The sequence below is a fragment of the Vigna umbellata genome, chromosome 8 (assembly GCF_029865625.1).
Source record: "Vigna umbellata cultivar VRB3 chromosome 8, Vumbellata_1.0, whole genome shotgun sequence".
NCBI classification, from domain to species: Eukaryota; Viridiplantae; Streptophyta; class Magnoliopsida; order Fabales; family Fabaceae; genus Vigna; species Vigna umbellata.
The window spans coordinates 15531625-15603713 of NC_142172.1; the positions used below are offsets into that span (position 1 = coordinate 15531625).

Consider the following 72089-nt stretch of genomic DNA (forward strand, 5'->3'; position numbering starts at 1 on the left):
ATCTTAAACTATACAAGCTAAATAAGAACATCTTTAAATAAAGATTTTAACTAAAGTATCATTAACTATATACACTAGTACAAAAACAGCTTATAACATCACACGTTTAACGTCCAACCACTGAATTACCAACCTTAAAAATGAGCGGTGACATTTTTGTAAATAAATGCAATTATTAAACGTCGTTTAAAATTGTAATTCGACGTAAAAGGATATAAAACGTCGAATGACTTTTAAATTCGACGTCAAAATGTTAGTGAATTCAATAAAAAATTGAGTGGGAGATTGAAAATTCATTTACTTTATCTTAGCGCGCGATACCCTCTTCTTTTCTCAAACTTTTCTCGAACGAAATTTGACGAGCATCACATGTAATCTTTCTTTCATTTGATACAAATGCATGTTAATTAATTACTTTATGTATGATTTTTGTTTGTTTGAACCGATTATTTTCATGCTCTTGTTCTTCATAGGTGCATTCTGTTTTCTCTCTCACTGTGACGAAACTTTATTCCGACAAACCCACTTTTAAAGGTTTTGTTTTTGTTTTATTTTTGAAGAACTTGCACTACAAAAAAAAGCATTACCGAAGGCCAAAAGCCCTCGGGAACAGCCCAAAACCGTCGATAAAAGGTAATTACCGAAGGCTTATCGACGACCAAAAAGCCATCGGTAAATCCCTCGGGAATAGCCAAAAAGCCTTCGGTAATTATTCCTATTTTATTACTAAAACTAATGCTAAACAGTTATTTACATAAGAACAAGTATTTTTAAATTTATACCTTCCCACCCCCACACTTAAGAGGCACATTGTCCTCAATGTGTGAGTGAGTAAGGCTTCCTAATAACAACACAGACAAACCAAAGATATATACAGATCAAACATGCAGAATTAGAATTTAACAAGAAATATGTACAACAGAATCAAGAAAACTGAACACATGTACAAGAATAAAGCTGGAAAAAGAAAACTAAAACTACAAGCTACACTAAGAAGAAAATTTGTTCAAGTAGGCCACTCTTTTCTTATAAACTAAAACTAAAACTACAAACTACAAACTAAAACTACAAGCCACTCTTTTCAGCAGTGTCTCCATGGCTTCCTTGCCTTCCTCCTTCCCAGCTCTATGCTGCAGCAACATCTCTCCTTCCACTGGCAGCGGTTGTGTGTGTGGCAGTAGGCTGGAGATCTTTCCAAGCCTTTCTGCACTTTCCTCCTCCCAAATAACTGCCTTAGTGTTTTTAGCATTCTTTGCTTCCTTTAATTCTGCACAACAATCAAGTTCAAAGTTAGGTGCATCTATTAGGACTCTTAGTTCTGGCTGTGTAACAGAACTTATCTCAGTGCAAATGGAGCAAGAACCAGATTGACAATCACATTTGAAATTTAAATGCATAAAAAGCTCAGGCAAAGCAATTGGAATTTCAAAGTTAGAATAAAATATATAAATAAAATAACTATGACATAACAATACAATAAAAATTACAACTGTCAAAGAACAGCAAACATAGCATGATAAATAATTGATTTTGAATGTAATTATATATGGATTTGAGTTAAATATTTGAAGAACAGCAAACATAGCATGATAAATATTTGAGTTAAATAATTGAATCCCCAACACTATGTTAATTTGAACGTAAACATAAGTAACCTTAATTAACTTATTTTTCTTCCTTTTGCTATTATAATTTATATAGAAAATTATCATAAGAGTGGAGGCACACTAACCATAGCTGGAAGCAACTTCTTCCATATGGAAATAATCGTTCTAAATACAGTCCAATTTAGATTACAGAAATTGATGAAAGAGACCTCATATAAAAAATAATCCATTATTCTCTCCAATTCTTTTGAACAAAAGACAATGGAAAATGCTTATTATGGTATGAATCAGGTTCCAGACTAAGGTAAAGCAAGAAAGCTTCAATGATATTCAGAATAGGTCTATCTTGATTGAGAGAAGGATTGAACTTTAAGAAAAAGAGTTTGATGAATTCCAAAGGGCACTAGAGACCAAGCATTGAAGTATATTAGCCAAGCTTGATTTTAGATTATATCGAATCAAACCAAACGTAAAAAAAAGTAATTTACAATAAGTATTACAAAGTAAAAGTGCAAATTAAAATACAAGCAGTTAAAACCTTTAATAATTTAATTGATGAAAGTACTTAATGATTAGTGTTATAAAAATATATTCTGGTTTAAGTTCTTTATATTTTCCCTTATGCATGGGATTGCAAGCATTCAGTTTCCCCAGCTTGGTAATAATTTCACTAAAATTCATCTTTTCACTAAACTTGTTCAAGCATGCAATTTGAAGATGTTCATGAACAACACATTTAAGAACCAAAGCTTGATTTGTGAAAATAGTTCCAAAACAGAAGCAGTAAACTAACCAAATATTACCAGTGCATGTACAAGTAAAAGCATGGTCTTTAATCTATATAGTGTATAACTATATCATGATTTTATATATAAATTAGGTATGTCTTATGATATGGATTATGAATATATATATATATATATATATATATATATATATATATATATATATATATATATATATATATTTCTCTTTTTGAATGAAAAAAAATTGTGATTAAATCGTAATGGTTTTCTAGTACTTACTTGCTTACACTAGTGCAGAAACGGCTTTTCACGTCACCCAATAGACGTCCGTCCCACGAATCCCCAACGTATATATGTGACCGGTGGCATAATAGTAAATAAGTGGACCTCTAGACGTCCGTCCGTGGTCGAGACGGACGTTTTAAACATTATAGACGTCCGTCACACGCGGACGGACGTTTTAAAGGCTGCCGTTGTCAATCCTTGAACGTCCGTCCTGGGTCGAGCTGGACGTTTATAGTATTATAGACGTCCGTCACATGCGGACGGACGTTTTATAGGCGTACGTTTTCAATCTCTGAACGTCCGTCCTGAGGTGAGCGGACGTCCGTGCGCGTGGCGAGCATGTTCATTAACAAAGAACGTCCGTCCAGTGAGTGCGCGAACGTCCGTCCTCAGAACGGACGTTCAGACGACTGACAGAGTCAATCTCTGAACGTCCGTCCTGGGTGAGCGGACGTCCGTGCGCTTGGCGAGTATGTTCATTAACAAAGAACGTCCGTCCTGTGAGTGCGCGAACGTCCGTCCTCAGAACGGACGTTCAGAGGACTGACAGACATGCTTTTTGAACGTCCGTCCCTGGCCGAGACGGACGTTTATAGTGTTATGAACGTCCGTCCTAGGTGACGGACGTTTAAAAGCTCAACAGTGAAAATCATGTGCACTTGTGAACGTCCGTTCCTGGCCGAGACGGACGTCTGTGTGTAGCTTTTTTAACGTCCGTCCCAGGTTGCGACGGACGTTTATAATGATATGAATTTAATATGCTGACAACTGAACGTTTATAAGCTGAACGTTTCAAATACCATGGCAGCCATTATAGACGTCCGTCCCCGCATCACGGACGTTTAAAGTACTGACAGGTTGTTGGGTATTTAATTGTCTTCAGTCCTTACACGTCCAGTCTGGAGGGCACAGACGTCTATAATATTATAGACGTCCGTGCCCTCCCAGGACGGACGTTTATGTACTGACAGGGGTGGTTGGGTATTTAATTCTCTGCAGGTTTAGGTTTAGGGTTTACACGTCCAGTCTGGGGGCACGGACGTCTATAATATTATAGACGTCCGTGCCCTCGTAGGACGGACGTTTATGGGCTGCAATTGGGAGTTGAAACGTTCAGTTGTTCAGTACAATAGACGTCCGTGACCCAGGACAGACGTTTAAAGCACCCGCGAATATGATTTTTAAATCGTCAAAGACGTCATATTAGTGACGAAACGGACGTCTATAATATTATAGACGTCCGTGCCCTCCCAGGACGGACGTTTATGTACTGACAGGGGTGGTTGGGTATTTAATTCTCTGCAGGTTTAGGTTTAGGGTTTACACGTCCAGTCTGGGGGCACGGACGTCTATAATATTATAGACGTCCGTGCCCTCGTAGGACGGACGTTTATGGGCTGCAATTGGGAGTTGAAACGTTCAGTTGTTCAGTACAATAGACGTCCGTGACCCAGGACAGACGTTTAAAGCACCCGCGAATATGATTTTTAAATCGTCAAAGACGTCATATTAGTGACGAAACGGACGTCTATACTATTATAAACGTCCGTCCCCCAGAGTGTCGGACGTCTAAGATTATAAAACCTTTGCTCCCGCGAAACGTGACCAGTTACCTTGCTCCGCAAACGCGCAACCACTGTTCATCGTCTTCCTCCGCAGAACGCTGCTGCGCCATTGATTTGCAGGTGCGTTTTCTCACTTTTGGACCGTTTAAAATTACATTTAATCGGATTACATTGGTATGTGATGAAATGTCTTTGATTTGAACCGATTAAAAATTGTTTTGGGTCCGTTGTTTTGCAGACTCTTGCGTGTTCTTGGACGACTTCCTTGACCTCTTTTTGGACTGCGAGTTAGGCCGTTTAGTCCTCCACTTCCCTCCTTCTCATTTGGAATCAACTTTTCAGGTTAGCTTGTTGGTTGAAAATTTTGTGTATGCATGTATGTGGATTTTGTGTATGGACGTTTTTGACTTATGTTATTGTGTTAAACGATTAATGCGAAATGTGTATTAGTGTATAGACGTTTTTGACTGTTAAATTTTGTGTATGCATGTATGTGTTATTGTGTAAAATGTGTATTAGTTATTGCCATACATTGAGTGACACTTAGTTCCCGTTTGAAATTTAAGACAAACGATTAATCTTTTAATCGTTTGTGTTAAATTTTGAATTGTCCGATTGGACAGTTTGAAAAAATTAATTTTCATAATTTGCAATACCATGTCAATTGGAGTTTAAGGATAAGATTGATGAAATTTCGGTTCAGTACTTGTGTTGTTCTCCGGATGCATATTTGATTGTGGTCATCGTTGACTACTCTCATTTCGTGTATTTTGGAGACCAATGCGAAATGCTGCCGAAATTGTATCAATTTTATGACGTACACTTCAATGCATGTGGCTGAGCAAATTATGAAAATTAATTTTTTTGAATGGGTAGGGCCTAACCTTGTGAGAGTTAAAACACTTGAACTAATGATTTTACGAACATAGTATGGATCGAAGATGGATGAACGAACGTCGCATGAGTGAAGAATATGACAAGGGTGTTTCGCAGTTCTTGCAATACGTTCAACAAAATGCTAAGTCTGTCAACGGGACATATTTTTGTCCTTGTGTGCGTTGTCTTAATCAAATACGCCAAGACTTAGGCAATGTGCGTGACCATCTATTCATGTACGGCATAATGAGGACTTATACCGTTTGGACTTGGCATGGAGAAGTACTTGAGCAGCCTACCACGTCACGAGGAACAAATTATGTGGAAGAATGGATGAGTGACCATTTAGAGGACATGATACGTGATGTCGGTGAAGATAATTTTGGAAGGGCTAATTTGTATGATACTCTTATTAATGATTCAGAGCAACCGTTGTTCCCAGGATGCTCAAACTTTACACGCTTGTCTTCAACTTTAAAGTTGTTTAGTTTAAAAGCAAGGAATGGATGGACCGATAAAAGTTTCACCGAGTTGTTGGAGTTGTTGAAGGAGATGCTTCCAGAAAATAATACTCTACCTATTCGTAATTACGAGGCCAAAAAAATTTTATGTCCAATGGGTCTTGAATATCAAAAGATACATGCTTGTCCTAATGATTGTGTTTTGTACACAAAGGAGTTTGCTTCGTTAAACTATTGTCCAACATGTGGTTTATCCCGTTTTAAAAAGAAATCTGACAGAGTCACTGGTAATGAAGGTAATGATGGTGCACCTGCTAAGGTGATGTGGTATTTGCCTATAATACCTAGGTTCAAACGTATGTTCTCTGTTAAAGAAGATGCAAAGAACCTTAAATGGCACTCTGACGAAAGAAAGTGCGATAATCTTCTTCGACACCCTGCTGATTCTCCACAATGGAAAAATATTGATGACAAATTCCCTGAATTTGGTGCAGATCCAAGAAACTTAAGGCTTGCACTTGCAACTGATGGTATGAATCCTTATGGAAACTTAAGTAGCAAACACAGTTCGTGGCCAGTTATGTTGATGATTTACAATCTTTCTCCTTCGTTGTGCATGAAGAGAAAATATGTGATGTTGACCATGATGATATCGGGTCCTAGACAACCTGGAAATGACATTGATGTTTACTTAGCACCTTTAATTGATGATTTGAAACTGTTGTGGGAAGAAGGCATCGACGTGTTTGATTCACATGTTCAGGAACATTTCCGTTTGCGTGCAATGTTGTTTTGCACTATAAATGATTTCCCAGCATATGGAAACTTGAGCGGTTATAGTGTTAAAGGTCATTTTGCATGTCCCATATGTGAAGAAAACACTAGTTACCTTCAGTTGAAGCATGGTCAGAAGACAGTATATACAAGACATCGAAAATTTCTTCCTCGTAATCATCCTTATCGTAGATTGAAAAAAGCATTTAATGGAAGTGCTGAGGATGAGGTTGTGTGCAGACCCCGGAATGGTCAAGAGGTGTACAACGAAGTCAAAAACATTGACATTGTGTTTGGAAAACATCATAAAAGTACCTCTGCAAAGAACATTTGGAAGAAACGATCGATATTTTTTAAGCTTCCATATTGGTGTGAACTTGATGTTAGACATTGTATTGATGTGATGCACGTTGAAAAAAATGTTTGTGACAGTGTCATCGGAACTTTATTAAACGTCAAAGGGAAGAGCAAAGACGGAATAAAGGCAAGACAAGATTTGGCTGACATGGGAATCCGATCTGAGTTACATCCACAGATAATAGGAAGACGCACCTATCTGCCCCCAGCCTGTCACACACTTTCCAAAAAAGAAAAACAAAGTTTTTGTAACTGTTTAAGAAGTGTGAAGGTTCCGCAAGGTTATTCTTCAAATATTAGTAACCTTGTGTCTATGCAAGACTTAAAGCTAGTTGGTTTAAAGTCTCACGATTGTCATGTATTGATGCAACAATTGTTACCGGTTCTTATTCGAGGCATATTACCTCCTTCTGTTAGGGGTATTCTGACACGTCTGAGTTTTTTCTTTAATGCCATTTGCAAGAAAGTTGTTGACCCTCGAGGTTTAGATGAATTGGAAAATGAGGGAATAAGACTACTATGTCAATTGGAGATGTATTTTCCACCTTCCTTTTTTGACATCATGGTACATTTGATTGTTCATCTAGTCAGAGAAATTCGAATATGTGGGCCGGTCTTCTTAAGGTGGATGTACCCAGTTGAAAGATACATGAAGATCTTAAAGGGATATGTCAAGAATCAGTATAGACCAGAAGCTTCAATCATAGAGCGATACGTTGCAGAAGAAGCCATTGAATTTTGTTCAAGTTATATGCCATCTTGTGAACCCGTCGGTCTTCCCAAGAGCAAAAACGAAGGAAAATGTGAAGGTAAGGGTGTTCGAGGTGTGACAATTCAAAGTGTTAGCAGAAAAGAAATTGACCAAGCTCATTTGTACGTCTTAAACAACACTGTTGATGTGATTCCTTACATTTCTGACCACGTTAATGAAATAAAGGCAGCAAACCCAAAAATGAGTGAAAAATGGCATCTTAATGAACATGTGAAAACCTTCTTGGGATGGTTTAAGAAAAAGGTGTATGCGACTCCACATGTTTCTGAAACTTTATTGAGGTTATCTCGTGGACCGAACACAGAGGTCATTACATATGGTGGGTACTATATAAACAATATTTCTTTTCAGACAAAGGTAGAAGATGACAAAAGCAGAGTTCAAAATAGTGGCGTCACACTACAAGCTGAGTCTGTGCACTTTGCTAGTTCTAAAGACAAAAATCCAATCACAGCTCCATCAGTTATTTTGGAATAATACAAGAAATATGGGAAGTTGATTACGTTACTTTTAGAGTACCAGTTTTCAAGTGTAAATGGGTTGATATAAATTCTGGTGTCGTGATGGATGACCTTGGTTTCACATTGGTAGACTTGAACAAGATGAATTACACTGATGAACCATTTATCATGGCTAGTCAAGCAAGACAAATATTCTACGTAAGTGATCCATCGAATAACAAATGGTCAGTGGTTTTAGAAGGTAGAAACATGCATGGACATGATGATGACGATTCTCTTGATATACTTGAGACAACATCTGTTGCATGTAGACCCACTGAAGACCCAGTTGATGACGTTGCCGATGTAATGCAAGCAATTCGTAGTGATCACAACGAAGGCATTTGGGAAAAAACAATTAATTAATAGGTTAATATTTTCACTTTTATTGACTTTATATGTATGTTCATCATAATTGAATTATTACTAACGTTGTCTAATTTTTCAGGTATGTCGGCCTCAGACTCAGGATCGGGAAAGAGCAGACGTGGACGAGGCGTCACCCGAGTGGCAGATGTGACATCCGGACGCGTGGATGGTCAGAGGAGGCATGTTGACATTGACCCCAGATCAGGTCATCCATCAGGGCCAAATGCTGATAGGTTTAGGAGTTATCTGGGCAAGTTAGCAAAAAGTCATGTCTCTATCCTTCATGCATGTTGGGATGACGTCCCAGAGGTCGACAAGAACCTCTTATGGCAAGATGTTCAGGTATGTTTAGACTTCATGCAATTTGTGATATACTTATCTGTTAACTTTTCTCTTGGTAACAAGTTTTTTGTTTTAAACAGCAACATTTTGATATTCCAAACACATTGCAAATCAGAAGGAAAGTGTTATCGCATATAGCGATAAGATTTAGGGATTTCAAGACAAGGCTGACACGACTATATGTCTTTGGAGATAGACAACATGAAAATCCATCTCAGCATTATACCTTCACAGAGGAGGATTGGATGCAGTTTCGTGCATCTAGAGAGTCTGAAGAATGGAAGGTATGTTTCTTAAGATCATCTTTCATTGAGTTTTTATGATTTTAGACTTACTTATATACATGGTTTCACAGGATAAAAGGTTAGCCGCCCAAGAAAGACAAAGGCTAAACGACACACCCCACTTGTTATCACGAGGTGGATATGCAAAACTGGAGAAGAAACTGAGAAAGTCTAGAGCCGATGCCTTGGGACTTGAGTCGCCTGACCTAGCACCTGCACCTGCTAGGTACGAGCTGTGGAAGGCTGCTCGGACTAAATCTGATGGGAACATGACATCTTCCTCAGCTGCCTTGATCTCACAGAGAATTGTAAGTTCAAATTATAAGCAGTTATTTGATTGTGTATCTATCACAGCATGTCTTCTAAGTAACTTGGTTTTTTTATGTGCAGGATGAGTTGGTTGAGCAGCAGACTCAGGGCACATTTGCTGGCCAAGGTAGGGACGACATTCTGACAACGGCCATTGGAAGGCCCGAGCACCCAGGACGTGTACGTGGAGTTCCAGGGGCGATTGGTCTTCGTGACTATTTTGGCCCTACACAAAAACCCCCCAATCAATGAGTCAGGAGACACTGAGGCAGATGGATCTTCAATGGGAGGAAAGACTCAACCAAAGCATGAGATCAATGGAGCAACGATTCATGGAGCAGCTACAAGAACAAAAAATACAAAGAGCGCTTGAAGAAAAGCTGCATTCCATGACGGAAGGCCACATGGGGGCCGATGAAACCCCACAGCACCTCGTGTCAGCACTAGAGGATCATGCTCTGCTGTCGAACCCAATGAGTATAACGGTCAATATGACCTGTTGGTTGATGGGGATCCCCCACGCATTGTGGCTGTCGGACGAGTGCTTGAGGGAGGGGAGACCATTCATGGTGTTGCCATATTACCCGAGCACGTGCGTGTGACCATTGACGAGGTTCGGGATCCCCAGGCTCAGGTGCCTGTACCCACTCCAGAAATTAACTTTGTGGGGGAGGCCATAGGAACATTTATTGCCTGGCCTAGAGCATTGATCATGTCCCACATCGCGACTCCACAGGTATAATGTCTTTTTCCTTAGTATTTCTATGTTAATTATCTTCATATTATAAAGCTTTGTCGTAAATTCTTATCTTCAGTTCACACGTGCTCAGAAGCAGCCAATTCATGATACAGTCATACATGAAGATGATGACATGGCTGAAGCAGAGGATGATCCTATATCAAAGTTAGTGACAAAATTACCCAGATTGAAGAAAGCATCATTAGAACTATACTGGGATTTGAGGGTATTTGGTCTTCCCCCACAGGTGCCAGTTTATATCACATTTTCTGATGCATTGGAGGTGATTGAGGGAGACAGGATGTTGAATATTTCCATCATTCAGCTGTGGTGCATGTAAGTTAGTCAATTTGGTCTTTGATATTACTTTTATTTACATTCTTATATAGTTTCTAACGACTTAACTTTGTTGTTTTAGGTACATGGACACAATCGTTGTAGACCAAGGTCGGTCTTCCATGTACGGATTTGTTGAACCTCAGACCATTCAACCGTCTGGTAACACACTTCAAAACAGACAACATTATTTGCAAACATGGATGGATGAGTCCAAAAGAGACGTATACCTTGTGCCATACATTGACGGGTACGTGTTTTTATATGTGGTCAGTTTATTATTATAGTTTCCTTAATTAGTTGAATAACTATTTGTCCTTCGTGATAGGTCTCACTGGCAGCTGATGGTCATCATTCCCAAAACCTGTAAAATTATATGGTTTTGTTCGTTGCACAGGAGGATGAAAACTGAGTTGAGAACCATGCTTCAAGGGTAAGTGTTTCTCCAAAAAATGACTTCAATTTGATGTTAACCTTCAACTTTTATGATAAAATAGTCATATTAATTATACTTTGTGTTTTCAATCTGTACAGAGTTATTGGTAAATCTCGTGGTCAATTGGTTCAAATTTTGTATCCAAAGGTTGTAAGTCATTTATAGTTTCTAATTCATTTATGTTATTGAATGATCTAAATTTTTAACTATTTAGTTTGTTATTTTAGTGTAACCAGCAAGTAGATTCATGGGAATGTGGCTTCTATGTGATGTGTTGGATTAAGACCATCATTCGAGCTGTCATTACAGATGACTGGAATGAGGTAATGATGTATACCTTCAATACATTACAAATCAAAATCATCTTCAACTATATATGAAACAATAATGAATCTTTCTTGAATTTTGCAGCACTTCAAGACTACATCGCCTATTACAGAGGACACAATTAACCAGATAAGGCAGGAGTGGACCGCTTATCTTCTACAAAGATGGAGTTAGGAATAGTTATATTTCTTCTTGATTGAACATTGTTTGGTTTTAGTTTTATTTTTATGTTAATAGTTTGGTAGTGGATTGAACATTAAGTAGAAATTTGTTTATATAAAACGCATATTTATGTTATTGGAGAATTGTTCTGGGACATTTTTCTGTTTTTCAGGTGTGGTTCTATTGAAAAAACAAACAAATTTTTAAAAAAAAAACGCCCACTAGACGTCCGTTAGTGTACAGTCGGACGTCTATAGACGTCCGTCTGTGCACATACGGACGTCCCACCCCAGCCCTACACCAAAAGAACTCAGCAAGGTAGACGTCCGTCCTCAGACAGCAGCGGACGTTTATATGGACGTCCGTCCTCAGACAGCGGACGTTTATTATAAACGTCCGTGGTTAGGCAGCGGACGTTTATTATAAACGTCCGTCCTGAGGCAGCGGACGTTTATAATAAACGTCCGTCCTCAGGAACGGACGTTCATATAAACGTCCGTCCTGATGCAGCAGACGTTTATATAAACGTCCGTCCTCAGGCAGAGCGGACGTTCATATAGACGTCCGTCCTCAGGCAGCGGACGTTCATATAGACGTCCGTCCTGGCACGACGGACGTCTGAGGGACGTCTACCGCATAGACGTCCGGCGTACGCCGGACGTCAAAAGGCCAAAATATCGGACGTAAAAAGCCGTTTCTGCACTAGTGTTAATGATTACCATAATAATTTGGGAAGCAAAGAAGAACATGGTAGGGGAAAATTAATATAAATTTAACATATAAAATGAGGATAAGAATTTTAGAACAAGTTTAATGTTAAACCCTCATTTCCTAAAGTGATGTTTGATAGAATCAATTGATTAATTATTTAAAAATTAAAACTAATTTTACAAAAGTTACACAAATAAACAAATGTCTGCTTATCAATATTTACATGTTGGTAATATAAAAATTCTGCACTCTTAATCAACCACAAATTAATTGTCACTGATAACGACTTCACAAAATTTGAGATTAGAAAACTATATAAACAAATTAATTTTCTTAATTTCTTCAATCAAACCTACCTGTACTTAGATAGCTATAGATTTTTCCTACTTTTATTTGGAAACTTTGCCTTATAAATTATAATCTTCATCAGAAGGTTGAATCTGGTTTTTTGAATTTTTGTGAAAGGTACAACATGCATATATATTTATATATTCTGGGTGATTGATTGGTGTAGCATCCAATACAAAAGCTACATTAAATTTGCAAGAAAGAGACAGGTTAATTAAGGAACATATATATATGTAGAGAATTTCATGCATATATATATATATATATATATATATATATATATATCATATTTATATATGTTTTTGTTGATTTCTTTTTGTTTCATACTTTTGTACAAAAAAAAAGGACATCTTAATCTCTGAGTACTGAGAATATGTGAATAATATAGAACTCAGTTTGAAAGAAGACTTTGCCACAAAAAGTTAATGAAAAAAGTTCAAAAAATGGTAAAGGTGGGGCCAAATTCGTTGTCATGAACTAGTAATCTACAAACATTAACAGTAAAACAGACCCAAAGTAATAATGAATGATCAAACTATATATGACTATGACAAGGCCTTTCCACTCAGAATAGACCCTGCCATCCACCCAAAATGCTCTTCATTTCTTTTAGCCTATGTTTGGTACATTCTAGTTTTAAATTAAAATACTTTTAAAAACTTGTAAAGGGCATTAGGAAAATGATTATTTGTTTATTAATTGCAAACATAAACAAAAACTTCAAATAAAAGAGAATATTTTGACAGCTTTTAAAAAAATCTTACACATTAATCATTGTCATTAGGATGCTTGCAATTATGTTATTAAAATATACAAAACATAAATTCACCTTGTATACAGCACCAAAGCCTCCTCCAAGTTTATTTTCAGCACTGAAATTTTTAGTTGCAGCTTTCAAATCATTATATTTGTAGTTAACTGGTCCTCTTAACTCAGTTGCTCCCAGTATGTCACCTGCAACGGAACACAAGTTTAGATTTTGAAATAAATGATATAGATACGACTTTTCACAATAAAATAATTGATAATAACAAATAAAAGGGTTGTGTTGTGGAGTATACTACATCAAATGCAAAAAAATTGTCGAAGATTAAATTGCTTCGAACAAAACGCAATCTGATATTGCTTTTGGTAGCTTGTCATTATTTCTATTTGAAAAAACATTAAGCAGGAACTAATTTATACCAAGCGTTGCATGCAAGTGAAAACTTTCCACATTTACATACCTCTGTGAACCTTGTCAGATTTTGAGAATTTCAAACAGCAAAATCAAAGTGAATTTAAATATATTTGAATGAATAGACAGATAGATACCTGAGGAAGCAATCGTTGTAGATAACTCTGGCGCCATTGGCTTTGGAGCAGTTGCGGATTTGGGTGGAGGCAGTGTCGAAGCAAGAAAGACAATCATTTTTGGAGAGATAGTTTCTGCATTGAAACATTGTATATGTGAGGGTCCCTCCCCTTGATTTCTGTGATGTGCCAAAGAGTTTGAGGGTACACGGGATTTGTCCTCATGTCGCCATCTCGTGTTGTTATTATCCGCGCCAACTCTCCCCTTAGCTGGCTATCCTCTGTCTCCACCAACCTTACCACTCGATTAATGCAAACCTACAAATCAATCCCCTTCAATTTCACTACCAAATCGCAAACGCATTATCACCTCATTCACTCCACTCACACCATCTCCCTCATTTTATTTCACCCCTCCCACTATATATATCCGCCAACACTTTCCTCTTTCACAGCAATTCACCAACAACATTTCACTTTTTTCTTAGACAACATAAACAAATGGTCTCTCTTACATCCTTAAGCGTTCTCCTATGTTTATTTCTGGTTGTTTTAATTCTTCCTTTCAGTTCAGCCAGCAAACTCACTAAGTCAGAGCCCCAACTGAAGTTCCAATTCCACAGAGCACCTCTTCTCACAGGTAAAATCTCCATCAACATCATTTGTTATGGCAAGTTCAAACCTTCCTAGAAATCCATACTCACTAACTTCATCATCTCCCTTTCATCTCCCAAACCCGTCAACATCATCCCCCTTTCATCATCCCAATTGCTTCCTAGGATTTTTTATATTTGAACAATTAAAGTTTGTTATATTTTTGTTCGTGAATATATATGTAAGGATTTTTATTTTGTATTCAAATAGACAGGGAAGATGATGTATCATATTTGTCATGCAGGAATTCTCAAATAGTAAATTGAGCGTATTTTTCCCAAACTTCTTTCCACACAGAAAAAGAATAACAGAAAAAGAATAACAATGCTACTGGATATTTCATACAAAAAACAAAACACAACAACTGATATTTGGCCACCATGAAGGAAGGAAATAAAGGCAATGTTTATGAAAAATAAAATCATTAGAGAGAAGTAATGCTTACAGATCGAGGCGGATCGACGAGGAACCATGGAAACTGGCACAGATCGAGCTAATCGAAGAAGAAGAACAGCGGATGACGGAAAACGGAGGCAAACCCTAGATTGAATGGTTTGATCGGTGTACATTCTAGGGTTAGGGATTTGGGATGTTTTGATCGGTGGAGAGAAAGGATTCAACGATTGAATCGATGGAATGGAATGAACAGCGGATTTAATCGGGCAAAAGATAGAACAATCAGTGAAAAATGGATTCTTTGATGGATTAGGCCAAGGTAAGGGATAAATGTACAGGAGAATGAAGATCTAGAGACTAACCATGGCTGGGCGGATTAAGATCTGAGGCGGAGGAACTTGAAATATGGATCGAAGACGAGGGAAGCTTTGAGAGAAAAAGAAATGTGTGCGAGTGGATCTCTCCAGAGAATGGCTAAATGAAGATGTGGTTCGAATATCAAGCAGACATTACCGAAGGGCAAACGGCCCTCGGTAAGCAGACATTACCGAAGGGCAAATGGCCCTCGGTAATAAACCTTCGGTAATATGCGATTTTATTGTAGTGTTGTTTGTTGTTTTTTTTTTTTGAACTTGTTTGTTGTTGTTGTTGTTTAGTTGAACTTATTTGTTGTTTTTGTTTGATTGAACTTGTTTGTTGTTGGATTGAACTTGTTTGTTGTTGGTTATTATTGTTTGTTGTTGATACTACACGTTCATAGTTCATGCTTTATAAAATACCAAAGACTGAAATTTGTTGTTTTTATGCTTTTCAGGTCTCGTAGAGTTGTAAAAAAAGATCACAATTAATTAAAAAAAACAAAAAAATTATTAACGTCGAATATTGATAAAATTCGACGTTAAGTTTAACGTCAAATATTGACAAAATTAGACGTAAATTTAACGTCTACTTATATGACGTCATTCGCGATTTTTGCCGTTAAAAACCTAAAATATTCGACGTTGTACGCGATTTTTTTACTTTGTGTATGTGCATGTGCTTAGTTTAGTATTATGTACATCTCATTATTATCATATTATATTATGTAGTAGAGGATGTAATAGAAAATCATGAACATCTGAAAAACTTTTAACACACAATAATCCTGAATTAATTAGAAAAAAGAAGTTCCATAATGGATGTTAGTGGACAACAGTCTTCTATTGTAATAAATTAGGAATAACAATGGACAAAGATGTAAACATATTGGAGACAAAGACAAGAAAAAAAATAGACAAAAGCAACACAAAAAGATAATGAAGATAATAACATAACATTAAATAAGACACACAACAATAATTTAAAAATAATCACAATAATTATATTTAGAAATATTATCATTATTTTTTAATTATTTTTTGTTTTATGAAAAATGTCTTTAAAAAGTTATATTTATCAATTACAAAATCCCAATTTTTTTCAATGATAGTCCCTCTTGAATAATCATCAACGAAAAACATTGAAAACTATATATTTTATATTCGTGTTTATTCTATATTCTCCCAAGTGAATTTGCTCTAGTTTTTTTTTTCATCTTTCTCATTATTTTACCTGACAATGTTTGTATTAACTTTAGTGAATGGACATTTTTTAGAAATAATATATATTAATTGACTCATGTTTTTATAGAAATTTAGAATAACTAGTTAAATTCCTTACTTATGGAAAACATAATGATATACAGGAATTACATGTTGAAATTAAGAAAATAAATTATTTGATCACATGCTCTAAATTAGGTCTTTAATAGGGTGCATCTAGAGAGAACATAATATCTTAACAACAAAAAAATATGGAATTATACTACGTATTAACCATAAAATCTAACTTATTATCATACATAAAATTGAATACAAAATCTATAAGATGATTAACTATTATGTCAATTGATCTCATTCTCCCTCATATGTCGTAGTGAAGGGTGGTTTTCAGCTATGGTATCTCTTTTTTTCCTTCCACCTCACATGTGCATCCACAATGAAAGTATATATACATAGAAGGTGCACACAGTGTTTTACTGAAAAGTGTAAGTACTTACATATTTAGTTTTTTCTTCTTTTTTTTTACTTGTTAATTGATACATACCTCTCAAACTTTCTGACCAGAAATGGAAATGTTAATAAAAGTAGCATTAATCATTGGATTATTATTACTAGATAGTTTAGCTTTTGCAGATATATATATATATATATATATATATATATATATATATATATATATATATATATATATATCTACGGCAATCAACCATATCCATGCAACCTTCAACCAATTTGGTTTTAGTTTAAAATGATAATATGTGCTTTCCAGACCTTGTTAAGATAAATGGGATAAATTACATAACCATAAGGAAAAAAAGAAGACTGAAAGTAGTGCATACGATATAATGTGACAGAACATGTCTGAAACAACATACAAAAGGGTTTCAATCATCAGTAGTTTCGTGATCAACCATGTCAGAGTAATCGAGATTCAGATATTGGGTTATATCCCAATCGTTGTCAGGAAGCACATTCTCATTCTGGTTGCTTGTGGCAAATCCATATTGGAGAGGCTCATACCTATGAACAGATGCAGCATGAGGGTTTTGTTCATCAAATTGCAGAATATTAGGCTCCATTGACCCAGATGAAGCAACACTTCCATTTCCTGCTCCTACTGTTGAGGACTCCCAATTTAGGGCATTATCGCTTAAAGCATCTGCATGGTCCTGAACTTGTGCACTGTCAAAATCATATGACCAAAGAGACGAACTTAGGTCAAAATCTAACCATGCAAACTGATCAGCATACAGAAGTTTGTTCTCTGCAACATTCTCATGTTGGTCTTGTGAAGTTGTTGCTGCTTGAGATTGTTGACCAATCTCATCAAACACTGATTGCATTGTGGTGGATTCAGGGTTTGACAATGCATCACCATCTACATTGTTTTCCTGCACTTCAGCTGAAGCTCCATCTACACCACTGAAATGTATATATATACATGCATGCAACATTAATACTACAAAAACTTAAGTCAGCAAATTATGTTCATAAAAAAAATTAAATGCTAATGAAATTACAAAGAAAACATGTGACAAAATTGAAGATCTTAATTTACAAGGGGAGCTATAATGAAGGCACTTTCATGTCCAAACCTGGAGGAATTACTACCATCAGTAGCAGAAGTATCCTTGCTAACCCTGAAATTAATAGGTAAAATTTAATGCAATCATGAATAGTTTGTCCCCTTACCAAAATGTTTATTATACCATATTTAGTGAATAAAAAGATGATTTAAACTTCTTGTCTATAAATAAACTAAATAAAATCAATCTAGGCACTTTTGTAAAAAACCTTCCTTTAACCTTTTTAGAAGCAAAATGTCAATTTGTTTTAATTTATCAAGAAGTTCAATATATTCTACTAACTTCATCATTATGTCCTTCTCTATCTATATATATAATTTTTTTTAATCTAAAACATAGCAATGATATGTTGGTTTATTTTATTTTATTTAAAAAAAAGTATTTTTACAAGTTTCTCAGGAGGACATTTGAATAAAAATGTTAAATCCAAAATTAATCTCAACCAAACACGTTTGGCCATATATATAAATATTACGGAATTGTGATAATTGCAAGTGTACCTTCTGATTGTAAGAATATATTCTCTTAGACTCATTTGTTGCATTTCTGATATTTCCTTCAAATAGAAACTCACCTACGGTTCGTAGTATAATTATTAGATGGAGTTAATTTAGCAACTATAATTAAATCAATAATCCACATATAAATTTTGTTGTATTAAAAAAGCATAAATTTAAAACACCATCACATACTGGAAAATTTGTATATGCAAACTTGCCCCATATCTTAATGGCAATCAAATCGTGAGCTCTTGCTGCTTCAAGTTCATCCTTAAATCCACCTGCCAACTCCAAATCATATGCATATACTAATTAAGTAAGATTAGTTGTACCAAATTTCCATCAATCATTATCCAAATCAAAATGTTTGGATTTATTACCTTACAAAAAATACATGTAATTAGCTATTGCTAAATTACAGAGATCCAAGTTAATGTAGAGTGGAGAATAGTTAGCTTCTTTTTTAAGCACAAGAAACTTGAATTATTTGACTATGTTGCTAAAAAATGACACCAACCATATCATACTAAAATGCACAATCAACTATGAAACATGTCAATAGTGGGTTATAGAACCAAATATTATCTTAAAACTTTTAAGCACAAGTTTTAGTAAGTCAACAACCTCAATCCAACATGATTTATATACTTAAAAGGACAACTAAGTAGAATTAATAAACTTTGATTTTCATAATCACTCCCTTCTCATAAACCCTAAACAACTATATATGAAACTCGAGCTACCATCATCCAACAATAAAAGCACTCAATTGAAGTCTAACCCTTAGTCATTCTCTCTAAATTTTAATCTTTTTTTTTTCATATTTTTAAAATCATATTTAAATTTAAAAGGATGCATATTCAACTGTTAACTTTTCTTAATTAATCAATTACTTTTTTTTCCAAATACTAAATCCAGATAATTTTTCCGCATCTATCTTAATTAATTCACTCTCTAAACTCACCATTCCTACACTATCAGAAAATTAAACTCATCATATAAAATAATCAAAACCAAACACAAAAAGAAGAACATCGTTTTTACTCACCAATATAAACTGCCGAAGTTGATAGAGATCCAAACATACAACATGACAAAAACATTAGTAACATTTGAGGACAAAAAACCAAATCATCAGAAGTGAAAAAGCTAAAAATTCCAACCTGTTTTCCCTCTCTTCCCAGTTGTTTTGAGGTCCTTATCCCACACAAAAGATTCAAAACGTCCCTTACACCTATGCAAAACGAATCATATGTATGAAAACAAAAATTCTAAGACATCAACATAAAATAACTTAGATGTTGTTTTCACATACACACATAAACAAGTAACAGAAGAATTGACGAAGTTGTAACCTTCGTAATCAGACTTTATGAAGTCAAGATTTGTAAGTATTTAGTTAAAAAATAGATACTATAATATAAGTATTGGATAGATTTTTGAATGAAGGTGACGTGAATATCTTATGGGTTGGATTTATGTTTCATTAATGTTGACTTTTTTCAATTATTTTATGTAGAAAGCCCTCTCCACTACGTGATATAAGCTATTAATCTGATTTATCTTCGTATATAAGGGTAATAGATTCTGTCATTGTTACTGATAAACAAAGGTAATAAAAGAAACATATATACCTTGTCACTCCTCGATACATTGAGGTTGTTTTCTTGAAATTCCGTTTACGATATCGTTTTTGCTTAACTTGTTCTTGAACTCCGAACTCAATTGTTTGTGAGGCAACCACCCTGCTCAGAGTTAAAGAACATTAAAAAAGAAGGTAACATAAACTAAATAAAAAACATGAAAATTGGAGTGTTAAGTTGCTGATGAGACACCAACCTGGTTTGTTGTGATGCATGTTCCATTGCTGTTAAGTTTGAAGGAAATTGGGATCCTTGAACTGGAATCAGAACTTCATTTTTTGTGAAATTTAGGGTTACAGAAGAACTATTCCACAAGCCTCGAGAACTTCTTCCACGTTTAGGGTAACGTGGCTTTGAGGGTTCCATGGTTGTTTTTTGAAGCAACTCTTCAATGGAATTCAATTGTTTTAGATCTGTTTTTGAGCTAAAATAGATATAATGTTTGATTACGGTTACATTTTTGTTCTATCTATACATGGAATGCTGGACTTCACAATTTTTTGTCCTTTTTATGAACTCTCAACTCTCACTCACATGGCGTTATTGTTAAATTTTAATCATTATGTTTATACACAAATTTTAATGTAACTTTACTTCTTAATTAATTATTGTTTAAGAAGAGAGAGAGATGGGAATAAATAAATTATTTTTGGTGTTTTAACTCTCGACGTGTTATAGAAGTTATATAAATTACACCGATTACACGTGAGGTTTTGTGAAATTATGTGAATATTTTTCGTTTTTTTTTCTCTTTACACACACTTACCTTTTTTCATGTTTTAAAAGGCAATATTTTAATTACACTAACGTTTCAATTCTAGGAAATTATTATTGTGCATATCCTAAGTTAAGATAAAGGTTTATAAAACAGATGTTTATGTATTTTCACTATATTTGAGGAGTAATTTGAGCAATTTAATCATAAAGTTTCACCTAATGTAAAAATTGAACACGAGAGGATTGTTTTCTCCTTTTCTAACTTCTTTTAATCAATTTTTTAAAAAAAATTGTTTGATATTTGTTATGACTTATTTAAAAAATCATCATTTTGTTATGAATTTTCTAAAATATAACTCTCTTATTTTTTAAAGTAGTATCTTTTTTTTGCCTTTGTTAGTGAAAAGCTAAAATGAATTTAAAAGATAATTCAGATCAACGGAAATTTTAATTTCTTTAATTAACTGGTTTTTTTTTGTTTAAATTATGATTATGAAATATAAATTAGCTTATACTTTAAAAAGAAAAACTATAAAATACAATTACTAGATTATTCTACATTAGAATATTTTAAATATGTACTTATAAAAAAACAAGTTAAAAAAAACAAGGCGATTTTATATTTATTAATTATAAAAAAAACAAGTTAAAAAAACAGGCGATTTTATCATAAGCTATTCTAAATAACTTATGGTTTCAATAGTACTTCTTTAATATTTGGTTCTTATAATTTTTAAATTTCATATAAAAATTAAAAAAAATAAAAAGGAATAATAATTCTTTGGAGTAAAAAACTGTAACAAGCCTCTAATTTATTAATAAACAAATGGTACGTTTAATTACCATTATTAAATATTTAAAATTAATTATCATTTTAAATATATAAATTCATTATCAATATTAAATTTATGAATGAAAAAATCATCATAATTAAATATTTCTTTTGTTTTAGTAAAATACAGTACAGATTAAATGCACATATACACGATATTTGAGACAGTTCTCATTGTTTTAGGAAAATTAACTTTATGCTAAATCTAAATCTTATTAGTGTGACAAAGAAGATTGATTAGTTAAGTATTCTAACTTAATTTAGTTTTTCAAGTATTTAGGTGACCAGATTATCCTTTGGTTATATACAAGATATGTGATCAGTAAGAAAATTGCATTTTGGCATCTTTAAATATATTATATTTAGGGTGGACAATGATTTTGAATTTCTTAAGATATTTTTTGTATTTAAGGTCGGTACGTAATAATTTGGTTATTCTGTTGATTTTTTTTTTCGAGACTCGTACATTATTATATATATTTTTGGTTTAATCCATTCGAATCTATATGCAGTTTTACATTAAGTAGGTCCCTTATTTTGAAGTAACTCAATTTGGTCTCTAATTATGAAAAATTGAAGCAATAAAGTATGTGTCATTAAATTCTGTGAACGACGTCAAAATTGTTGCCTGGTGACTAGGTGAGGTGACATTTGAAAACACGTGTCACATAAAGAGTTTAATAGGTGGACTTAAATTGACGATAATGCGCTGCCACGTGTCAGCACTCTTCCCTCCCAATTAGGGTTTCAAATTGGGGGAATACTCCTGCTCTAGCACGTAGTCTCTCTTCATGAAAGGGTTTCGCCTCTTCTCCTCCGCGGCGCTGCGAACAACCTAATGGTGTTTCAGGCAAATTGAACTCGTTCTGGTTCTTGGTTTGATTCTTGCAGGTTTCTGGATTTCGATGTGGAGGCGCGAGAGGAAAACACGAGAGAAGACGAACTGATGAAATTGATTTGGTGTTCTTCTTTGCAGGTGCGACGCAGAAACGAATGGGTTTCATGGATGAAGGTGTTGATGTTCGATGCTGGTGCAAGCTGCTGGTGGTTCGCTAATGGCGGAGTGCTGCGATGAAGGTGGGTGTTGCAATGGCTTCGAGTTCTTGCGCGAGAAGTAATGCGATTCTGGGTTTTTGGTTTGGCTTTGCAGGTCCGAAAGTGATGTCGACACTTACGCATTCTTGCTTCGCGATGGAAGAGAAGAGTTGCGATTATGTTCCTTTGATTTCCAGGTGGAGAAGATGAAGAAGGTGGCAACGGCGCATGTGTTAGCGACGGCGACCTGCGCTGTGGAGATGGTTGGCTACCGGCGAGAATGGCACGCGAGGAAGATGATAGTGTCCGTGGAAGAAGGTCGCGAGAAGCGTGGTAGCCTGAGGTTGCTCATGGTGCTAGCGCTTGTGATGACCGGTTCTGCGGTGGCTTTGATGGTCGTGAATGGTGATGACGGCGAGATCGTAGTGGTGGCAACTGGGTTGTCTTCTTTATGTGCCACGTGTTTTCAAATGTCAACTCACCTAGCCACCAGACAACAATTTTGACGCTGTTTACAGAATTTAACGGCACAAACTTTATTGCTTTAATTTTTCATAATTAGAGACCAAATTGAACTACTTCAAAATACAGAGACCTACTTGATGCAAAATTGTACAAACAGGACCTCCGAATCAATTAAACCTATATTTTTTAAAAGATTAGAGCACTCCACAACCTTATTCTGCTATAAGCACGCATTATTATATATAATTAATTAATTTTTTATTGATGAAAAAAGTATTGTAACTTAAAACTGTTTTTTGGTACTATAACATATGAATTCACGTTTCTTATTCGTAACGTTATTACATAACAAAATTTAATCAAGTTTTTTAAACAGAAAAAGAAAATACTACAAGATAAAAAAAAAGGTCACAAAAAATAAAGTTAAAATTAAGACGTTATCCGATTATATTTTTTAAATATCCGAATGAATGAAGTCTTTTTGGATATCGTATGTTTGTACCGATTTTGATAACGTAAAATTTATTTTTTATATTAGATATATATGTGTAATATTTATTTTTAAATTAGATATGGAGATAGATAGTAATGTACGTATCCTTTTGTTTTGTCTGCATCCCTAGACTCATCTCAATATTTGTTCATATTTCATACTGATATTCATAAAAATGAAAACACTTAAGAGATTTAATTTGACCTTTATCTTATTATTATTTGAGTTTTTTATTCTATTTTTATATAATTATAATTTTTTTCTTGATATTTGATATTAAAAAAATGTATATTTTGATATTTAATACTTGATAATATGATGTTTTCTTTGTTATTAATTTTTTTTTAAATATTTAATTAATATTTAAAATAGTATAGGATAGATATAAATACTAGTACGGATATACTCGTCCTTCAATAGGAATGAGAATGTTAATAAAAAGTTCAGATCTATTAAGAATGAAGATGAAAACAAAATAATTTTTTATTTAACAAATGAGAATGAAATAGTTAAACCTTAACTCATATTGATGATATCCCTAGTTCAATCCACATTTATTACTAAACCTAAAAGTATAGTTAATAGTAAGAATACAACTCATTTTTACTTAAAAGTTGAGTTTAAGAAAGAGATAAACATTAAAAGTATTTTATAAAAAATAAAAAAAAATCATTTTGAATTAATGAATATTGAAAATTAGGTGTTGATAGCTTATGCTATTTACATAGGTTTAATAGATAAGAAGAAATTTTTGGTATTTTAATATTATCGAAATAAAAAATAAATAACAATAGAAACATTAGTTTTATCAGAGTTTAAAAAAAATGAAAGAAGTAAATGATGGTGCGAACAAAAGTTAGACTTTGTGCAAAAGGAAAGATAAACTAGGCTTTAAAGGATCATAAGAACCATAATAAATTAGGCATGAGCGCCATACAAGTTCGGTTTTAAGAACAAGGTAAACTAGGCTTATTGGGCCAGGCAAGCTGGACATTAGAGGTAAGATAAACTAGGATTAAGAAGCCAAGTAAGTGGGTGTTGCTCTCTCCATCACCACCGTATACTTCTTCCACCTCCCCACACTATTTTAAATACAATTATATCTTTAAGTTAAAAAGATTTTTACTTTTACCCTATTTTAAATAATTTGAAATCCTAATTTTACTTTTCCACCACCCACCACCCACCACTCATCCCACGAAACTCTCTTCCCCTTTTCCCATTTTTGTTTCACCTCCCCACCTCACGCGCTTCCATTCGTTTTTCTTCCCAGTTTCTTTTTGGTTTGAAAGCTTCCATTGCCACCGTGGTGTGGAGGAGCGTCGAGGAGCGTCCAGAGCGTCGACCGGCGTGAGGAGGAGGAGTTCTTTGCAGTTTTCGTTTCTTTCAGGTTGGTTTTTTTCACCATTCTCTTCATTTTTTTATATTAGGTAGTTTAGTTTAGGATTTATTAATATTTGTGTTTGAATATGTGTTGTATTGGTTACTGTTAATGGATTCTTCTCGCCGCTGGTTCGATCGTGTGCTGTTGAACAATGTCCGCGAAAGGCCAAAACGGATGTGGGATATCCGTTTGGCCTTTGACAGATGTCCGATTTCCGTCGACGGATGTCGGATATCCGTTGAAGGCCAAACGGATATCCCACATCCGTTTTGGCTCTCGGGATGCTGTACTTTTTTTCTTTAATATTTTAATTGTTTTTAGAATTATTACAATTGGAATATATATATTTTTTCTTAATTTTTTTAAACAGTAATATTTGATATATATATATATATATATATATATATATATATATATATATATATATATATTTATATAGTTATAGTTATTTGATATATATAGTTATTTTTAGATTTCTTTAACGTTTTAGATTATTATTTCAATATTTTATAAATTTTTCTATAGTTTTTAAATGAATTGATTAAGTTTGAATTAGATAGTAAACTTTTATATATTTAAATTATTTTTATTTCTTGAAATAAATATTCTTAATTTAATTATATTTAATGTTAGTGAATTTGTATTTCTATTTAATTTATTTATAGTAAATTTGTATTTGAAATAATAATTAATTTAATAAAAATTAAATGGAAATGTATTTAAATATATTTTTTTAATTAATTAGCTAATTGTTTATTTTATTTAATTTTTTTTAGTTAATAACTTAATTATTATTAGTTTAATTTATTTTGAATTGTATTTTTTTATAGTTTATTAATGATATTAAAACAATAATTTTTTTAATTTTTGAAATTAAACAAATAAATTATTGTTAGAAATGACAAGAACATGTGGTGCATCTTTTAGTTTTCGAGGAGAGAGTTCGTCGCAGGGCGAAGCTCGGAGAAGACCTACCGTTTTTGCTCGTAGAGGTCGTGCAACTCTTATCCAGGATGACCCCATAGCCGAGGAGCGAGCCGTTGAGGAACAAACATATGAGGCGTATGAGACTCATGGTGAGGAGGATGCATTTGAGGCCCTTAACAACGATGACAATAAGGAGGAGCATGCGGATGTTCATGACATACAAGAGGATGTCGGTGGATTTCCTGGAGGTCCACGTGATGATTCATTGCTGACGCACTATGTTGAGCATGTAGCTTATGCTATTTCAGAAGGCCGGGTGAGTGCAAAAATAAAATTTATTTTATTTTTTTTAATAGAAATTTTATTAAATATTGATGTGTAGGATCGAGGGACACACTGAAGTTGATTTCCCACGGAAAAAAAAAAGTAAATAAGTTAGGACCATGCCACGAGGGAATTCAACACATTGTGTTCAATTCCAATTTGATGTCTCTCACAGGGATTTGTTATGATTACGTTGATAAGGGGTTACTCCTCGGATTCATAGAAAGGTGACATTTCGAGACTAGTAGTTTCCATCTCCCTATAGGGGAGATGTCGATTACTCTTGATGACATCTCGGCATTACTTCACTTGCCCGTGATGGGACAAATGTGTGATTTGCAGGAGTTGGAGTTTGAGGAGGCTCGTACAGCCCTTCTGCAGTTGCTCGGCGTTGATGGTGGCACAACAGGTGCTGAGATGGAGGACGCACGTGGTCCGAAAGTCAGACTCAGCTGGCTTAGAGAGATATATGTTCAGAGGTGTGAGTCGTAGCTTTGCGACTATGTTGCCAGAGCATATTTTTTGCATCTAGTAGGATGCACGATTTTTGCAAATAAGAGTGTCAGTTCTATACGCGTATCTTACTTATTGTTATTTAGAGACGTACACGCGTGTGACAGATATGCCTGGGGTGTTGCTACACTCGCCCATTTATACGAGCAGCTCGGGGATGCGAGTCTCGCCTCCACGAAGCAGATGGCCGAATATTTGACTCTATTTCAGGTACAGTTATAACTTTGACATTTATTTCATGTATTCATTTCCATGTTCGAAGATGGATGAAATTTAATTGAATAATTATTTTTTTAGAGTTGGATATACGAACATTTCCCTGGCATGGGGAGGAGGCGGTTGGTGACTTCTTACGATGATACCACACCACATGCCATGAGGTGGCAGAGCCCTAGCAGAGTTCCACTCTCGCGGAGATTCAGTCACAGTTGGATGCGCTGCCATACAATGGAGTTGTGTGGGATCCGTATGAGGGGCATCGGGCTATTCGGCCATTCTTCAACATCTGTATGTATTCTGGATGGATTCAGATTGGTGACACCCTTTGTCGTCATTTGCCTGAGCGTGTGTTGAGGCAATTTGGGTTTCAGCAAGACATTCCACGATCACCAACTACGATTCCAGATGTAGATATAGTGGCCATTGATCATGTTTGGTTGCACTTTAGAGCTCACGTTGTAAGTAATGTCAGACATGCAGCATCCCCTTCTGACTGTGTCGATGGGTACATTCAGTGGTTCAGGAGGGTCTGACTGTGTCAGACCTGCATTATACAAATTACAATAAAATGAAATCATAAAAAAATGCACTTACCTGCACAAAATGACATCCATGAACATGTCCTATACAAATTAAGCGATGTTGAGTTATATCAGAAGGTGGTGTGGAACATAGTGGGAAGATAGTATAATTTTGAGAGTATGACAAACACACTAAGATAACGTTATATCGGTTAGCAATTGTATAACCAATGTCTGGTAATGTCATCCACTTGTTCATGTTAGCCTGTTATGAATAAAAGAAGTTGTTAGAGAAAAACAAATGTAATAAATAAAATACATAAAATGGGAAACACTTACCGCCGACAGTGACTGCACCAACAAAGAGTTCCTCAGTTCTTCTAGTCTATCATAGCCTCCTACTAGGCTTGCATATTCATCACGCCATGCTCTGTGTTCTTTGTACAACTCATTCATGATAATGGGCCATGAATCTTCTCCGAGTCCCAACAACGCAGCAATGCATCTATACCCACAGTGACCATCAGCCACAACATCAACAACGTCCACAATGAAGGGGTGAGTAGTAGAATGAAACTGGTCTATCAGTGGAACTCTCCTTTTCTTCACTGCTTTTGGCTTTGATTGTAATTTACTTCTCACATATGAAGATTCTATGGTTGAATGAAAGGCGTCCACATACTCAAAATATGATGGATCCCGCGTAGTAGACCTTTCACTTCGTTGAACTTTACTTTTTTGTGCACCCTTTGTCTTCACTTTATGTAATGGAGGGAACATTGATGTCAATGTAGGACAAACAATCTCAAGTGATTTCTGCTTGATGGTGACTTTACCGCCAATGTCAACCTCATTGAATCGTTCTTCTACTTGTTTCAACTCATCTTTAATGGATAACTGAGGCTCAGTTTCATTTAATTCAACATTTGAGAAATGCAATCTTCGCCACATGATATGAAATTCACCTATAGGGATCATCCTAGGATCATATCGTGCTAATTCACATGCACATGGGACACCAAATGTACGTGTCAATACGCATCCACACTTTGAGGAGTCCAATCCTATCTGCTGCACTATTTTCAATTCCTTAGCAATGAGATCCAATGCATATCGAGACACACGTCCAATAAGTTCTGTATATCTATAGCCTTTAAAATGGTCACTCGTGAGCAACAGACTACTTTCAAATGACGCCTTAATCTTGTTGTGTTGTAGGATAATGACGTTATGAATATTATCCCACCAAGAACACAAATCACCCATACTATTGTCCAAAACATTATTCAGGCTCCAATGAGCAGATTCAGCCTTGACACAAAAAAAAACCATCAACAAGTGCAAATAAATATTTATCTACAAAACAAATAAATAAAATAACATTACAACATACCTATTTGTGGTTGTGTTCCCTAAATGCATTACTTTGTTCGTCCAGAACTTTACAAAGTATGTGTTGTACGGAATAATTCAAGTCTTATTCACATATTCAAAGAACAAAGGCCATGAACTGCTTGCGTATTGAAAACCATTCACATACTCAGCAAACAAGCTTTCATCATCACAATCCATCACATTTTCCCATGCATCCATCAACACTTCCCATACCTCAATAGAATGAACTAACATTTTGCATTTAGCTTTAACATTTTTAAGGATGTGGAACCGACATAACATCTTATATGACTTAGGGAATACATTTGCAATGGCATTCATCAAAGCCAGGTCTTGATCAGTGACAATGACTTTAGGACCACCCTCAGATGTTAAAAATAAACCTTTCAGCTTTTCCAAAGCCCATGTGAAATTACTCTGCCTTTCAGTAGACAAGAAAGCAAATGTTGCTGAGAAGGTTAACCCTGTAGACGTCATACCCCCAATCTCAAGCAACGAAAGTCTATATCTATTTGTTTTATATGTGGAATCCATAAAAAATACAACATTAAATGAGTTTAACAATTTGACCGCATCAGGATGTGTCCAAAACAAGTCAATAACAACCTCTGAATCATCAGCACACCTACTCCAATGAATGTACTTATCCTGATCCAACAACATCATAAGTTGTTGTAGTTCAGTTCTGGACCCTCTTAATGATCGTTTATATGCTTGCCTTGCGTTGTAAATTTGTTTAATCGTTGTCACATTCGACCATTATTTTGTTTGTGTTAATAAAATATTTGCAGGTGTAACTTTACTCTTTGTCATATCAACCAGTAATGACTTATCACTCGTATTTAACCTGCCAGCATAAGGGTGACCAACTAAAGTTTCAGCCAACTCATGGTTGTGATGTCCACACATCACCTTCAACACCCATCCGGCTCCATCTGAACATGGTTTACCCTTTAATCTAAACGGACACTCACATTTACGAGTGCCGTATACACTAGCCACCGCATCGGCTTTGTATTTCCGATATTTCTCCCCTCTTTCACATCCAAGTATGACGAACATTTTTCTTCCCCGTACACCAGTAGCTATGTCAGATCTTACAATTACCACAACAAATCCTAAATCATAAGTCATCCCTCTTACCCATTGAGTTAAGTGCTCCCGTGAACGAAATATTTCATTTGTTATAAATTTATTTGTTAAATCTCCCTCTACAACTTTGCTAATTGATGAAGACAAATCAGATTTCAAACTACAACCAATTTGAGAATCCATATGAAGATATTCATCCATTTTAAATAATAATCACCTACAAAATTATAATGAGTCTTATTAACATAATTAATAATTAATCAAAGAAATATAAAAATATTAATATAATTAAATTATATATTTCATATAAATAAAGTAATAGGTAATTTTTTATATAATTATAAAATTGTTAAAGAATTAAAGATACAAAAATCATATATAAAAAATATATATTTTACAAAAGCATTACGTTTAAAAACTAATTATATATAACATCCAAAATACAAAAATATAAATATAAACTAATATAAATATACATTATTAAAATACATTAAAATTATATTCAAAAATAATAAATCAAAACATTTAAATTAAATTATTAAAATATTTCCAAAACAAAGAATAAACTAAAAACACAAACCTTTGCACTTGGTAAACGGATGTTGACATTCGTTGAAGGTAAACGGATGTTGACATTCGTTGAAGGATGTCACCTCCGTTTTAAAGGTTTCGTTTTTTATTTTAGGGTTTTATTTGAAGGTTTATTCGAGTACGCACCTGGAGGAGGAAGCACCACATATGCACTGCACCACTCCACGCACTGCACCACGAGAGTGACACTACACCACCACGAGAGGGAGACTTCTTTCCACCACCACCAACCTTTGCAACTTGTAGTATCTCACAGCAGACGAGAGAGGAAGAAGTATAATGTTAAAATGAAAGAAAAGTATCTTACTCATGCACCAGATTACAATAGGTTATTAGTGAAATAGGTTGTGAATGAGTAAAATTAAAAAGTAATAACCTTAAAAATAAAATTTTACTAAGGGGCAAAATAGTAAAGGGGAGGTGGAGGGAGAAAGGTGTGGTGGTGGAGGGAGCAACACCCCAAGTAAGTTGGTCTTTTAAGGCTAGATAAACTTGGCTTAAGGGGCCAAGTAAATTGGGCTTTATAGGTAAGGTAAATTAGGCTTAATGGTTCATGCAAGGGGTGTTGCTCCCTCCACCTCCCCATTCCTGTTTTATCCCTCCCTCCATCTTCTTATTCCTATTTTACCCTTCAGTATAATTTTATTTTTAGAGTTAATAATTTTTAACTTCTACCCACTTCAATCTCCTACATGAATGTGATGGTCTGATTTATGCTTAACCAACAAACATTTGTTATTGAAAGTTATGTTGTTTCTTTCTCTCTTCGATCTCATCATCCAAAAAACACAACCATTTTAATGGTGGATCCATGTTTCTATGTTTCATTTTCTTTTGTCTCTCTCTGTCTTTTATGCTTCTTTCCATTGTTGTATCTTTTGAACTTTTTGATTGTTTATCTAACCCACACCAACGTACGAAGAGTTAAGCAATCTCACATAAAAAAAATGTTGATACATGAGGAAGAAATATATGTCGCAATGTTTCAGAAAAAATATTGTGGAGGATAGTTAATTTTATAAAAAGGTTGAAACATTTTATATAATCATTTAAATAAAAAGTTAAAATATTGAAATTTTAAAACTTTAAGAAAGGAATTTGATCATTTAAATTTAGAAAAATTTAAATTATAATTAAATAGTAAGAATTTTAAACTTTTGAAATTTTTTTAATTAATTCATGTATACATTTTTCATTTTTTTTATTCCGTTATCATTTTTAAATTGAGATACATATGCTTGAACACATTTTACTAACAATAATGAATATTTCTCCCATGTTAACAATCGATTATGGTTAATTTCCAGATTTATTTTGCAATCATTTTTTTTACCAACATTAATGATATATGTTTCCATTGATGTCATTTAGAATTGTTTTATCAATGTCAATAAAATTATTTTTTATGATGTTAGTCATTAAATATTCATTATTGTTAGTTATAAAATATTCATTATCGTTTGGAACCGTTGCACCGTCGAATGACCACCGCAAACACCCCGCATCGCTACACCACGAAAAGTCACACCACTGTACCATGAAACCAAACGGATATGGAGACAGGAATATGAGGAAGAACCAAACGGATATGGAGAAGAGAAGTAAGAGTTGGAAGATGAGAAGAAACGGATCCGGTGAGAGTTGGAGGGGGTGGGAATCTGGAAAGAGAGAAAGTGAGACTTGGGAGAGTGGGGGGGAGGGCTGCGCGAGTGAAAATGGGTGAGTAAAAATAGATAGGAATTTAGGGTTTCAAAATAAAGTAAATAAATAGGATTAAAAGTAAAAAAAGCTACTTTAGTAATTAAACAAAATTGTAGAGGGTTTGAGAGGTGGAGGGAGCAAGGGGTGGTGGTGGAGGGAGCAACACTCTCATGCAAGCTATGCTTTTAGGGCAGGTATGTTGGGTTTTAAAGATATGTAGGTTATTCACATGAATGAAGGAGACCATCAATCCAAGAAACGTCTTGAAAGATGAATTTGTAATATTGATTTTTCTTTTTTACCTATGAAAAAGAAACTTGAAAAAGTATGTAGCATGATTATGGTGACTCACGTTATGTTTTTAAACATGATATGTTGATAGATGTTATAACATACAAATCATTATGCCTATCATTTCAAGCACAAGGTGTCATAACGCTTGTCCAAGGATCAAAACCATGAATGCTCGAATGCATGATGAAAACATTTATTATGGTTTGTTCCTTTGATTTTTCTATGCACACCAAAGTAAAAAATTGTTCTCCTTGCAATCATCAAACTCATTGTTATTTTCAATATTTTATGAAAGTGATGAATGTTACACATCACGAGGTCTATTCTAAGAAGCTTGAATTTCTCTTTCACAACATTAGTGCACATGCGTTTGAATTCATAGGCGAGTGAAAATTGAGACATGTTTGAAAGGGTTTAGAGGAGATTAAATAGCCATGTGGGCACATTCCTCACACACTCCTCAAAAGAGTTGTAATATGTGAAAGTTAGTGTGAAAAATGCAAGATACCCACAATGTTGTACCATATTTGGCTTATGGGTAAAGTATACGGGGATATGGATCTATGAATGTTAAGGCGAGAAATCCATGCGGAACTTATAAAGCTAACCTAGTTTTTGTATATGGAGAAAATTTTGAATGAAATATGGATTTTGTTTTAAAAGAAGTAATGGATATTGAAATGAATGGCTGAAAAGGATTACCTCAATTGGTTTTGTTTTCACTTTCTTTTGGCTATATAACAGGAAGTTCTCCTCTTTTCGAGAAATTATTTATTTTTTAATTTTATTTCCTTTTTTCATTATTTGCTTTTTGTTTCATTAATTGATTTTTAATGAATGCATTGTTGGCCATGTCATCTTGTCACAAAATTAAGCTTTATCAAAATTAGAGCAACCATTTTTTAATCTGTGAACTTTTATTTGACTTGTAACATGACTAAAGGTTGAAAGGTATTGAAATACAAGACAAAAGGCTCAAATGAATGTTTGTCGGTTATTTTATTGAATCAAGGGTTAGCATCTAGGTATTGCATCTACTATCTCTCAAGAATTTTTTAACACTTTGCTTTTTTCAAATTTTAACTTCATTTTTTTCATTTGTCATTACTTTGTGGTTCTTTTAGCTTTTTGGCTTTTTTTTCATGAATTCTTTTTATTTGATCATTGAGTGCTTTGGATATGTATCTCGAGTTAGCTTATATTGTAATGATAACCCTTGTTGGAAAATAAATTTGAAAAATACTTTATTTTTGGCTCAACAAGGTAGCAATGAATATTTTTGTTTTTTTAGATAAAGAAAGACGATCACACATCATTTCAAATCGTAATTGTTTTATTTTCAAAAGATTAACTCAATGTCAAAACTCAACGACCTCAACATGAGTCATCTTTTCTTTTCTATTTTTTTCTTTCTTATGTTTTATCCTTTTTTTTTTACTTTTCTTTTCCCTTTAAATATTTTGACAATTTTTTTATTTTTTTAGAAAAATTCAAGAATTACCCAATTAACGCTAAAAATGTTGTTAATAATAATGTTGTTAATAACAATGTTGTTAGCACAAATCCTTTTATTATGAGAAGATGAAGAATAGAGGTTTTCAAACAATAAGCACACAAATGTCTTAAAAGAAATGTTAACTTTTTATTCTCGATTAAAATATTTGACTACAAAAAAGAAAGACACTCCATTATTCTTCACTTCCCATTATTTATTCATTTTTCTCTTCTTTTTTCATTTTTTTTTGTTACTTTTTGAAGAATTTGATGATTTGTAAGAAAAACGAATGACTCAAATGACAACGTTATTTTACTTTTTTTTTCCTTTTTTTACACACTTTAAGACTTGTTTCGAATGAATCTCGAATATCTCATATGCTTTGAAATTTCAAGAAAGATATAACATGATACAAATTGTGAAAATCATCATAACAATATGAAAGGCAATCCAATTGTCTAACACTATTACACTAGTAAAAAAAGTGATTTTTAACGTGGTGACATTTCTGTAATTTTAGCGAAACTATATGTCTCATTTGCTTAGGAACCAATGCCTAAAGGGGTGTACTCTGACCAACCGAGGCAGAAAACTCTGCCTCCCCTTGCAAATCAGTCTTTTCACGTGATAGGCTTTTCAAAATAGGACATATTGTCTCGATTCTTAGTAGAACCGATGTCGTAGGGCCTTTCAACATCGGTTTAACCATGAACCGATGCGTATAGTGTGAAATAATTTCAAATTTGGTATTTTAAATTTTTTTTCAATATTTTCTAAGGAGTATATGCCTCGGTTCTTTCACTTAACCGAGGTAATAGCCTTTGCGTAAGTTCAAATTCTAAACACTAAATGCGAACGCATTTTCTTCCGTAGTGTTCTTCCTCTTCCCTTTTGCATCTCCAAAGAAGTTCCTCCTCGCACCACCACTGCATCGCCACCGTCGTCTCGCTGTGGTGTTGTCTCCTTCGCGTCTGCACCGTCGCTGCATCGCTACCGTCGTGTTGTGGTGTCGTCTCCTTCGCGTTTCCACCGTCGCTACTGCACCGCCACTATCGTCTCGATGTGGTGTTGTCTCCTTCGTGTTTGCACTGTCGCTGCACGGTTATCGTCTCGTCATTGTGTCATCTCCTTTGTGTCTCCACTGTCGCTGCACCGCTACCGTTGTTTTGTCATGTAGTCATCTTCGCCTCTCCTCGACACCGTCGTTGGCCGTTCTTCATCGTCATTATTGTTCACGCTGCTGACATTCATCCCTTCTCCATATTAACCGAGGCCTAAAGTCTGAAAAAACAAAACACGCTACTACTTCGATTTTTTATGAACTGAGGCAAAATCCTACCCTTTTTTGCCTCGGTTCATAACTAAGGCAAAAAGCCTATCTCTTTTTGCTTCACCAGTATATGCCTCAGTTGCGAAACCACTGCCTATAGGCGAAAATAACATTTTTCGTTTCTCTTTAATGCATTAATGTTAAAAGCATAAAATTTTTAATGTTTACAAATCAATGATGTTCTTCATGCAAAGGTGATTTCATGATTTAATGAAATATTTTCTTCAACATGAGGTTGTCCTTCTTCAAATGTCAACATATGTGTTGGGTCTATCGAGGAGGATGTTACCTGTGGGTTACACAAACATCAATAACATCTGAGCCAACTATATAAGGGATCGACACCACTCTTTACCCAAAGCCTTAAGGCAATAGGTTAATGGGTCTTTCACCTTTATATACTACTCTACTTTCTCATTTCTATCCAATATGGGACTTAGACTCACACTTGGATTCTCAACATCTTCCCCTCAAGGGTGAGTCCCTTCCACATAGGTACACTCCCCCTTCAATGGAAGCATTCCCAACTAACCACAACCACGAGTACCCTTTCTAACCACGTATCTTAACGGAACTTGCTTACCTAGATACCCTTTGCCAGGAAGACTTTCGGTATAGGGATCATTATACTCGTCCGAGCCGGTCACCAAGACAAACCATCGGCTCTGATACCACTATTAGGTCTATCGAGGAGGAGGTTCTCTATGGGTTACACAAACACCAATAACATATGAGCCAACTATATAAGGAATCAACACCACTCTTTACCCAAAACCTTAAGGCAATAGGTTAATGAGTCTTTCACCTTTATATACTGCTCTACTTTCTCATTTCTATCCAATGTGAGACTTAGACTCACACTTGGATTCCCAACAATATGAGGTTGTTATAGAAGAGACTTAGTAATAGCTTTGTTTAGGCCATGAGGTTAGGAGTGAAATTCATAGCTTTCTTGTACCAATTGTGATTTTCTACCCATTAACTTAATTGATTTCTTGTCCTAACTGTAATTTTTGTGAATATCAAAACACATATTCATCAAGTAAATGAATATCCTAACAAGTAATGATATTTATACATATTCAAAGGTTTAGAAAGGATTTTGTTTTATTTGATGATTTTATTCTCCCCTTCTATTTGTATTTTCGTTTGTGATTCTTATACTTTACATGTGTGGAATTGTCACACTGAGTATAGTAATAGGTGTATATGAAGAACTTTATAGCATTGTGTAAGTGAATAATTTGGTGTAAATGGTGTTATGTTTTAGTGGAAGAATGGATAATGAAAATGTGTTGGCTATTGGCTCCTCTACATACATAAATGTCCCATTGATTATTCTGGTTGCTCGAGAATAAAAAAAGGTTAGGAAGAAGGTGCTAGCTGAAGATTCAAGAATATGATATGGATGGAATTAGTTGTGATAATAATGAATGTTGATGAATGATGAGTCTAATTAAAAAGTTGAAAATCAAAAATGGAAAGAAAGGAATTTGTTACATAAGTTTGGATTGAATTGGGTTAAAATTATTTTAAATTTTAAACTCTATTAATTAAAAAATCGGCTTACTCGAGTTAAACATGTGGTGAGTCGGATTGGTGAGTCAGGTTGATAAATCAATATGCCTAATTTTTCTTTAAGTTATGAAACCTAAATGCTCTCATAGATTGGTGACTCTCTGAAAGACAATAAACCTTCAAACAAATTCCACGAAACGTACAATACACATTTTATTCAAACTAAGTTTCAAATTTGATTCAAATTCATACTATTTCATTCCTTTTCTCTCTTTCGATCATCTCCAGGTTACTTGTTGCTTCTTGAAAAATAGAATTAATTTCTAGAATCAAAGTTTCATGGTCAAAAGTCTCTATATATCTTATAGGTTGCAATTTTATGAAAATTTTCCTGTTTGACTTGGACGGGGTAATTTTAACTCAAAAGGTCGCAGTTTTATAGAATTTTTGTTGTTTGACTTGGACAGGGTAATTTTAGCTCAAATGGATGTTTATATCTTTCAGCTTCTATCAAAGTAATGATCTTTTTATTTAACTTCACGGTCGTTGACTATGAGCTGATTTTGAGCCGATTAAAAATAGCAACGTAGAAGAAACCTTGAATGTGTATTTACCTATTCTTGTATTGTAAAGTATTCTTTGTTGTAAAGGAAAGTTTTCATTAATTTCTCTTATTATTTTTAAGTGCTACAGCAATTTTAGGGCTTACCGTGATAATAAACCGTTGAAGGATTTGTTGCTTTTTCAATCAATTCCAATCTAAATTTTAAAGAGTTGTTTTATTTTCTTCTATATTTATATTTATATTGTAATATGATTTTGTTTAGATTTAATCACCTAACAAGAAATTATGACTTCTTGAACTGTACAGAAAAAGTTATAGTCTTTAGTTTAATCCAAGCTATACTATAGAGTGGGTATCTAAAGTATATAAGAGCTTTCGAGGTGGGTTTTTTCTGGACCGAAATAAAAAAAAAAAGCCTACTTTTATTTCCTCCATATTAATGGTTTGCATGCGAAGGTTTGATTACATGTCTGAACAGCATTCCATGCTTGAACAACAGTTCATGTACTAATTGTGTTATGCACTAAAGTGTACTTCAAGTTCAAGTTCAAACAAGTCAAATACTTCAAGTTTAAATGAATCAAATATTTCAAAATCTCATCATATAATGGAGAATTTTAAATTTAAGTTTTTAAATATACAAAGTAATAATAGAAACTATTCCCCCATGTGTTTTGTTTTTTTCTAATTAAACAGTAATATTTTCTTGAAAATATTTTATCTTGACTTCTATTTTAAAAATTATTTAAATTCTTATTTATATGAACGAAATTCGGTGATAACAACTACAAGCCCAAATGAAAAACCTGCAGGAATTTGTTTTATTTTACTTCGAACTTAAGATATAGGTTTGAGTAAATTATCTCAAACTACACATATTTACATTTTTCAATTCTACAATAATATTTTTAGAACTTAAAGGAGTTTTTAGAATAAAAGAATTTAAGAAAATATATAAAAAAAATGAAAATCTCTGCATAATTTGATAAACTAAGAGGGGTTGTTTAAAGGAGTGAGGAGTTGAACTTTTAGTATTATAGTGACTACTTTCGAACTAAAAAAGATTGAAGTAGATGGTTTCTCCTCTCATCTGCAATAAAATTTAAGTGAATAGTAAAAAAAAAGGGTGGAAATGGTAGTGGCAAAGGAAGTGATAAGAAACACAAGATATGGAATCATATCTCTCCCTATTATTGATTCAGAAATGGGGGACAGTGAATGTGTAGTGGACACCCAGAAGTAATAAGAAACACAAGAAAATGATGGATGCTAAAGGCATCTTCTTCACTGCTGAAAGGATCAGCTACCTTGCTGACAAGACAAACCCCAAAATGAAATCAGAATGCTATAATATTACCAAGGCCATGCAGATTCCAGTCCCCACCAATACTGTTAAAAACATTACACTGTCCATAAATAGCACCAGAGTAGTTTCTGACAGTATACTACAAACAAAATTAGACATCAGAAACCTATCATGCAAAACAGAAATGCCACAGCCAAAATGTTTCAGTACTAGATTTTCTTATAAAACATCAAAGCCAACACTCAAATACTATTATGATACTAACAAATTTTCATGTCATACCTAAACTAGAATCACATTTATAAAAGCTAATTTCCATTACAAGAACAAGGAGAGCAAACCCCTGGCCTAAAACATCTATGTCCCTCCTGGTGTTCGGGGTTTAAACCAAATTGATCAATCAGAAATTATGTTTTGATAAACTGTCTACTAGTAGTTAACATAGAAAGAACTCACGGAACGACCAAGAATGATGACAATGCAATTAACTTCACTAAAATGGGACAGACTTCAACAATTGTGTATGCCATCATATTGAAAAGATGGAATTTTTTATCTGACTATATCCGAAGGATTTCCAGACGATTTTATCGAGTGTAACAGTGTAGAGGCAATGAAGCATCCTATGTATAGAATCTTGAATTACATAAAAATGTGTCAGAAGATAATTGTTTTGAAACACACATATTGTGAAGGGGGTTTCTGCAAACATAACATGGCTAATTTTGAGATTCAAACATCAGATTAGTTTTAAGTATCAGAAAATCCTCATTCCCTTGCAACTTACAAGGAGGATCAGAATTCCCTCTCCCCCCCCCCCCCCCCCCCCCCTCTTCTAGATGTTTGCTTCTCTGTAAGATATGAAATGGAGACTACTTTGCCTAGAGGAGCTAGTTCTCCTGGTTAATTTTGCTTTCTGATGTCTGGCACTCATAGCCTCCAATGGACCCAAAAGAAAAAAACTAAAATCACTATCTGAATGAATCATAACTATATTTTAGATGTAAGAGATATCATAACAATACTGAATTAGGGGTAAGCCAAGAACAAAGCCCAGAAAACAGCTACACATTGAGATATCAGATATTTTTAGCATATAAAAAAGATAAACATTTGGTAGGCCTCTAAGTCATGTACAACAGAAGAAAAAGAGCTTAAGATGGAAAATGTTTGACCAAGGAAATAATTTATACATAGTTATGAGAAGAGAGATGGGAACGCATGAAGGAGCAAGAAGGAAACAGTGATGAGAAGTGTGATAATGAGGAATCAGAGTTACATATGTGCGACAGGAAGCTAGGGGTTCAAAATACTTTTGTGGGTAAGGCTGCAGAATCCACCTTCCCTAAAAGACCTCACTTGGTGGGAGACCCGGGCACCAAGTCTCCCAGTTTTCTCTTTTTGCTACAGTATCAGTTTTTCTGTTTCTTGAGCTACATGTCTCCCGTGGAGGAGACTTCCTGCTTCAATTCTATCTGCTTTCAGTATTATCAGTTCCCATCAACGTCATCGATTTATTAAAAATAGATAATGTTTAAAGTAAAAGCACGTACAAGAGTAAACACCATTAAACACCATTGATGCAAGAAGAAGAAAAAAATGCAGAACAACCAGGAAATCAAATTACAAATGAGCCAAAGGTGTCCATCAAACCAGCATAAAATACTCATACTGTAGCTAACAAGTGAATGCTCACCAATCAACCAACAAGGAATGCGGGGTTTCCCCAAACATGTGCTAGCTATCATGTCATGAAGCAGTATCATGGCATGGATCAGTATAGACACTAAAAGGACACTTCAAAAGCCAGACAGCAAAAATATATGAATTTGCTGAGGAAAGGTGAGACATCCAACTTCATATTTCAACCAGTGTAGTGCATCCCTAGATTTTATCAAGCTTATCAGCCTTAATTGCAGGGTTGGCTTTAGCTATAGCCTCACGACCAACAGTCTGATAATCAAAGGGGCAATCGTGTTTGTCAGAATAGCGGTGCATTGCACAAAAGAGATTCCCACATTTGCAGCTGAAACCGGTTAATCCAACACGCTTCCGGCAAGTTGCGCATCTGCTGGGACCTGTCTTAGCTTTCATCTCCAAATTCTGACCAGAGGATGAATCTCCAGAAATATCAGCAGAGACTGTCTTCATCTCCACATTTCCAACTTGAACATCCACAGAACCTGCAGTTACCGCCTGCTTCCCGCTGCAGCCAGAACCGCCATTCACAATGTTCTCAACCGACGCTGCTGCAAGTTTGTCTTGTTCCTGCTTCAAGAGCATGTCTTTGTAACATTTGGAGCACATATTCATGGTGGAAGCCCTTCCAAAGAAGCCACAATTGTTAATGCAAAGAATTGGCCTTTCTGGAGCCTGGCATCCTGTTTCATCGTGAGACTCCATTGTTTTATGACAACCTGCAAACATACCGACTCAGCCTCTCTGGAAACTATGTACACAGAAAAACCTATTTATTCACAAAAGATACACAAATTCGAACCTGAACAACGAAATCTAATATAGAACATCAATAGAGATGAAAGATACCGAATAAACACAAAGATTACAACAAGGACAATATGCAATACCAAAATCGTAACAACACATATATCACCATGTCAGTAATTCATGTCAATCACAACTATGAAGAAACGGGACCAACAGTATTGTTCTTATTCGGTCACAACTCCCGACTTTCTCCAAATTCGGTGTGCCCTTGGAACAAAGCACAACCATCACTCTACCCCTTTTGTTTTCAAAACCGTTATTATTTCGAATCAACTAAAAACAAGAAAGAAAACAACAAGAACCCACGAAATCTACATGAACACTGAACCCTGAGTTCCAAATCCCAACCAACACATCAACTAAAACCACTTCACTACCAAGTCAATCATGCAAAAAAAAACCCAACAACCCAACAAGCAAACTCACGCCAATAATTCCAGAAACGAAACAACCCCACAAGCCACTGTCAGAAAAATTCAAACTTTAAACGCCCATCATCCACAATCAACCACCCCACCAAGAAAAAAAACACACCCAGAAAGTAATCCACACCGGAAAAGCGATGAAGAAAAACAAAAAAGCACTAATAAAACTTCTGACCTGCGTGCCTCGTTTCACGGGTGCTGACAGCGTGATCAGGCAACCGCTAAGGGGAGAGAAATTAGAGAAAAATCAGAAGAAAGGGAGACGAAGTGAGAGAAAATAAGAAGAGAAATAATTGCGACCTTTATAGATGACGAAAGAAGAGTGAAGAAAATTGATGATATTTTAAAATTTTAATTAATTTAAAATTAATTAAATAATGAGAATGAAAGAAGAGAAGTAACAGGAAAGTACAATGTTAAACGCCGCTAAAGAAAGAGTGAAGAGAAGAAAGTATGGGTTAGGTTGGGTCGAATGTCGTGTCAAATAGAAAACGTTGCTGTTTGTTTCTATAAACCCTTTTATCAGCTAACTTCTCCTTTTCTTTTCCTAAGTCGGTGATACTAACAAAACCACTCTTTATTTCTTCTTAAATTACATTTTTACCATTCACTTGCTTAACCATACATCCTTAATCATTCATTATTCATTCAAATCAATTATATATATAACTAATTATTAGATATTTTTCTGTTGTAAGATGAAAAATTTTCGAATTATTTACAATGTTGATGACGAAAACTTTCAATCAACCTTGACTAAAATTACTTTGTTTGTTAATGTCACTGAATAAAGTTTTTCATCCTACATTGGTTTAAAAGTAAGTCAAAAAATTATATTAACCAATATTATTAGAAGGTAACCCGGCAACAAAAATAATTATTACTTTTGTCAATTAAACGTAAACTTAATTAATATTAATAAATAAAAATTCTTACTAAAAAATATTGCCAAAATTTGATGAAGGAAATTGAGATGCATTAAAGAGATGAGCTTTATTGAATTGGTAAAAGTTAAGGCAATGAGATTTTGAAATCCAATTAAATACATATTCCAAACTCAACCAATTTCATTGAAGATCGATTAAGCAACAAACCTATCCGATGATTGTGTTAACAAGGAGATCTTAATTTAAGACTCAAATTTTATACAAAACTTAACATGATGATAGTTGTAAAATTAAAATTAGAAAAATTATGTTTCAGTATTAACATTGACGTTTTTTTATATATAACTTTTGAATTTTATTGACTTAGGTGGATTAAAAAAAAAGAATATTATAAATTAAACCATTTTACCGTTAGAACTTCAAAATAAAGTATTAAAATAGATAGGTATTTTAAAATAAGGCTTAATAGTATCTTTTGTCCCAGTTTTGTTGATTGTGTTAATTTGGTCACTGGTTTTAAACATGTCAACTTGATCCTAACTTAGTAAATTTTGTGTCAACGTCGTCCCTTCCGTTAAATACGCACAAACTTTTTTTTTTCTCCCTCCTCTGCTCCTCTACAATGCAGCAGACATTTTTCTTCTTTTTGTCAGTGCTATCTTTTCTTCTTCCTTTTGTAATACCAGAAAAAAGTGTGAGAGAGAAAATTGGATAGTTGGCATAAATAAGTTTTATTTCATTCATCAGAAAATTGGATCGTTGTCAGTGTCGTTCGGTTAAAGGCATTTTGCCGTCAGTGCACATATTTCTCTGTTCCATGAGCATTGCCATTGGGTGTTATAGACTTCTACCGTTTGGTACAAAAGTTGTTTTTCGCATTCGGTGTATTAGACTTCTGTCATTCGGTGCAGAAGTTGCTTGTCATTGTTCCATCACCAAATTCTCCACCCAGAAGATATCAACTCATGCTTCTCATGATGGCGGTGATGACAATGAAGATCTGTTTTGCAGGTTTGAGTGGAACAGATGATGGTGTAGTGGCTGCTGGTGCGGTTCTGTATAGAGGTTCTTCACCGAACGACTAAATTCTAATAAACTGAATGCGAAAAACACCTTCTGCACCGAACGGCAGAAGACTAATACACCGAATGATAATGCTAATGGAACAGAGAAATATGTGCACTGAATGGCTAAAGTCTAATACACCGAATGCGAAAAACAACTTATGAACCGAACGACAGAAGACTAATAAACTGAATGGAAACAGAGAAATATGTGCACCGAACGGCAAAATGCCTTTAATCGAACGACACTGACAACGATCCAATTTGCTGATGAATGAAATAAAACTTATTTATGCCAACGATCCAATTTTCTCTCTCACACTTTTTTTTCTGGTATTACAAAAGGAAGAAGAAAAGATAGCACTGACAAAAAGAAGAAAAAGGTCTGTTGCATTGTAGAGGAGCAGAGGGGGGAGAAAAAAAAGTTAACGTCGTTGTGCGTATTTAACAGAAGGGACGACGTTGACACAAAATTTACTAAGTCAGGATCAAGTTGACACTTTTTTAAAACTAATGACCAAATTGACACAATCAAGCAAAACTGAGGACAAAAGAGGCTATTAAGCCTTAAAATAATGAGACATAGTATTTTAATGTTAAAATAATTCAATAATATAAAGAGAATTTCAAACATGTCTCATTATTTAAAACACTCACAATCTCACTAAAACTCGTTCTCTGAGTTCTCTTTCCTTTCTTTCTAAGATTTTTGACTCCTAACTCATTTGTTTGACGATTAGAAGATATATAGAAGATCACAACAATGAGTTCTTCATTCTCCACCGATTGATTTTTCTTTAATTCTTAGTTTAAGACACATGCAACTAGAATTTATCGTATGTGTCGTCTACTCTATTTTTCTATTTCTTTGTCGATCAGTGGTCCTAAGGACTTACTTTGATCGTGGTTCTGTAGTTTGTAGGAATTTTTAGAGTTTAGTGAGCTGAGGCAAGGGTTGTACACTATGTAGAACTGTGATATTTTTCTCGATCAGGTAAGGGAAGCTAATGATCTTCCTTTGATTTTATTTTTATTTGGTACGAATGATTGGTGGTTGTTAACATGTTATGTTGACTTAGTTGAAATTGGAATATCTGTTTTAGTGTTAATTGTGATTTGAATGAGTGTAATTAGCTATTTGATGCTTAATGCCTTGGATGATGTTATTTTAGACTTGATCATGTGAGTGTTGTTGTTGTGAAGTTTAAAAGTATACAATTGAGGTGTTGTTGAGAAGTGGAAATTAGGCGAAGTTAATTTTTTGGTCTAAAAATAAGGTGTTGATAAGTGAGATTTTGAAGTAAAGGTTGAATGGGTGGAATTGAGTTTTTGGGTCTATGTTATTGTCATTTAAAACTTGTTTAAGCTTTGAGATAGGAGAAATCTAATGTAGAATTGGGCAGTAGTTAATAGGGTGTGTTTTTATATGGTTTTTTATTCATTTTAGTGGTTTTGACTAGTGAAATTTTAATGTAGTAGGTTTGTGCTGAAGTAGAGATTTGAGGTCAAATGATGAGTCTTTTCTAACTCGTTTAGACCCCTAGGTTGTTAATTTATGTATTAGAAAGTGTAGAAGTGAGTTTAGGTAATTTAGAGCAGTCAAGTTGGTTTAATGTATCTAATTTGAGTTATAAACTTGTTTTTAAATCACTCATAGTGTATAGGATGCCATGTCAATCATTTATATAAGTATATGTTGGAATCCAAGTGTGAGTCTAAGTCTCACATTGGATAAAAATGAGAAAGTAGAGCACTATATAAAGATGAAAGACTCATTAACTCACATTGCCTTAAGGTTTTGGGTAGAGAGTGGTGCCAATCCCTTATATGGTTGGGCTTAGATCTTATTGGTATTTGTGTCTCCCCGATGAACCTCCTCCTTGTTAGACCCAACAGTATAGGGAGCAACCAAGGTCAAATTAGAGGTCTCTACTCTTTTAAGTGGTTGTTTCAAGTTGTGTATGAATGTAAGAAGCTCAGTCTTGGAGGTTATCGTCATAACTCGACATTCATACTATATTCAGATGGTCAAGTCTAGGTTCATGGTATACTTAGGATTTTTGTTTAACTTGGTGTGAAAGGTGATATATGAAGAAATGTAATATCTTAAGTTTGTCTTTTTTTAACATTAATTTACCCTTTTGTGTGTTTCTTTGTTTGTGTATGAATGATTTCTTTTGCTATGATTGGTGTGAGCAGAGAATGATGATATCTTGGTTGAGTAGCCTCTGAAAGGTGAGGGATCATAGGTATAACTGGATTAAAGTAAATGATTTTGTATAGATGTATTTTGAGAAATTTTATGTAAATGTTTAGGTTCCTTCTCTTTTGGTGTTGCAAATATAGAATAGATTTATAATTATAGTGGATAACTGCAATATTATTTAAACGAGATGTTATATTTACTATTAAATACAATTTTTATTTTATGAAAACTAAATTTTCATAATACTTTTTCTAATTTTGCGTTTGTTGTTGGAATTCTGTTTTTTATAAACAAATTCTTAACAACATTTTCTTTTAGTTTTATATATTTGTATTTTTATTTATAATACATTATTTTATTAAAAATTTATAATTATTTTATAAGTTCGTGTGAATATAAATTTAAAAAATAAATTTTTAATTTAATATTTATAAATTAATTAGAAATAAGAAATTGAAGAGTGATTATAATAAATAAGATACTTTAAATATATAGGAACTATGATAATAAAAAACTATCATAATAAAATATTGTAATTATGGTTTTTTTAAAATTAATTTTGATAAATGTGTATTTATTTGGTTAAATAATTTATGTATTTTGTCTGTGTAATAAGGTAGAAAAACAAAATCAAATAATAATATGATTGTAGGTGGAAATATTTGAAAAGAATTTTAATGAAAAGTTAGGTTTATTTCTAAATATATATATATATATATATATATATATATATATATATATATAAAGAAAATATTAAAAAATTATAAAAAATTTAAAAATATTAGTTAGAAAAAATATATAAATTTAAGATATAGAAAATTACAGAAATTCTTAATAGAATTTTATAAAAATTAAAAATACAAAAAAGGTATAAATTTCAAAAATTCAAATTTAAATTTAAATTCAAATTAGATAATTATTTGTTGAAGTTGTAAGGACTGAGAAGAGTTAGCCTTGAGAATGCACAAGTGGCAACAGATAATGGGACTAAAAGTATAATAATAAAATAAGCTAATATATATATATATATATATATATATATATATATATATATATATATATATATATATATATATGTTGGATTTAAAGTTCCTTCATTATCTCAGAAACTTGCATCGCTCTTCAAAGCCACTATCTTCCCTGTCCTCTCTTCTCTGCCTTCTCTCTTCCATTCCTCCTCATTGAGTTGTTGGATTTTCGATCAGGAGGTGCCCAAACGTCCACGGCGTAGAGGGCTCCATAACTGACCAATCAGTTTCTTCGTTATAGCCGGGTAAGCTGTTTTCCCTTTTCTCTGCATGTTCTTGAGCTGGATCATGTGATTTCTACTGGTTGCATGTAACTAGTAGCGTTATTCCTATACTTTCTGTCAAACTCTAGCTCTAAGAGTTGTTTCTATCACTAATTTGGTGGTTTGTAGGATTTGGTTGAGTTCATTGTTGTGTGAGGTACTACTGGGGCATTTCGGTGAGCTGTGTTGTGTGACCTCTAAGGTAAGGGGAGCTAGAATATTTCTTTAAATTGGTTGCATGAGGTGTATGTATACTGAATTCTGAATTGGTGTACTGTTTGGAGTTGTATTTTACGTTTTTGAGTATATTGTGTGATGTGTTGAAATGTGAAATCTGTGAACTGTGTTGTGATGTTATGAAGTGAGTGGATGAGTTTAATTTACTGTAATTAATTAGGTTGGGAGTGATTTGGGGTGTGAAATTTGTTACAACATTGTTTAGATAGAAAGCATGGTGAATTGGTAGTGTTTTAAGTTATTTTGGAGGAAGTGAGATAGTGAATTTGAGAGTTAGGAGTCTAGGGCTCTTGTAGTCTGTTGGGACAGTATAGGGAGGTTTTTGTTACTTGTTAGAGTCATCAAACTGGTCAAAAATAGGTGCAAAGTAGTAGAATTGGATTTGGGTCCTTAAGTTGTGGAAATTGGTGTTTTAGAGTTGAATTTGAGTCTTAATCACTCTAGATTTGTAGTAAGGAGGGTTGGGATCATCTAGATAAGTTTAATTAAGTATAAAACACGCATTAGGGGTGTTAGAAGTTGGGGGAAATGACTAAAAATGGTAAAGAGTGTGTGAGTTGCATAATTTTGCAGAATTTGCGTTCTGCAGATTATGCAGACTCGTTGAGCGAATTGTTTCGCACAGCGAGTCCCCTGGCGAGATGCTCTCTGTCAGGGCATTCGCACAACGACTTGGTGTGTTGTGCGAATGGCTAGAGAGGGTTGCTCTCTATTTGGTGATTCGCATAGCGAATTTGGACGTTGTGCGACTGGTGGTTGCTTGGGAAAATGCTAGTTTAATTCGAATAGCGAATTTAGGGCGCTATGCGAGGGTTTAGGGTATGATAATGTGTAGTAGAATTTTCAGTTTAGCATAGCGCACAGACTTGGTGCGCTGAGCGAATGTGAGTGAGTAAAACCACTGTTGGTGTTATTCGCACACGAGTTTGGTGCGCTGAGCGACTTGCCCTGAACCTGTTTTTATTCTTTTTACTCCTGTTTTCTGATAACCTTGAACTATGTTTTGATTATTAGAATGGTGTAGAAGTATCTATGATAGTGTATGATCAGTGAGGTTATATGTTTGGATTCCATGTGATAGTATTATGGTACTTGGTTGTTCATGTCTTGAGTTAAGTTTCATAGTGACAGTATGGTTGATGGACGTAATTCCATGGATCTCAAAGAGAGGTTACATGGTGGTGCCCTATGTTATGGGCGTAATTCCATGAACCTCACAGGGAGGTTACATGGTGGTGCCTTATGTTATGATCCACAGTGAATTCTCTTGTTGAGATTCGAGTATGTTTAGAATGAATGCAGGAGCTCAGTCTTGGGGGTTATCCTGAAACTCCAATGGTCTTTCTTCTCACGTAGAGAGGATTGATCCATGTCGTGAGGAGTAGTAGGAGGTCTTAGTCTTGGAGGCTTCCAGTATGCTCCAAGGTGCGGTACAGACTAACCTCGTGAGTGTGATAGGGTGAAACCCATTGGCAATGGCTTTGCAAAACAGTATAAGCCACCACGAGTGCACGACCTGCCATAGCTCGACAATCATTTTAAGTCCGAATGAGTCAAGTTTAAAGTATAACATGTTATGATGTGTGATCCAGTTTACTTGAATTAAACATGTATGTTATGTGTTATTATAATAGTATGATCTTTGTATATCTAGTTCATCATTGCTTTTGTGTTTGTCTGTGTACTGTCTTCTCTTTTGTGATGATCACCTTAATGGTGTGAGCTTAGGGATGCAATCTTTTCAGTTGGCTAAACGAGAAGTTAGATGAGAAGTTTGAAGTGTAGGTTGTACTTTTGGTTCTTCAAGTGAAGAATTTTATTCTTTGAAAATCTATAGTTTGTTGTATCATTATCTATGTAATGTTCGTTTTAGTAATTTCATATTACTAAATTGGAATGTTACCCAAGTTATTTGTTATTTAAATTAAATTTAATAATTAAAAGATTTACTTGATAATAAAATTTTAGTTTTGAAAAAGAGTTAGTAATAGGTGCTGTAAATAAAGAATAAAGAATAAGATGAATTAAGCAAATTGATTTGAATTAAATTTGACAAATGCATATATATAGTTGAAATAATTTAATTTGTTAAAATTTTGGTATAATTTGTTAGAAAAATAAAATTAAATAATAAGTTGATTATAAGTAAAATTATTTGAAAAGAAGTGAAGTAAAATATTAGATATTTAATTAGAATTACACTTAATGACTAGAAGTTGACAATACGACGATGTTTAAATATATTTTTTTTTGGTGTGTCATGGTGTTGTACAGTATAAACATTTTTTTGGACCCATAATATTGTTCTCTTAAATCCATCTTTGTTTTTATCCGATTTTACATCGTTTATCTTTTGATATTCTTTTCATTTACAAATTTGGATGTCGTATTTGGCCAATGTAATAAAAACTTATTAAACACAAAAAAAAATTATTACATAAATTATTTTAATTAAATAATACATTTATCAAATTTAATTTTACAAAAAGACAATCATAATTATAATATTTTATTATGATTATTTTTCTATTATCATATTTACAATATATTTAAATTATCTTATTTATTATAATCATTCTTTAATTTTTTATTCCAATTAATTTATAAATATTAAATTAAATATATTTTTTAAATTTATATTCACATGAGTTTATAAGAAAATTATAAATTTTTAATAAAGTGATTTATTATAACTAAATATAAAAATCTATATCATTAAAAGAAGAAAAATGTTACTAAGAATTCGTTTCTTAAAAAAATATAATTTCAACAGCAAACATGTAAAATTAGAAAAAGAATTATTAGAATTTAGTCTTTTGAAAGAAAAAAAAATGTATATGAAGCGAAAAAAACTTATAATAATCTACTCACGAAAATAAAGTTCAGAGACAAAAAAAAAGTCTATTAACAGTAACATTACTTTAAAACGCCAACATTGAATTAAGAGTTAATTATAATAATTACATTAGTTTTTGAAGTTGAAAAAAACGAAAATACTAACAGCAATTATAAAAGTGAAAACCTTTATAAAACCTAAATATAGAACTGAAACTTCCTTATAATAAAATAAGTATAATATCTATTTTTGTTCCAATTTTGGTTGGAAATATTCGAAATGGTCTCCATTTTTGTTTGTTGTTCAATGTTGTCCTAAAGAATGTAATTTATGTTCAATTTAGTCATTTTTGCAGACGGTGTTTAAATCCTTAACGGACCAGATGTTTAATAAATGACACATCACCCTTGACACGTTATGATCATCTCCTACCTCCAGAAACCCTAATTTCTCCTACACAGAAACCCTAGCCACCACCTAACCCTAACCGTCGCCGCCACGATCACGGCCAACCACCATCTTCGCACCTCCGTCATCTTCTCCACCACCTAAGCCCTAATTGTTGAAAATGTATTTCTGATTAGAGTCTCAGCTCGACAGACCACCATCTCCGCGCATCATCTTCCTCGCGCTTCCAAAACCTTAGGCCGCCACCACTGCTGCACAGTAAAGCCCATTTCAGGCCGTCGCCGCCGTAACAATCGCACCACTCAACGCGAGAACCTGCAACCACCACATCTCCATCCGCGACATCATCCATGGCCGCAGCTACTACTACCACTCTCCCTTCTTCAACGCGCCGCCACGGCACACACCTCCATCATCCTTGCCAACCCCAAACCTGCAAACCACAAGAACTAAAAATCCACCGTGGCACACACCTCCATCACCTCCACTGTTCGGTAGCCTCACCCTTTCAGCTGTTCGGTTCCCTTCTTCTTCTCCCTCACTGCTCGACCTCTTCCTGCCTTCCAACTCACAACACTACAAAGGACTCCACGTAAGCCAATACATGACATTTCACTCTCTAATTGCACATTTGGACATCTGGTCGTTAACGATTTGAACGGCATTTGCAAAAAGACCAAATTGAACACAAATTACATTTTTTACGACTACGTTAAACAGCAAAAAAAAATTAGGACCATTTCGAATATTCCCAACCAAAATTGGGACCAAAATAGGTATTATCCCAATAAAATAAGACTCTACAGCTTCTTATATGAAAATAAGACCATAAAAGTTTCTTACGAGGACTTTCTATAGTAAATGCTCAGGTTCAAGTTCAATTATAAGGAAAGGCCCTTGATCTTGTATGACCCTTATGATGAAGGTTTTATTCAACTTGTGTTTCCTGATTCTCAATATGTTTTTCTGGGGTTACTTATTTTGAGAACATCTTCTCTCACACCACAGCGCTCATAATATAATGTCTAGAGCTAAAGGGTCTTGCCAGTTCATATCCCTAATTTTACTAATAGCTAATGTCAGATTCTTCAAACTATCAGCTTGTTCCATAGTGTATTTTCGCTAATTGCTAATCAATTTTTATGTTTTCTTGTTGGAAAATCTTGCAGAAGAATGTAATAAAATATGATGCAGCTTTATCAGAGCATTAAGTTTTGGAGAATCATAGACACTAACAGCCGCATGGTTGTTATACACAGGGATTTTCTTGAATGGTACTGATAATGATAAGTGCTTGTTCTCCAGGACAAAAGAAATGCTAAAAGGAATAAAATTCATGCTTAAAACGCTCAAATATATTTATAGCTAGCAAAACTGGGTTACAATTGAATCTGAATTTCACCTGTTAATTCATACGGGAGAAGGGTACATCATGATCATTGGCATAATATTACATATTGAAGCTGCTGTTGAGGTCTTTTCCAGGTGTCAAAGTAGCAGTTGCTTCAAAATTGCAATTCTTTCAGACTTGTATTTTGGATTTATAACACTTTTGAACGCGCTTTATGATACCTTTCGAGAAAGGTTCTTCATGCCATAACCAACACACTTGAGAAAAACTGACTGTGTGTTCGGCTCTGGTTTGATAATGAACTTCAAATTTAGAAAATCCCTTATGTTTCTAAGAGTCTCAACCCCGTACTGAGAAAGTTTTCCAACGCGAACCTTTGAAACATCTTGAGGGCATAGTGCACAAAGAAGAAATAGCAAGCCCTATAAACCAAATCAGTAAAAAGCAATATCAGGGGAATCCTTCACAAACGGGCTTAAACTTCAACATATAGACTAGTAGCTACATATTCTAGCACCATACTATGAAAAAAATTATGATTTTTTTTATAATAGATTTTTTTTATTTGTGATATAATTTTAACATAGATATAGATTTAGTATGGTCTTTTCATATTTATTTTTTAAAATAAAATATTCATGTAGCTCTACCCAACCAATATGAACTTGTTTGAAAGAAGTTTTTGTTACGTGCTTAATACCAGTATAAAAGGGCAGAAAGAAACTGCCGACATACTAACCTGATGTGTTGAATCTACCACTCCATTTTGAGCTATCTCACCAAGTAAAGCATTGGCAGTCCCCACACCAATATCCTCTGGAGGCATCAGGTCTCTTTTTGCGTCATCTGGAAGGCTAGAAGTATCATCATCCCTGGAATGAGAAACAGCAGTGTCTGCAGAGATGAAGCAACCAGAAGTAGTTTCCGCAACAAGCGAAATCCCATAGCCAGGAGAACTGCACGAGCGAATGACAAACAAAAGGAGTTACAATACTATGACTTTCCCTATTTCTACCAAATGTATTTCCAAAATTGAAATTCCATGTTGAACAAATTCTACTGAGTGGAAGGAGTCATACTTTCCAGCCTGAGGACCTGATCTGTGATCAGAGAAAATGTGCACATCAGAAACCAAAGGATTGATTATTCCACGGGTAGCTTTAATCATGCTATTTTCAAACTGAACGGACACCCTGGTTGAAAAGGTAGTTCCTCTAATTTTCTTCACAAAACCTTCATCAATCCAACTAACAGCCTGCCAGGAAGAACACATAAGATAACAATCAAACTTAAAAATAAAAAACGAAATCATAAAAAAGAATTTGAAACTTACAGATAGACTCTGAACAACAGGAAGTGATAAAACAACTTCGCCACCACCATCGGGAGGTAATCCACGACTCTCTATTTTAAGCTCCAAGCCTTCAGAGGGAACTCCAAAGCGCTTCAATATGGGTAAAGCAGTAGACTTGAAGGTATCAACGGATGGATCCTTAGAATCATTCGTAATTCCTGACAAACAATATTAAAAAAAGTTATAATTTAAACCATCCAAATATCTTGTAAATGGTCCTTCAGAGATAGGTTTCAAAGTAGAATAAAATTATAACTACTATACCTTTGAGCCTAATCGTGAGGGGCTGTTTGGCAAACAAACACAACACAATGAGTGGCTCCAGAAAATAGGCAATGGAGCGCGAGACGCCACAATCGTGAGCACGGTGTTGCCTGCCACCGATAATAGTTCCAGGCTTGTACTTTAATTTGGTACCTGTCCAATCCAAATAAAATGACTAACCAATCCTCTGGTGGTGGTTTACTGCAACTAAACCTGATTGAAAAATTAAAAAAAAAATGAAATTAAAGAAATACCAGTTTCGTTGATTTCTACATGGCAATCATCGCAGACAGTTTCAAAGAGACGGAGGAGTGAAATCTCGTGGTTGCGGAGACCTGGCCAAGTCTCGTCGGCGCGAATGTCTTCGATGAGAATGGGAGTCGAAGAGAGAGTAGCGAGAAGAAGGCGTTGCCGGAAGCTCTGGCTTCCCAGCAACCTCTTGTACGCCGTTTTCCCCATTCTATGCAAACACCTGTGTAGTTGAAGCTGCAGATTTTGATGCCCCGGTCAAAGAATGCAGAACGGGAAAAGAAGAAGATACACCCATGAGACCTGTCAACTTGATCCACAAATACGACCACGAGCCCATCAGCCTTTTTTTTTCTAACCTGGAAACGAAGAACAATTGGGGGTTCTTCCGGCACCCATTGTTTTCTTCCTGCACTCCCCAGTTTTTGCCAATGCCAATCATATATTAAATAGTGGCTTGAATACTATTTTTGTTTCTATTCTCGTTCAATTCTTTTCATGTAATCATTTTCTTAATCAAGTTTTAATTTTTCGTTTTTTCCATTAATCTTTCTTATAATTTCATTTAAATAATTAATGGCATGTGAATATTATATATCACGTGTCACATAATAATTTTTTTGTAATTTTTTTATTTTTAAATATTTTTAATTTTTTATTTAAAAAAATTTATAAATAATACTTTTGCAGGATTCGTTCGATTATATATATATATATTTTAAAAGAATGATAATGGGTTATATATTTTGTGTTTATCTCTTGGTAAATCAATTTATATTTATGTATTGTTTTTAATATATATACTACATTAGACACTTATATTAACTTTAAAAGAATCATTATAAATTGAAAATCTTGTATGGCTAGCTAGCTAGTTTTAAGAAATTAATTTCTTTATTTCCGCTCGAATTAACACTAACAATTAAATTAAAAGACGTAACGTCAAACACATAACGTTTTTTTTTGGATAAATAATTTTAAAAGTAGCTAGATAAATTAAATCCTGAAAGGACAACTTGTAGTAATATTTGTGTAAGTTATGATTTGTTCAACCAAACATATATAAGTAATTTGTTTTGTTCTTAATTTTAATGCAATTATATTTAAAATATTCAACTAAATATTTTAGAAATTGATAATTTTATCAATGTATATTTTTTTCAATAATATTAACTATAAATATAAAAATATATATAATTAAAACAAACAGACGGATTTAATATCTATTTTAAAGCTAAAATAACTTGTACACACAGTAATCCAAATAGATGTAGGTTGGATTCAGAAACACTCAGTGCAGAAAGACTACAATGTCTCAGTAACTGTCTGCAATACTCAACACAGAGGAGTATGTTCCAAGGACTGCACAAATCATTCCAAGTACAGCAATTGCAACACTGAGTGCAACCTGTTAATTCCAAAAAACAAAAGGGAACTTAGTAAAATAGTAAGAATGGATATTCACTAAAATATGAAAAAGTAAAAAGGAAAGTGTATAAAGATGACCCAGTATTGTTGAATATATGGTTCAGTTTTAAAATTAAGCCTGAAATTATACTCTGATGTATGTAAAATTGGGTTGCAAGAACGATTCTGTGTTATCTATTATACTTTTTATAGGAAAAGAAAAATACAAGATCAGACTGTTACCTGTGACTTTGTAGCTTTTTTCCCAATAATTTTCAGGAAACATAAAGTTGGCATTATGGCTGACTGAAAGAAATGTCATTGTTAAAATTAGATATAGCAGTTTCATTCAAATTCCTTGCATGAACTGAATGAATAACAATAAGGCAAAGTACAAAGGACTAAGAATAAAATAACAACATAGAAAGTTATACAATGATTCTATACATATCATAACTGTTGAAGAAAAAGAGATAGAGATATAGTCAATGCATTTCTTACCACAAGTAAACTGAAGAGAGAACCAATTAAAGCCATCACAAGTCCTGGAATTACAATAAAGTTATCATTAGTTTTGAAATTATGAGTATATGGATATAAAGCTAACGTTACATAATTTTCTTAGGTGGTCACAACCAATAGTAAAATCTAAATCCAAAGCTTACCAAAAAAGGGAACCAGAAAAGCAACACAAACTGTAGATGCAACAAGGGCTGTTCTAAGAAGAATGAAACACCAATATGTGGATGAGATTCTCTCTGGCAGCAACTCCTCTAAACTCCTTGCCAGTGGGTTCAGCAACAGAGCATATGTGTTTACTGTTAAGGAAAAGGCTAAACTAAAAGAGGACTAATGAATTTTGCAAACCATAAACCAATAAACAATCTTTCATAAATTATATAGCTTTGGCATAAAGGATATTTAGTGAATGGGTTAATAACCTGAAAGAACAGCACAGAACATGAAATTCGGGGTCAAAAGTTGTTGCTAGCTAGAATAACACTACAAAAATAAAAGTAGTGCTAAGAGACCAAAAAATTCTCAAATACTCACCGTTGTCCACAATGCAATTTTGGAAGCAACAGCACCTGGTGGCATATTCAATGTTATCTGAGACAAAGTGCCATCACCAAACATGAGAAATCCCATGATTGCAACGCTTCCGTATATCAAAACACACAAAGAAAAACTGTACCCAAAGAAATGAGTCCAAGAATCAGGAAAAAAAACATCAAACATGTTGTGTTTTGTTTTGCCCGTGAAAGAGAAGTTACTAGGTATTATACCATGTTATGAGGGCTTTGGTAAACTGTGTCTTGTCAGCCATGGACTGATAAATGTTTGGGAAAACCGAATGTCCTGCAAAGCAAAATCCATAGACACCAATAGCAAATGGAATGCCATTCCACTTTACCAATTGACCAGTGTGATGGAATCCAACACCTTCTGTGGTCCCAACAAAAAGCACACAGATAATAATCAAAAGTGTTGCAACAACTCCTCCAGCTGCAGATCATATTACAAGTTCCGATAAGCACATGTTAAGAAGAAAAATTTGAAAAAAAAAAAGGAAATATTTTGGACTTTGGAGCACCTGATAGATAAGAAATTAGGCGAAGATCCTTCAACCAAACAGTTGGGAGAATAATAAGTGCTGTCAGAACTCCAAAGAGATGCATAGTGTCTAACTGGAAAATACCCAGATTTAAGGAAGTACCAGGAAACAGACTACTGAGGTTGTCTCCTTCCAAGGTGATGAACTCCACACAATATGACTGCATCCATTAATAGAGATTGTACATGTGGTGTAGAGCACAAAATGCAGGTGTTTCAAAGGAAAGAGAAGAAATAGGAAATGCACTTACATATAATTCAATGTACAAAATGATCTGCAACAAATATCATAATAAGTAAGCATAGTAAACATAATATCTCAGCAATCTCTTACAAGTATGATGCAGATTTAGATTAAACAACAGAATGAAGTCATGCTCTTGTACATTTTGTGAGGACCCTAAAACATATAAAGATCAAAGGTAATTAATTTAAGTAGAGAAATAGATTAACTCACCGATACAACAATCCGGCCATATCTTCCAAATGCAGCTTCTCCTATATCTGGGTAGGTAGTGATTCCTTCTCTGCTTTCAAAGCAGTGTCTCATAAGAGTTGCTGTATAACAGCAAATAACTGCAAAAAAGAGCATCACTGCAATGCCGATCCACCCAGCTTGGTTCACTGTGTATGGTGTAGATAGAAGGCCAACTCCAGCCATCACATTAACGCCTACCAAGATACAACATGTCTCATAAAATGAGCAAGTAGAAATAGATTTTTTTTGCATGCATGCATAGTAACAAGATTGCTATGGAATAACACAGTACTATTGAAAACTGTCTGAGTGAAGCTGCATCCATATCCAATGGGTAATTCTCCAGTGAAATGGCGTTGTACTGAGGCTTTCTCCCACCAAGTTGATTGATTAGTGCCTTCAGAAGATAGAAAAGGTGTCTTTCCATCAATGTCTAAGCTACTCTTTGAACGATTGTCAAAACTAGAATATATAAAACTCGGCCCTCGCAGAACTGACTCCAGATTTGGAGCAGCAGCTATTGTGTAAGAATCCGTAGTCTCTCTGTCATAAGAAAAGAAATGGGGTGAAAACAACAATAAGAGAACAATATCTGAGCTCAGCTCATTAAAGTTACTATAAACCAGATAAACAAATACTACCAAAGAAATTTAAAACAAATTTGATGCCATACAAATCAGTTCTCACTCGGAAAATTGCAATTCAAATCACTAACTATTATAAATTTGATGTAAGAATTTTCTACGAAAACTCTTTCATGGTCTACATCACCACTTGTATACACTCCCGGCTAATTTTCACACTCTCGATTTACAAGAAAAAGTTCTAAAATCTAGTTATCTATCGAATGAAGATGAGTGAGATCATAGAAATGGGTCATGATCATGGACACATGTGGTTTCACACCGTATTATGATTTATCGTTTTGCCTGCAAAAAATATAGAAACTGAACTGCGAAGAAGCTAGAAAATGACAACTCTAACTCTGCAGTGTTATAAAAATCAGAACAAAGATTGTGCTATAAATTAGCCTTTAAAATTAACGGACACGACAAAAGGAGCCAAAACAGATGTTCGACATCCAAATTTCAAACTAAAATTACAAAAACCACATTTGCTCCTCGACCAAGTTCGATTCCTAAATATGAGCCGTGTTAAATACTCACAAAAAAAATATTGTTTTGTCGTTTTCAGTGGTCTTTGTGGAAAATTTCACACTAATAAAAATATGAGACTAAATTAAAGTATACACATAAAGCAATCTCAGATCAGAACTATATTATACATAGCTCCAGCACATATCTTAACTATCATGGCTGGATCTATCGATCACGCGCCGTGGAACTATTTTCAGATCATGTTTAACATCATTCTCATATGCAAACTTCATGTTTAAAAAACATTAAAACTCTCACACAGACTACAACACGATGAAATGAAACCAAAGCATGCAAGTGAGGCAACATGAACTCCAAGCGTCAAAACAGAGAACTTGACCATGATTGACTCTGATGACAGAATAAACAACGAATCAAAAACATAAAGGTTTGGAGCAAAGAGAAGTGAACAATGAAGAGTATTAATTAATAATATATGTATGTATATTATATATATACTTGTAACTCTGAGGCCATTGGTGAGAAGAGAAAGAGCGAGGCTCGACATCACTGTCTTCTTCACTGCTACTTTGGTACTTGTCAGCTTCAATGTCCTGCTGCTGTTCTGCATCGTCGTCGTTCTCGTCGAGCAGAAACTCAAGGTCTCTCTCCTTGCTGATGTGATCGTTCTGAACCATGGTTATGCGTTGGTGATGATGATCTGATAGCAGAATAAGGAAATAAGAAACTAAGAGAAGAAGAGAAGAAGAGAAGAAGAAAATGTCTGGTGCAGATTGGGTTCGATATGGAAGCGAAAGAGACAGAGCGTGAGACAGAGCGTGTGACAGAGGTATCGAGAGAAAACGTGAAGGAAGGCAGCAAGTGAACGAAAAGAGTTAAAAAAAGTGTGAATGATTTCACTGAGAGCCACAACGTGGCGCGGCAACTGGCACTTATTGTATGGATCGTCGAAATTAGAACACAATCCTTAATCGACAGAAATCATTATTCAATAGGAAAACGACACGCAGACCCAAACAGACAGACATGCTTGTTTATAGCAAATTTCAGAGATCAAACTCTCCTTAAATTATTGGGCCGTTACAAATGTTATATGACATGACAGCTTCTAACTTACAAAAGTCTTATTAATTCTTCCTGCTTTGTCCAATCATAAATAATTAATGAACAACAAAAGAATCACTTTAATTTCATTAATGTATTTTATATCTACTTCCCTTCTATTTCAGTTTAATTTAACATATTAAAAGAATTTTTCTTTTGCTTTATGTTTCTTCTTTATTTGTATATACACACATTTATTTTGTAATCCCAAATAATATACACTTTTAGTTATTACTCATATTTAGTTTTTCCTTGTAAATTTATTTATAATTTTTTTCTATAGAATATTTCTAATTATTTTTTATTATTAGAAGGTAATGACATTTTTGTACGTAAATAATCTATTTAAATCTTCTAGTTTACGTTAAAAAATAAATGTATTTATTTCTCTATTTAGAAAGAATATATTTGTATAAAACTTATTTTTCAATATTTTCCAGTCTAGTATTATTTGGTTATGTAAGAAGATGGGTTTTTCTGAATATTTAAATAAGTTTATGATTTATACATTAGTGATGATTTAATTATTGGTGAGTGTAGGTATTAGAAGCTAGAGGGAGTTGGGTTTGAAGTTGAGATTTTTGTCTTGAATTGAATGGCAGAGAAATAAAGTGAAAAAGTGGTTTTAATTTGTTTTCTTCTAAAATCAAAATCAGCTTTTCCATTTTCCCTACTTAACCATTTCTTCTTGTCTTCATTCATGTAAGACCATCAAAACTTTTCCTTAGATTGGACTGAAGGATGAATTTGGTGGAGTAAAAATTAGTGGATTTGATGGAAAAGAGAGATGAATGTAAGGTTATTTGGATTAAAAAAAAGTTAATAAAAAATGAGAAAAAACTTTATAAAAGTTTGTTAATAAATTGACTAATGTGAATAATAAAAAAATTATTATTATTTATTTTAATATAAAACATATATTAAAGTAAATTAAATAATATAAATACAATTTTGAAATCTTTATCTAGTTTTACATTTTTATCCTCATTTTAATGGGTCAATTAACCCAATGTGTTTATATGTTTCTTACTTATAATTTTTTGGACAAATCCAACACACTTCAATAATGTTATTTTATTGTTTTTACTTAATTACTACACTCATAATTTTTTATTATTTTTATCTAATTATTTCACTATTATTTTATCATTTCTCTACCATCACTCTATAAATATTCACATACTTTTTCTTCAATATACCATTTTTTTTATACCTAAACTCTTCATCACAATCCAAATTCTATTTGCTTGTTTATCTTCTACATCATCCATCACTTACAATTTCTAGAAAAATTTATAATTTCTAGAAGAATTTATAAGATAAGGGGAAGAAAAACATTTATCATTTTATATATTTTATTTTATCTATATTTATTTACTTATTATTATTATTTTATTAGTAAAATGTTTATAATTTAATTTTTATTTATGAATTTTTGTTATTTTATTAATGAGATGTTTATAAATTTATTTTTATTTGTTATTATTATTTTGTTAGTAAGACTTTTATAATCTTATTTTTATTTATTTATTTTATTGTTTTATTTGTTAAATGTTTATAATCTTATTTTTATTTATTTATTTTTATTAGAGATACTTATAATCTTATTTTTATTTATTTATTGTTATTATTTTATGAGTGAGAAGTTTATAACACCATTTTTTATTTTTTATTGTTATTATTTTTATAGTGATGTGTTTATAACCTAATTATTTATTTATTTTTTGCTATTATCTTTATTTATTAGTGAGATGTCTATAACCCATTTTTATTTATTTATTAATTTTTTTTATTTAGTGAAGCATCATAATCTCGTATTCATTTATTTATATTTACATTATTCAATGAGTATCATTAAACTCCTTTTTAATTATTTATAACTATTTAGTAAGGTATTTTAATCTCATTTTTATTTATTTAGTTTACATTTAAATTATTTATTGAGTTTCAATATCTAATAATTATTATATAATGAAACAAATATTATGATAAATAGATATTTGAATTATTGTAGCTAGAGAAGTATAACCTTGATGATATAAATAAGTAGATGTTGATTTATTTATCGTAATTAATTACTATTAAAAATTTGACTTATTATAGTTACACTAGTACAATTAAGGTATACCGTCTCGGTTATTTTCACTTAAAGACACCGGTTTTACAACCGATGCATATTCAGACGAGGTAAAAAAAATGGATTTTTTGACTCGGTCCTGAACCGAATCAAAAGGATTCAGATTCTGACTCGGTTCACAGACAACCGAGGCAGTAGAGTTTTTTAATTTTTTTATTTTCAACCGAGATCAGTGTTCTTATGTTTGTTTATTTTCTTTTTGTGGTTAAACTTCTTTCTCTTGTCTGCAATGTTTTTCATATCCATGGTCTTTGAACAAAATTTGTCAAACTCAAAAGAAGGGGAATAGGAAGCAGAGAGAGCAGACGGGAGATCCAAACCAAAATCAGATATCCAAACCAAAAACAAAAAATCAGAGATCCATTGAGCCATCCACCTGCAAAGAAACAGAACCAAAAACCAAAAATAAAAACCAAAAACGCAAAAAAGGGTTTCCGCCATTGCAGCCGCCGTCGCGGGCTGTCTCGCACACCGTCGCGGGCTCCCACCACACCGTCGCGGGCTCTCGCCACACCGTCGCGAGCTCCCTCGCCGCGCCATCGCGTTCTCTCTCACCTCCCCGCGCCATCAGAGCTTTCTCGCCTCGCCGTACCGTCGCGAGCCGTCTCGCCTCGCCGCACCGTCTCGCCTCGCCGCACAGTCACGAGATCTGTCCTCGCAGCACCGTCTCGTCTCGCCTCGTCTCGTCAAATCTCGTCTCAGTTCGCCTTGCCGCACCGTCGCCGCACCGTCCTGGGGATGCAGAGGGAGAAGCCATCTGGTCTAGTGAGAGAATGATGGAGTTGAGGGAGAGGGGACTTGAGAATGGGAGGTTGCAGGAGAGGAGGGAGGGGTTGCTGGAGAGGAGGGAGGGGATGAGGGAAAGTGAAAGTGAAACGTGAAATGGGAAATGGGAAATGAAACATCATATCTAGGGTAATTTTTTTGGCACCGGTTCACTCTCCACCGAGGCATATAGTCCTAAAAAAAAAATGAAATAGCTATATGCCTCGGTTTCCGCCTAAACCGAGGCATAAACATGGATTTACACCGGTTCTTACTGAACCGAAACCATAGGCTCACTACAGTCAGACGTGTCAGGCAACTTTTAGGCCTCGGTTTTGCTATGAACCGAGATAATATTACTTATATGTTTCGGGTTCCCTTGAACCGAGGCGTATAAGTTCACCTAAACTACAAAATTGCCACTGCGTTTTGATATACTTCGGTTTTTTCTAAACCGATGCCTATACCGCGAGTTAAAAAGCAATTTTTATACTAGTATTAGAGGTATAATATGAGAGATTTAAAGGAATATATTAGATTATTAATCCATTAATCCTAAGCAGCCACTATGAAAAAATATATTCAAATATTCATAAAGATATTATAAAGTAAAATCAATGAATTTATCAAAAGTATTTAATATATTGTTGTAACATGATACAAATTGATAATAATAATAATATATACATTATGATTTAATATCAATAATTATCTTTATATTTTTGTTGTTCTCTATTTGCAGTGTGTGGATCAAAACTCACTGAGTTACCTCTAACGATATCTCTACTGAAACTATTACCATATATCATTAATCAATTTTTAGAAACATATCTCTTTAGAAATTATTAAATCTCAGAACAAATTTTTTAAGAAGGTGGGGATTGTACCCCCTATTTTCATTATTCGTTTTTATTTATTTAATTTGTTTAATGAAATGTTCATAATTTTATTTATTTATATTTATTATTATTTTTATTTAATTTTTTTAGTATGATGTTGTAATCTTATTTTTATTTATTACATTCATTTATTTATTTAATTTAATGAAATCATGACCGTCAATAATTGTGTTAGAGTTGAACCAAATGATTCGGTTATTTAATTTCTTCCACATTCAATTTTAACAACCAATCAATATCGAGCCTAATGACCTAATTAGTATTCAATATACCACCACAATAATATTTTGTTATGAATCATTATACTAATAACGAATTTTATTTCAAATCATATTACAAAATTAATATCTTCAGATTTTTTTCAAAATACTATATTTTTTTAAAAAAGTTCTTAAAATGAGACTAGTAAAACATTATTTTTCTTCTCAACTGGGTTTTTTTTATGCCCGATACCAAAATTATAAGGACCTATAAAGTATTAGAGTAGATAAGTGTATTAAAATAATGAAACAGATTATTTTACTTTAACATAATCTTATAATATAAATATAATTTTTATAAACACGTCTCATTATTCTAAGAACATTTCATCTCTCTAGAACGTTATTCCTCAGAGTTCTCTGACTTTTCTTTACCATCTCTCACTTTTGTGTTGTCTGTTCGACGATCCGTAGGTGCCTAGGCGATCCTGGCGTTGAGGGCTTCGATCTTGACCGATCAATTTCGCGTTTTTCAGCTGGTAAGTCGTTTTTCCTTTTATCCATGTATCCTTGGACTGTGAGCATGCAACGTTTCTGTCTTGCATGTGGTTAACAGTTTCTTCCTTCAATTTTTAGCTCAATTTAGGTTCTAAGAGTTGTTTCCTATCACCAATTGGTAAGTTGTATGTTTCTGTTGAGTTTCCTTGTAGTGCAAGGTACGGTTGGAGTGACTCTGTGTGTTGGGCAGTTTGTCTCTGAGGTAAGGGGAGCTAACTACTGTTTTAATTTATTGTACAATCTGTATATATGTTGAATGTGGTGTTATTTTGCTGTTTGAGGCACAAATTTAGATTTTTAGAGTAAAGTGAATTGTATGTATTAAAGGTTTGATCTGTGAAATTGTAGTGTGATGATGATGAACTTATTTGAATGAATTTAACTGTTGTGATTGAACATGTTAGAGGTAATTTATGTAAGTAATATATTATTGTATGGATTAGATAGAAAGTGAAGTGAATTGTGCTTGTTTAGAGTCATTTTTGAGGAAGTGGAGTAGTGAAATTGTGAATGAGGGGTTGGAAGTGGTATTGGTCAGTTGGGATAGCTTAGATAAGTCATTTGGGACTTAATTGAGCCCCTAAGTGGTTCAAGAAACTGTGAAAAGTGGTAGAATTGGATTTGGGTCTCTAGGTTGAGAGATTTGTAGTTTTGGAATAGAATTTAATTCATAATCAACTTAGATTGATGTTAGGAAGGTTTAAAATCACTTAGTCAAGTCTAATTAGGTTTATACAACAATCTACGGGTGTTAGAAGTTGGGAAAAATGTTTAGAATTGGTAAGTTGTGGTTGAGTTGCATAATTCTGCAAAATTTTCGTTCTGCAGATTATGCAGGCTCGATGTGCGAATGGATTCGCATAGCGAGTCACTTTGGCGAGATGCTCTCTGCCAAGGCATTCGCACAACGAATGGGTGCGCTGTGCGAATGGACTGAGAGGGTTGCTCTCTGTTTGATGATCCGCATGGCAAATCAGGTCGTTATGCGACTAGTTGGGGTCTGGGACTTTTATCAATTTTATTTGAATAATGAATGGGTTTCGCTCTATGAGTGGTTAAGGAGCCCGAGCCACTGTCTGAGGCTCTCGCATAGCGAGTTGGGACGCTATGTGAGGGGTTTGGGTTTGTTACAAATCGTAGTTTATTCGCATAGCGAGTTTAACCGCTATGCGAATGGTTTTGAGGGGTGGGTCTCTGTCTGAGGATTCGCATAGCGAGCTGGGTCGCTGTGCGAGAAGCCTCTAGTTTCGCTCTGCAAATGTGTGCGCTATGCGAATGATACAGGTTATTTCACTCTTTTTTCCTTTGGACTTAAGTTGTTTTACATGAAATATTGAGTGCTTTATGAAGTATGTTGGAGTCATATTATGTTATATCAGTGGTTATTGTTGTAAGCTGTGTTTCAAAGTGTAAGTTGGTTAATTCAAAGTGTAAAGTTCAAAGTATGGTTAATGGACGTAATTCCATTATCCTCAAGGAGAGGATACATGGTGGTGCCCTATGTTGTGATTCAAAGTGCAATCTCCTGTTGAGATTCAAGTAAGTTTAGAATGAATGCAAGAGCTTAGTCTTGGGGGTTATCCTGAAACTCCAATGGTCTTTCATTCTCAAGTAGAGAGGATTGATCCATGTTGTGAGGAGTAGCAGGAGGTCCTAGTCTTGGGTGCTTCTAGTATGACCCAAGGTGAGTGATAACAGACTAACCTCGTGAATGTGGTAGAGTGAAACCCATTGGCAATGGCTTTGCAAAGCAGTAGAAGCCACCACGAGTGCACGACCCGTCATTACTCGACAATCATTCTAAGTCCGGACAGTCAAAGTCAATGTGGTGTCATGTGTGAAGAGTTTATGTGATTTGAAGGAATGAGTATTATTGTATGAATCTTAGTAAATGAGTATATGATTATCTTTGTTTAAACTAGCTTACCCTATTGTGTGCTTGTGTTTTGTATGGATTGGTGTTTCTTTCTCTGCAATGATCATCATTTGGATGTGAGCAGCGGAAGAAGAGGTATCTCTGGAGCAAACATTGGATGGAGATGTTGTGAAGTAGATGGCTTAGTTTTAGATCTAGTATATAGTTTTGCTATCCTATTATATAAAAAGTTTTGAATTTATAGTTGTTTTTGGATGACTGTAAAGGTAATACTTTATATTCTAGCTGGATAACTGTTCTATATTATCATGTGATGATTCTCTTTATAGTTTATAGTATAATATTGGGATGTTACAAAAAAATCCCTTCAAAATTCGATTTCCTATATTACTGAATTCTGGAAAGATTTTTTTTAATTTTTTAAAGGAGAAAAAACTAAAAAACTAAACATTAATAATTAAAATAACTTAAAATAATTGATTAAAGAAACACAGAAATTAAATTTTATTTGCATTGAAAAAAAACCTGAAAAATAATTCAAGATGAATAAAAACTAGTTTTATAATATAATCTTGCAATAACAGCCGTTATTTTTATAATTGTTTATGGAAAAATAAATTAAAAATAATATAAATTTAATATTTTACTATTAATGAAATTATTTTCTATTATAATACTTTTATTTTAAAAAATGAATAATAAAAAGTTTAATTTCAAATTATATTTGAAAGAACATAACTTATTTTTTATTTTGTTCCACTTTAAATTATTTAAAAATCGAATTCAATATTTTTAATTATTTTTTCATAACTTAATTTTTATTGTTCCTCCTAATTAAACAAAAATAAAAAAATATAAAACTTAAAATACGTTTTTTTGAGACAATAATGTTTCAATAATGTATTTCAAAAAAATTATTTAAAAAGGTATTATTTTAAGAAGAAAAAAAATCTTTTTGGAAGTCATTCTCTTCATCATTTATCGTCGTGTGATGTTGGTATAGGAGTGAGGGCCATAATCGGTGCTCTTGAAACATGGTAGTTTTTTTGGAGGATTGTGCCTTTTGTTGAGCTGGAAAATTAATATAAATATATTATTTTTCACGAATTTCTAAACCCTAAACCTTAAATTAACATACTTTTTCTAATCATAATTATTTGTGTAAATAACCATGTGATGATATACAGCTGTATCACAAATTTTCAAAAATATCACATTAAATATTATTTTTAATTAGTTAATTCATATTCTTAAACCTCCCTCTTAGGTCCACACTATGTTAAATATCTGTAAGCTCTTATTCAAACAAAAAATTATGCATACGCATATAAAATCTTTTTATTTTAATTAATTATTTTAGTCCAAATTATGTTCAAAACACATTTATTTATATCATGAATTTGATGTTAATTATTGAGTTAAAGAGAAAACACAAATAACCAAAATCATGAACTTGATGTTGAATATTTAATTAAGAATCGAAGTTTTTATAAAAAGAAATAATCATTATTGATAATATCTTATTTTACTAAAAAAAACTGTATTTATTTTTTATATTCTCAAACCAACCTTCTTCTAATATAATTATATCATATAAATAATATATTCATATTGAATCAATTCAATGAATCAGATACTATTATATTTGCGGTGATGTGAGTGTCCGATTCCAAATGCACGAAATCGTCCAAGTTAACTTGCTTAATGTATATACCACGTTTGTTGTATTCATTACTTTTCCTTCTCTCTCATTTCTTATTGCTTCATCAATAATCAATACAACTTACAAATTTCACTTAATGTAATAATTATCTTAATATTTTAATCTATCTAATTAAAAATATCAATTAACCAATTACAAATTAAAAAAAAAAATATTTATATGATAAAATACATTATTAATATTCATATATATAAGCAAATTTTAAAATACATCAAACCCCATGCTCTTTCAAGAAGGTTACAAATTTGACTTATTTTGATTAGGTTTAATTATTCAGGAGGTCCTTATTTTCGAAGAGAATCTCAAATTCATCTTGTTCTTTTTCGGTTTATCAATTGGGTCCTAATTTTGTGAAAATTGCAACAATTGGGCCCTTGCTGTTAAATTGGGTCCAACGACGTTAGTTTGTGGTTGACGTGGCACGCTGGACTCAGTTTCTTAATTGACGTGACCGACTGAAGTAGGGGCACCTTAACTGACGTGAATAATTGTATTTTTTTAAATACAAAGAAAAGGAAAGTACGAATGAAATATTGGGATTGAGATTGAATTTTATCGAATTAGGGATTGGGATTGGGAGAAGTTTGTTCTGACATTGTGGGGTTCTTGTAGGGTTCGTGCAAAGTTCAATCAATTTCACAAATTGGTGTATGAATTTGGAGATTTAGGGTTTAATCGAAGTTGACATTGACAGAGAGCGTGTAGTTGTCGTTGTCGGAGTTGTGGGACCTTCATCCACTGGAATCTCGAGTCGCCAGGTCAGTAAAAGTTTGGTTTTGTATTGATTATTGATTAGAGGAGTCATATGTTGTGTTATTTTTATTGCGATGTTGGGTGGTGGTCCTCGTCGTTGTATTGTGTTCCATTTTTGATTGCGATGTTGTGGTCTTCCCATGTTTAAAGTTGTTTTTCTCTGTTGTGAGAGTGTGTTTTTGTTTATGGTTTTAATACATGTTTTGTCGTCATGTGATTGCATTATAGGTGTATAAATACATATATATATATATATATATATATATAGTGTTTTGCGTCATGGACGAGGATATTGAGGTTGTCTTTCACCATGGAGGGAAATTAATTAATGATGGGAAGCTTAAGTATGAAGGGGGGAGACAGCTAGGTTTTTGTTTGACCCAGATGTTTGGAGTTATTTCGTGGTTGTCAGTGTAGTGAAAGGTTTGGGATACAATGGGTTTAAAGATCTGTGGTACTCTGTAGGATGGGCTTCAGTGTTGGATGATAAGTTAGAGTCTTTGTGTGATGACACTGCTGCCATGCATATGATTAATTTAGCTAGGCTGAATGATGAGGTGCATGTGTTTGTGATACACCCTATTTCTGAACCCGAAGTCATACATATGCTGGAAGTTGTTGGTAATGATGAAGGACAAGTTTAAGAGAGGGTTGATGTTGATGGTGAGCAACAAGAGATGGGTGATGTTGATGGTGAACAACAAGAGAAGAGATGAGTGAACAACAAGTGGAAGTTGAGGCTGTTATGGAGGAAGAGGTCCATGGACTTGAACAAGTTGGTGGTGTGTTGGAAGAGATGGGTGATGTTAATGGACAAGTGGAAGTTGAGGCTGTTATGGAGGAAGAGGTCCATGGACTTGAAGAAGTTGGTGGTGCGTTAGAACAGATGGGTGATGTTGATGGAGAAGTGAAGGTTGAGGCTGTTATGGAGGAAGAGGTACATGGAGTTGAAGAAGTTGGTGGTGATGGTGAAGATGAAGGTGAAGAAGTGAATGAAGTTGAACAAGATTTGGAAATCCGAAGTTGGAATTCCTCTTTTGACAGTGGTAGTGGTGATGGAAATAGTGAGTGGTTGGAGGGGCTTGTTGATGTCAATGTTGGTTGCAATATAGATGATGATATACATGCAGATTTGGAGGAAAATGTGAAAGTGGAAGTCCAAAGTGTGTCAAATGACTTTAGTGGACCATATTCCAGTGGGAGTTCTGACAACATGTTTGATGTTAATGTAGAGGGTGGGAATGACAGAGGTGGGGATGATATAGGTTTGTCAGATGATGAGTGGGAATCTGAACAATTAATTAGTGGAGCAGATAGTGACGAAGACGATACTGATGTAGAGGGTTATGGGACTTTTGCAACATTTGTTTTGCCAAAAAGTATGGTCGACTTCAAGTGGGAAGTTGGGACATATTTTGCTGAAAAACAAGACATTTTGGATGCTATAAAAAGTTATGCGTTAGATAATGTTAGAAATATTAAATTTGTTAAGAATGATAAACAAAGAATGAGGTTTAAGTGTGTGGGTGCAAAAGGTAAATGCCCATGGAGGTTACATTATGGTTATATGAAGGCAGTCAAAACATGGCAATTGAGAACTATGCTGGACAATCATACCTGCAGCAGGGAGATCAACCTTAAATTAATTGATGCCAAGTGGTTGAGCAAGAAGTTACAGAAAACAGTTAGAGAGAATCCAACAGTTAAGGGTGTGGATATAAGGGAAAAAATTCAAAGGAAATGGAACATTGGTATTTCAAGGTGTATGACTTATAGGGCCAAAACCATAGCAACATAGCATATTGATGGTTCTTTCAAAGAACAGTATAAAAGGTTATATGATTATGCCCATGAGTTGGTGGCCAAAAATCCAGGCTCAACAGTGAAAGTAAAAGTTGAGGATGTGGGGGTGAAGTCCTTTTCAAGAGATTTTATGTATGTCTTGCAAAGACAGTTTTCTGTCATGCAGGCCAATTATTGGTTTAGATGGAACATTTTTTAAAGGTAAGTATGGTGGTGAGTTGTTAAAAGCTGTGGGCCGAGATGGAAATGAGCAGATGTTGTCTATTGCGTATTGTGTTGTTGAAGTTGAGAACAAGGATTCGTGGAGGTGCTTCTTGGAACTATTGGTAGATAACCTTGGAGGGGTTGAAATATGTTCTTCATTTACCTTTATATCAGACCAGCAAAATGTAATAGTCATCATTAATTTGTACTTGTACATTTTTACTTGGCCTGAAGTATTGGTTGCCTTTATTGATTACTTGTATATTTGTATTGTAGGGTCTACTTCCAGCAATACCGGAATTGCTTCCTGGAGTTGAGCAAAGGTTTTGAGTGAGGCATTTGTATGCCAACTTCAGGAAGAAATTCCCTGACAAAAACCTCAAGCGTTTAATGTGGAGGGTAGCTACAGCCACACACCCACAAACTTGGGAGATGGAAATGAGAAACATAAGAGCACTGAACGAAGATGCTTATAAGCATTTGATTACCATCCCTCCAAGGTTAGTCTTCAAAACTACAACACAATTCTTTATTCATATAATGTTAATAATTATTTTATTATTTGTTGTAGGTATTGGTCAAGATCAAGATTCACTTCAAGAGCTAAATGTGGCACCTTAGTTAACAATGAGTGAGGACTTCAACAGTGTCTTCGTAACTACCAGGAGTAAACCCATAATTACCTTGTTGGAGGAGATACGACTTTATATCATGCAAAGATGGGCCAAGAAGAGGTCAAGCATATCATCATTTACTGGATTCATTTGTCCCAAGATCCAATCCAGATTTAGAAAGGAATCTCAGTTAACTAAAAATTGGATTCCTAGGTAAATTCCATTAATGACTTGTTTGTTATGTTAATTTACTATTGTGATTCATAATTATTATTGTCTTCTTCTACACAGTTGGTCAGGCAACAAGCTATTTGAAGTTCGTCACATGTCTAACAGTGGAGATAAGTTCATAGTTAACATAGATGACTCCTCATGCACATGCAGAACTTGGATGATCACTAGAATTCCCTCTTGTCATTCCTGCTGTCATTCATTGGCTATAATGGAGTTCCTCAACATTGATGGAGAACAATTTATTGACTCTTGCTACATGAAGTCCAAATATGAGGAGACATATTCATCAATTATATATCCCATAAATGGAGCCAACATGTGAAACATTACTCCATATCCTGATGTGTCTCCTCCACACAAAAGAGTATTACCTGGAAGACCAAAGAGAAAATGAAGACTAGAGCAATGGAAAATGAGAAAGGATTATTCAAGAATGACCAAATCTGGGTTACGGAAAAGATGTGGCATATGTAGGGAACATGGCCATAACAGAAGTCGTTGCCCATCAGTAACCCAAGCAGGACCTGTGCATTGTAACGAACAAACTCCATCCACTCAACAATCTGAAATAGCACATCAGACTCAACCTCAAGCCTAGTACACTGTAGGAACGCACTTTTGTAACAGTTTAAGGCTACAAAACATTATGCAGAAAAAAACAGTACATGTAGGAAAAACATGGAAGATTCTACTGTTGTCATCCAATCAGTGTTATTCTGCTTCTGCTTTTGAAAACACATGGAAAATTCTAGTTTAATTGTTATTTTGGTGTGTTTGATATATTTGCCCAACCAATGTTTTGAGGACTGATATTTACATTATTGTTTAATGCTTTATCAAGTTTATG

At 34.0% G+C, this 72089-nt stretch overlaps 5 protein-coding genes and 2 pseudogenes across 7 annotated transcripts; 2 read left to right on the top strand and 5 right to left on the bottom strand.

Annotated features, from left to right (window-relative positions):
• Positions 1 to 5133: 5133 nt before the first annotated feature.
• LOC148194109 (uncharacterized) lies at positions 5134 to 10955 on the top strand. Of its 2 annotated transcripts, none has more exons than XM_088097687.1 (2): positions 5134 to 6714; positions 10597 to 10955. In XM_088097687.1, the coding sequence occupies exons 1-2, from the start codon at positions 5134 to 5136 to the stop codon at positions 10624 to 10626; spliced, it is 1611 nt and encodes a 536-aa protein (XP_087953813.1). In that variant the 3' UTR covers positions 10627 to 10955. The 2 variants fall into 2 exon arrangements, with proteins under 2 accessions (XP_087953813.1, XP_087953814.1); XM_088097688.1 differs by having other exon boundaries at positions 5134 to 6706.
• Positions 10956 to 17113: 6158 nt separating this feature from the next.
• LOC148194110 (uncharacterized) lies at positions 17114 to 20324 on the bottom strand. The gene is made up of 8 exons (XM_088097113.1): positions 20149 to 20324; positions 19950 to 20060; positions 19479 to 19549; positions 19364 to 19372; positions 18508 to 18596; positions 18316 to 18389; positions 17825 to 17869; positions 17114 to 17651 (listed from the first exon to the last, which is right to left on the bottom strand). The coding sequence occupies exons 1-8, from the start codon at positions 20322 to 20324 to the stop codon at positions 17114 to 17116; spliced, it is 1113 nt and encodes a 370-aa protein (XP_087953239.1).
• Positions 20325 to 27405: 7081 nt separating this feature from the next.
• LOC124819909 (uncharacterized) lies at positions 27406 to 29917 on the bottom strand. Its single transcript, XM_047291513.1, has 5 exons — positions 29631 to 29917; positions 28874 to 29291; positions 27728 to 28699; positions 27462 to 27653; positions 27406 to 27411 (listed from the first exon to the last, which is right to left on the bottom strand). The coding sequence occupies exons 1-5, from the start codon at positions 29915 to 29917 to the stop codon at positions 27406 to 27408; spliced, it is 1875 nt and encodes a 624-aa protein (XP_047147469.1).
• Positions 29918 to 40275: 10358 nt separating this feature from the next.
• LOC124819905 (zinc finger A20 and AN1 domain-containing stress-associated protein 8 pseudogene) lies at positions 40276 to 42090 on the bottom strand (annotated as a pseudogene). The gene is made up of 3 exons (XR_015781700.1): positions 42021 to 42090; positions 41784 to 41829; positions 40276 to 41092 (listed from the first exon to the last, which is right to left on the bottom strand). The product of XR_015781700.1 is annotated as a zinc finger A20 and AN1 domain-containing stress-associated protein 8 pseudogene (transcript).
• Positions 42091 to 51853: 9763 nt separating this feature from the next.
• LOC124819911 (putative RNA 3'-terminal phosphate cyclase-like protein) lies at positions 51854 to 54146 on the bottom strand. The gene is made up of 6 exons (XM_047291515.2): positions 53761 to 54146; positions 53507 to 53659; positions 53222 to 53400; positions 52968 to 53143; positions 52628 to 52844; positions 51854 to 52310 (listed from the first exon to the last, which is right to left on the bottom strand). Exons 1-6 carry the CDS (start codon positions 53963 to 53965, stop codon positions 52101 to 52103), a joined length of 1140 nt encoding a protein of 379 aa, XP_047147471.1. The 5' UTR covers positions 53966 to 54146; the 3' UTR covers positions 51854 to 52100.
• An 806-nt stretch (positions 54147 to 54952) lies between these two features.
• Positions 54953 to 59278, bottom strand: LOC124819910 (amino acid transporter AVT1A-like). Its single transcript, XM_088097831.1, has 12 exons — positions 58871 to 59278; positions 57547 to 57797; positions 57234 to 57448; positions 57028 to 57051; positions 56757 to 56937; positions 56449 to 56668; positions 56216 to 56351; positions 56080 to 56103; positions 55828 to 55969; positions 55664 to 55707; positions 55406 to 55468; positions 54953 to 55163 (listed from the first exon to the last, which is right to left on the bottom strand). The coding sequence occupies exons 1-12, from the start codon at positions 59047 to 59049 to the stop codon at positions 55071 to 55073; spliced, it is 1572 nt and encodes a 523-aa protein (XP_087953957.1). The 5' UTR covers positions 59050 to 59278; the 3' UTR covers positions 54953 to 55070.
• Positions 59279 to 69099: 9821 nt separating this feature from the next.
• On the top strand, positions 69100 to 70724 carry LOC148194111 (uncharacterized; annotated as a pseudogene).
• The last annotated feature ends 1365 nt before the right edge of the window (positions 70725 to 72089 follow it).

What these genes read in the sequence shown, in the direction of transcription:
- LOC148194109 (XM_088097687.1), top strand. Translation starts at nt 5,134, where the DNA reads ATGGATCGAAGATGGATGAACGAACGTCGCATGAGTGAAGAATATGAC. An exon ending in ATGTTAGACATTGTATTGAT is followed by an intron (nt 6,715 to 10,596) that starts GTGATGCACGTT and finishes ATATGTGGTCAG; the next exon opens with TTTATTATTATAGTTTCCTT.
- LOC124819910 (XM_088097831.1), bottom strand. Translation starts at nt 59,049, where the DNA reads ATGGTTCAGAACGATCACATCAGCAAGGAGAGAGACCTTGAGTTTCTG. An exon ending in AAATTGCATTGTGGACAACG is followed by an intron (nt 56,104 to 56,215) that starts GTGAGTATTTGA and finishes CTGTTCTTTCAG; the next exon opens with GTTATTAACCCATTCACTAA. An exon ending in TTTTCTGGTTCCCTTTTTTG is followed by an intron (nt 55,708 to 55,827) that starts GTAAGCTTTGGA and finishes TTGTAATTCCAG; the next exon opens with GACTTGTGATGGCTTTAATT.
- LOC148194110 (XM_088097113.1), bottom strand. Translation starts at nt 20,324, where the DNA reads ATGGAACCCTCAAAGCCACGTTACCCTAAACGTGGAAGAAGTTCTCGA. An exon ending in TCACAACAAACCAGGTTGGT is followed by an intron (nt 20,061 to 20,148) that starts GTCTCATCAGCA and finishes AACTCTGAGCAG; the next exon opens with GGTGGTTGCCTCACAAACAA. An exon ending in ATGTATCGAGGAGTGACAAG is followed by an intron (nt 19,550 to 19,949) that starts GTATATATGTTT and finishes CGTTTTGCATAG; the next exon opens with GTGTAAGGGACGTTTTGAAT.
- LOC124819909 (XM_047291513.1), bottom strand. Translation starts at nt 29,917, where the DNA reads ATGACTTATGATTTAGGATTTGTTGTGGTAATTGTAAGATCTGACATA. An exon ending in GGTCACCCTTATGCTGGCAG is followed by an intron (nt 29,292 to 29,630) that starts GTTAAATACGAG and finishes TAAAACAAATAG; the next exon opens with ATATAGACTTTCGTTGCTTG. An exon ending in GGCCTTTGTTCTTTGAATAT is followed by an intron (nt 28,700 to 28,873) that starts GTGAATAAGACT and finishes TTTTGTGTCAAG; the next exon opens with GCTGAATCTGCTCATTGGAG.
- LOC124819911 (XM_047291515.2), bottom strand. Translation starts at nt 53,965, where the DNA reads ATGGGGAAAACGGCGTACAAGAGGTTGCTGGGAAGCCAGAGCTTCCGG. An exon ending in TGTAGAAATCAACGAAACTG is followed by an intron (nt 53,660 to 53,760) that starts GTATTTCTTTAA and finishes TGGATTGGACAG; the next exon opens with GTACCAAATTAAAGTACAAG. An exon ending in TGGTAGATTCAACACATCAG is followed by an intron (nt 52,311 to 52,627) that starts GTTAGTATGTCG and finishes TTTGGTTTATAG; the next exon opens with GGCTTGCTATTTCTTCTTTG.